Genomic DNA, 72,089 nt, shown 5'->3' with positions numbered 1-72,089 from the left:
ACCTTTGGTGCAGCTGCATGTCCCATGTGCATCTTTGATTATATTCTGTAGCAGGGTCGGTCCTAGGATTTTGAGGGCCCTCTGGCGAATTCGTCGCAACGGCCCCTTTAGACCATGCATAAAATCTTATAATAATATATAGGCGCTATTTTTACTTGCAAAGCGAAAACAAATTCAATAATATATGAGAAATGTTTCTTAGGTAACATTCTAAAATTCTAACATCTAAATTAGAAGAAAATATGGATATATGAGTACAAAGTACTAGAAGTCTAGAATACAATACAAATAATTAATTTGGATTAAAAAATGAACAAGGAAAAAATAACTAGGGCCTGGACATGAACTAAAATAACTGATTGGCGATCGCAATTCGCAAGAAGGCAAGAAGCAAGATATCATCGTCGTGGAAGTGGAGCCCTGCCTGGTCGCCGTCGTCGTGCGCTGTTCTCCGGCTGTCCAGCTCTCTGTGGCGGCGTGGCTTGTGCCCGTCGCCGCCTCGCATGGCTCCACATGACCACGTCGTGCATCGGGCGTTGGTGCGTGACTGCGTGACGCGATCTCGCGAGTCGCAGTCTTGAGTGCAGCACAGCTCTGCCTCCTCTTAGGGTCATGTTGAAAACTAGGAAAGGAAGCCAGAAAGGTCAACGATTTTCTTGGGCCAGCTGGTCAGTTCTCTGCATCTCTTCTCATTAGTTTGTTGATGCCTAACGGACTATAGTGCCTGAGAGTTTGTATACCTGGGCTTGAGCCCCTCCCCCACCTGGGCCCTTGGCCATCGCACCCCGTGCCCTCCCCCTAGGATCGGCATTGTTCTGTAGGGGCTAGCATCTCACAAGACATGAGGTTGCATAAAATCTTGTTTAATGTGTTACAACTAACAAAAATTACTTATCTTCCCCTCTCCCTCTCAATTCATACGCACTACTGTATAATTTCTATCTAGTTATGATAAACATATCGATTGCATACTTTTTAATCAATAATATCCATATCTCCCCCACTTCATGACACCTCTTTTTATAGTTGTGTTTAATGTACATTTAGTTGAAACTTTAGTTTAAGTTACGGTGGCTCTTGTATTACAGCAAGAATCTTATAACACCATGAATATTCTAGATTTTCAATTTTCAGTTTTTACTTTATTTGTTTCTTCACTTGGTTGTCCTCAAACTAATGAGTTAAAACTCTTGGTCTTATTGTATATTTTACTCATCAAAACTATTGTTTTGTATGTTAAAAATAAGGATTTGGGGGTCATAGTTGGTATTCTTATTCTTATTCTTATTCTTATTAATATTATTATTATTATTATTATTATTATTATTATTATTATTATTATTATTATTATTATTATTATTATTATTGTTATTGTTGTTGTTGTTTGAAAGGATCAAGATGCCCAAGAGGGGGGTGAATTGGGCTAATTCTAAATTTCTTTGCAATAATTAAACTCTACGGTTAGCCCAATTAACCCCTTGTGCCTAGAAAGTGTTTCTATTGATTTAATGCACAAAAGTTTAGCACCCTAAGTTCCAATTCTACTCTAGCATGGCAATTCTAGGAATGTAAAAAACAAGAATTGAATTGCTCAAAGTAAATGCTCAAAGTAAAGAGAGAAGGAGGAATACAACGATGTTTTGCTGAGGTATCGGAGAGTCGCCACTCCCCACTAGTCCTCGTTGGAGCACCCGCGCAAGGGTGTAGCTCCTCCTTGATCCGCGCAAGGATCAAGTGCTCTCTACGGGTAGATTCTTCGACACTCCGTCGCGGTGAATCACCCACAACCGCTCACAACTTGAGTTGGGTCATCCACAAGCTCTCCAGATGATCACTAAGCTCCCAATGACCACCAAGCCATCTAGGTGATGGCGATCACCAAGAGTAACAAGCACAGACTCTCACTTGATCACGACAAGCCTAATGAGAAGGGTGGATGCACACTTTGCTACTCTTGATCTCACTAATGAGGGCTCTCTTTGGGATTCTCAAATCTCAATCACCTCACTAGGACCTTGCTCTTCTTGGCACTCTCAAAGGTGTTTCTCAGCTGTTGGAATATGCAAATGTACCCCCACACACGAATGGAGGAAGTATTTATAACATGGGCTAAAAAACGAACTGTTATGTGCCTCGGCGGGGTGACCGGACGCTCCGATCATATTGACCGGACGCGCCGGTCAGTTCACTCCGAACTCCAGTGTTTACAGTGTGATCGGACGCTGGCCAGCGTCCGGTCAGCACTGACCGGACGCGTCCGGTTGAGATTTTCCCTCTCTGGAACCTTACTGGAGTCGTCTGGACGCTGGCCCTCAGCGTCCGGTCACTTGACCTCTCAGCGTCCGGTCGTACCAGACGAAAACACCTTGGTCAAATGAACTGACCGGACCCTGAGCCAGCATCCGGTCCCACCGGAGCTAGCGTCCGGTCAGTATTTGACCCTCCATTCACTTCCAACTTTCAATCATATGTGAATGAAGTTTGCTCCATTGGATCTAAGGGCTATTTTGGAGCTACCTAGCGCTAGTTTTAGCAAGTGTGCACCACACCTAACCCACTAGACTCACCTAGGTCAAGCTACCCGTCCGTACCCCCCTTAATAGTATGGCTAAAGGAAAAACAAAGTCCTAAACTACTCTAAGTGTCACTCCAACTCCAATCGATACTTAGAACTAGTCCATCCTTAACGTTGTCATCCATCCTTTGAAAACCGAAACAATTTCCATCGTAGGGTCATGACCACCATGATAGCCCAATCGATCTCCATTACCATGACCTAACTTAATTGCCTCTGCAAAACACACATTAGTCATAGTAATCATGTATTGTCATTAATCACTGAAACCCAACTAGGGGCCTAGATGCTTTCAATCTCCCCCTTTTTGGTGATTGGTGACAATACCACCTCGAGTATGTGAAAGAGTTGAGGTTTTTGACATGCTTGGTTCATATAAGCTTTTGGCAATAAGAACAAAAGAGTTAGGCTAGCTTATATGACCTAAGACAACATGATGTACTCAAAAGATATGAAATAAGCATTAGTACAAGTAATAAAGCTCATTTGCATCGGAGTGAAACGTAGAAGCAAAGAAAATGAGCATAGCACAAGTGATATGACATATAAATAATTCAAAGTAGAGAGCACACATGTCATATATCACTAGCACATAGATATAGTTTGATGCATAAAAGTAAACACACAAATGCATAATAGTGTATCACACATAAAACTCTAAATGTAATAGATAGTCAAAGTAAACTAAGCTCCCCCTAAGTCTAGCATACTCGAACCCTCTCTCCCTTTGGCGTCAAACACCAAAAACTAAGGGTCGGTCAGCGGGGCTGCAACAGACGAGTCGGGCACTGAGGTACGAGGAGCAAGCTGAAATTGGGTGCCATCATCATCTAACCCTGAGCTCTGAGATGTCTGACCCTCTAGAGCTGGAAGTGACGTTGAAATGGTCTAGGTCGGATCAACAACTAGAGCTACTGTAGACTATGCAGGTATGACTGGAGCAGCTGGCTCTAATGATGCCACTGAGGAAGGGAGCGTCTCTGTAGTCCCGGTAATAGGTGCAACTATAGAAGGACCTAGGACATGCAAATATGGTGGAGTAGGTTGCCCTGTCAACTCACTGAAGGATGCACCAAGGCTCCTAGACACTGTAGTCTCTGGCACTAGCAGCGAGGAAGTCTGAGCCAGTGTGAAGCCTGTTTGAAGAGGTGTGAACTGCAGGGCTAGCACTGGCGAAGCGAACCACTGGGACACCTGCTCTGTAGGAGAAGCAAACTGTGCTAGTGGTTGTCCCTGACTCTGAAGCCCACTAGACTATAACGCTGGAGTCATAGAAGTGGTGGTAGGCTGACCAAGCTGGGGTGAAGGCTGTGGCGCTAGAACCCCAATAGCTGTCACTACATGCTGCATAAATCCAAGGAGCTGCTGCTACAAGAGGAGCTGCTGGTAATGCATGGCATGCTGCTGCTGCTGTATGGCCTACTACTACCACTGAAACTCATCCTGTCGAGTCTGGAACTATGCAGACGTGGTGGCGGTCTCCTAAGCCTGGCGAACCTGATCCTGCCTCATCCACTCAAGTATGGCAAGTAGAGCAGGGTCTGTCTGCGGTGCAGGTGGAGCTGAACTAGAGCTATCGGCCTCATGATCATGTCGTCGAGGAGGCATCTGAAGTATCTCACGGTAGTCCTCATCGGAGCTATCACTAGGGTCGCTTGCGACCATCCCTTTCTGCTGAGCATCCAATTGCTCCTCCTCTATAGCTGCTATGCCCCTAATAGTAGCATCCTGCTGGGCTGCAGTCTCTAGCACCTCTAGACGACGGCACGGTTGCTAGGTGCAGTTGATGTATTGTGACAGATCATCTGAGTTAGCTAATATGCAGGGAACTCTATCGTAGCATTACTGTACTCAGCTAGCATCTCAGGTGGCCTCACTGTAACTGCCCTATGAATCAAAAATGTGATCCAGTGGGCATAGGGCAACTGTCGGTGACCTCTGAACCCCTTAGCAATAGTGTCCTCCATCTCTGATAGAAGGAGATCCTAGAAATCAAACACTGTCTACTGCATCAGATAGTTCAGTAGCCACAACTATATGCGAGTCAAGCCCTTGTGATACCCCATCCTCAGAAGCAGTGTCCTCCTCATAATGGCATCAAGCACTCTAGCAGTGGGAGTAAGATCACTAAGTGTCCTGGCTAGACCCCTCGTCGAATGGCTCTATGAAGCAGTGGCGGGCTAGATCAGTAGGGGGCACCATCCCGCCATGAGGATGTCTGGGGGCGCTGTCTGTCCATAGCAAATCTCATGTAGCTGGACTGGCTGCTCCTAAAGCCTAAGTATCTCTCTGACCCTAGTGCTCGTCAGCCTGTAATCTCTGCCACTGAATGCAAAGTGTATGAATCTGTGCTGCGGGTCAATCCAGAGAGAAGCATAGAACTGACGGACCCAAGATGGAACATACAATCCTATCCGTCGAAGTAAGTCTGTCAACCCTAGTAGGTAAGAAAGATAGGGGTGAATGTGCTCTCCAGCTACTGCAACAATAGACTCTATGTTGCAAACCCTCTAAGATCTGAAAACAGCTCCACTATTAAGATATGCATTGTAGAAATCCTCCTGCAGTGGTGTGTAGAAGCCTTCTGATACACGCTCATCTCGCCTCGGCGGAAACCACTGCTCGAACTCCACAAATCTGAGCTGCTACACCTGCTTGGCCGTGGCAGCCCTCAAATCTAGATGAGTCACTAGAGGTGGACCCTGTGGTCTGGGCGGTGGACGAGAAGCCCTCCGCTGTGTATCTGCCCTTGGTGTGACTGGAGCACGAGTACGACCAGAGCGGCAAAGCTGTGGCTAAGGTGCCTGCTCTGTCTCCTAGGCCTGCTGTCCCTCCTGAGTCTGTTCTACTGCCTGTGGCTCCTGCTGTGACTCCCCCTATGGCTGACTCTCATCCAAGATGACTCATCGTCCTGCTACCAAGATAGTCCTAGCTAGACCACCATGACGGCGCTCAACCTACTCAAGTGCTTCTATTGTCGCTGGTGGAAGCTGCTGATCTGCAATAACTACACCACTGCGAGCACCTCCTCTCTTGGCATGCTCTGCGGCCTCTGCAACTATGGCTGCTCTAGCTGTATCGGCATCTGGATACTTGCGCTTCTTTGTTGCCAACTTCTTTGTCGCCTTGCCTTTTGGATCTGTAGGCAAGCGAGGCGGACGCCTCGGATCCTCATCTCTAGGACCACCTCTGGTGTTCTTCACACAAGCCATCTAAAGGATCTGAAGACAACAACTGCTGCTGACAAGAAACAACTGCCAACTGTCACTTCTGAGGCTTGGCCTCAGTCTGTACTCACAAGCTTGGCCCCGAGTTGACTAACAACTGCAAAGATGACCTCAACGGCATCGACTCGCTGCATGATAGAATAGATGGGATATACAAGTAATTTTAATTATCCATCTAGAGATACAAAACCCTAATAGAGCAAGCAATTGGGTATGAAATTGAATCGAGGGCTTGCTACCTGACGAACCGGTGAAACGACGAGAAGAGGAACGGATCGGGGAACCACCAGGTTGGCAATGAGAGGCTAGGGTTCGCGATGCGTTGTTCGATGTGGAGATGCAATGGTGGTGTTGGAGCAAGCTAGGGCACAAGCAAGCTTAGGGCAGGGACATGGTGAAGCTCTGGTGCGGCACTAGAGCGGGCAGGGGAGGCGCTGGTGAGACTAGGGCACAGCAGTGTTGCGGCTGTGGAGCTCGGCGGCATGCGCAAGCAAGGCGCGGACGCTCGGGCAGGGCACGGTGGTGGCGCAACATAGAGGTGCACGGGCGAGCGTCGGCGCACGGGCTCGGGACAGTGCGGTGGCGTGGGACGAGCTGGAGTACAGCGGCTGTGCGGCGACAGAGGTTAGCTCGGCGCGTAGCTCGGGCACAGGGGCGTGGGAAGCAATACGATGGTTGTGTGGCTGCGGATGTGGTGCGCGGGGCGAGCAGCGGCATGCGGAGCTGGTGTGGGAGGCATGAGCTCATGGCGGGGAGGCAAGGCAGCGTGTCGAGCGGTGTGGGCAAGGATGGCGGCGATGTCGGCGGGTTAGGTAAAAAAATGCGTGTGGAGATTGAGTTATATGGGTCCCTCGATGGATTGGATTATGAAAGAAGAAAGAATTCGGGTCCCGCACGTTTCCTATTGGCCGGACGCTCCGGTGGCAGCCACCGGACGCTGCCACCCAGCATCCGGTTGATTCCAGTAAGGTCCAAAACCCCTAGAATCACGACCAGACGTGTCCGGTGAACCCTGACCGGACGCAGCCAGAGTCTGGTGCAAGCTTTCTCCTTCGTCTTCGATCGACCGGATGTAGAGCCACCATCTGACCAGATGCTGGGAGAACACTGTTTTAGCGTCCGGTTACTCCTTCTCAGCAGTAGTTCACCTCCTATGAACTGACCGGACGTTGGACTTTAGAGTCCGATGCAGCGTCCGGTCACTCCTTTTCTAGCGAATCTTCAAAGTCCTTCGTGCTGCCTATTCCCAATCAAGTCCCAACTCAAATAAGATCCAAATAAACAACAATTGGGACTACTGTGAGTGACCTCTCTCAAACCCTCATGTTTTTTAAAAATATTTTGCCTTAGGCTATAATTCTTTTTAAGAAAATAGGCAATAAGAGGGCAATTTAAGATAAACAACAAAACAACATTCATGCATATGTAATGCAATACTTGAAAGTAAATCTAGTTGCTTGTCAAGTTTGATCCAAGGTTAAGCTTCTTCACACGCTTTTCGGCGGTTATCTTAACCATGTTAGACAAGCCCTATATGTATTACCATAAATTAAACATGCCGTATATTACAATGCAATGCAAGGGACAACACATGCTCATCTTTTAGTAAAGTTGCTAAAATCAAGAACATTGAGCTCATTCTGCAATCTACAAAAAGTTGCCTCATCTAGCGGTTTAGTGAAGATATCCGTCAATTGATCCTCGGTCCTTACACCTTCTAGTGAAATATCATTCTTTGCAACATGATCTCTAAGAAAGTGATGGCGGATATCTATGTGCTTGGTGCGAGAGTATTGAACCGGATTATTTGCAAGTTATACCGCACTTTCATTGTCGCACAAAAGAGGTACTTTTCTAGAACTACACCATAGTCTAGCAAAGTTTGTTTCATATAAAGTATTTGTGCACAACAAGCACCCATGGCAATGTATTCTGCTTTGGCGGTGGACAAAGCCACATTATTTTGTTTCTAGGAGGACCAAGACACAAGTGATCTACCAAGCAAATGGCACCCTCCGGATGTGGTTTTTCTATCAACTTTGCAACCGGCATAATCTGAATTGGAATAGCCAACTAATTCAAATATAGCTCCTTTGGGATACCAAAGGCCAATGCTTAGTGTGTGCTTAAGATACCTAAGGATTCTTTTTACGATAATTAAATGAGATTCCTTAGGATTAGCTTGAAATCTAGCACACATACACACACTAAACATGATGTCGGGCCTAGATGCGGTTAAATATAACAAGCTACCAATCATAGAGTGGTAGAGAGTTTGATCAACCGTGTCACCTCCCTCATCTAGGTCGAGATGTCCATTAGTTGGCATTTGTGTCTTGATTGGCTTACATTCATCTATCTTGAATCTCTTGAGAAGATCATTAGTATATTTCTCTTGAGAGATGAAAATCCCTTCTCTCATTTGCTTGACTTGAAAACCAAGAAAGAATGTAAGCTCTCCAATCATTGACGTCTTGAACTCCTTCGACATCAATTCACCAAACTCTTTGCAAGAATCTTCATTTCATGATCCAAAGATGATATCATCAACATACACTTGACAAATGAAGATATGCCCATCAAGCTTCTTGGTGAATAGTGTGGTGTCGATCTTCCCAATGGTGAAGCCCTTCTCAATGAGGAAGTCCCGAAGGCGCTCATACCAAGCTCTTGGGGCTTGCTTAAGCCCATATAATGCCTTGGACAACCTATAAACATGATTAGAATATCTAGGGTCTTCAAACCCAGAAGGTTGATCAACATAGACTAGTTCATTAATAAAGCCATTTAAAAAAGCACTTTTCACATCCATTTGATATAGTTTCATTTCATGATGTGATGCATATGCAAGGAGGATACGGATGGCTTCTAATCTTGCAACCAGTGCAAAGGTCTCTCCAAAATCCAAACCTTCAACTTGAGAGAACCCCTTTGCAACTAGTCTTGCCTTGTTCCTCACAACTACGCCTTGATCATCTTGCTTGTTGCGGAACACCCACTTTGTTCTAATGACTCTTGCACCTTTTGGCCACTCTTCAAGAGTCCAAACTTCATTGTGGGTGAAGTTGTTCAACTCTTCATGCATTACATCTATCCAATTTGGATCTTGAAGAGCTTCTTCTACCTTAGTAGGCTCAAAGCAAGAGACAAAAGAGTGATGAGCAATAAATGAAGCAAGTTTTTGTGAGCGAGTCATTACACCCTTTGATGGACTCCCTATGATGAGATCTTGTGGATGATCTTGTAGTAGAGGTGTATTTCTTCTATTAACCACTTGAGGAGGAGGTTATGGAGCATCAACATCTTGTGCTTATATCACCATTTGATCATGGGAGACATGAGTGTCTTCATTTTCTACTCTCCCATCTTTATCACCATCTTGTGGCACACTTGATGAAGAAGGTGGATCAATCACTTGTACATCATCTTCATCATCTTTAGGCTTGATGTCTCCAACCAGAATGTTCTTCATAGCCTCCCTCAATGGTTCATCACCTACATCATCAAGATTCTCATGTGCTCCTTGGGAGCCATTAGATTCATCAAATTCCACATCATATGTTTCTTCAACCAAGCCGGTGGCATGATTAAATACTCTATATGCTTTAGACTTTGATGAGTAACCAACAAGAAAACCAATATCACATCTTTGAAACTTCCCTAGGTGTTGTCGCTTCTTGTAGATGTAGCATTTGCAACCAAACACCCTAAAGAAGGAGACGTCCGGCTTCTTTCCATTGAGCAACTCATAAGGTGTCTTGCCAAGGAACTTTTGAAGGAATAGGCGGTTGGATACATAGCATGCGGTGTTGATAGCTTCTGCCCATAGAGCTTCAGGGGTGTTGTACTCATCAAGCATTGTTCTTGCAAGAGTGATCAAAGTCCAGTTCTTTCTCTCAACTACACCATTTTGTTGAGGAGTATATGTTGCGAAGACCACATGTTTGATTCCAACTTCATCACAATAGGCTTCTATGTTTGTGTTGTCAAATTCCTTCCCATTGTCACTTCTTATCTTCTTGAGCTTCATTTCAAATTCATTTTGTGCTCTCTTGGCAAACTTCTTGAAGCATGATGCAACTTTAGATTTGTTATGAAAAAAGAATACCCATGTATATCTTGAATAGTCATCAACAATCACAAGATAATAAAGATTTCCTCCCAAACTCTTGTATGTTGTTGGCTCAAATAAGTCCATGTGAAGAAGTTCTAGCACTCTTGTGGTTGACATGAAAGCTTTGGTTGGATGAGTATTTGCAACTTGCTTGCTGGCTTGACATGCGCTACAAAGCTTGTCCTTCTCAAACTTCACATCCTTCAACCCTCTCACCAAATCATTCTTCATTAGCTTCTTGAGTGAGCTCATCCCAACATGAGCAAGTCTTCTATGCCATAGTCACCCAAGTGTTGTTTTGGTGAATAGACAAGTCTTCAAATTTGCATCTTCGGAGGTGAAATCCACTAGATATAGGTTGTTGTATCTAAATCCTTTAAATATCACTTGATCATCATCCTTCTTAGATACAACAACTTCCTTCTCGGTGAACAAGCATTGGAAGCCAAGATCACACAATTGTCCAATAGATAGCAAGTTGAAACTCAAAGAAGCAACATATAGCACATTTGAGATAGGATGATCATTTGATATTGCCACTTTGCCCAATCCTTTAACCTTGCCCTTTGAGTTATATCCAAATGTGATTCTTTCTTGTCCATCTACTTCTTCATCTAGTGAGGTGAACATACGAGGATCACCGGTCATATGTTGTGTGCAACCACTATCAATAACACAATGACTTCCACTGGTCTTGTAGTTCACCTACACACAAGAGATCAAGCTTTAGGAACCCAAACTTGTTGAGGGTCCTTCACCTTCTCAACAAGTGACTTAGCAACCCAAATTTTCTTATGCCTATTCTTGTTGGGGGGTCCTAAGAACATGGCTTTCATCTTTCCACTAGAGTCCTTTCTAAGTATGTAGTGAGCATTGAAGGCAAAAGGTCTAGCATGCTTGGGCAAGGGTTGTGGTGGTGGAGTTTTGCACTCATGAGCAAAGTGGCCTTCTTGTCCACACTCAAAACACTTCTTTGGCTTTGGCTTATGTTGTTGAGCTTGAGCCTTCTTCTCTTTGTTTGCCATGTACCCAATGCCACTTATATCCATCTTCATGATGGTATTCATAAGTAGCTCACTTTGAAGATGCTTGCCTCTAGCAAACTTTCTCAATCCAACCTTGAGGTGCTCTTTCTCCAACTTGAGCTTCTTGTTTTCTTCCTTGAGAGCATCATTGTTTTTTCTCTTCCTTGAGCTTCTTGTTCTCTTCTTTGAGCATTGCATTCTCAAGGATCAAACCATCATCACAAACAAGAGTTTCTAGCACTATAGACTTGGTGGTTTTGAGTTGTTCAAAATCTTTCTTGAGCTTTTCATAGTCATTCTTGAGCTTTACAAACTCATCATAATCATCGACCTCAACCACTTGCTTGCCCTTGCTACTAGAACTTTGCTCAATGCTCTCAATGATCAAATCATCACATGATGTAGCTATATCAATCTTAACAACATCGTTAGTAGCATAATGTGGCTCATTGGATAAGAATTCTTGAGCAATAACAAGATTATCATGATTAATCTTAAGAGTAGTATATTCATCTTTTAGCATATTATGGCTAGTGATGAGCTCTTTATGCATCCTCTCAAGTTTATCATGTGTATCTTTAAGCTCTTTCTTATAAGATTTGAGCTCCTTGAGTTTGGATGACATAGCTTCATTTGCTTCTCTAAGCTCAACACTAGCCTTTTCGGCTATATCACATTTAGCTAAAAGAGAATCATTTTTAGCTTCTAGCTTGTCATTCTTAGCTCTAGTCTTTATAATGATCTTGGAGTATTTATTTAGTAATTTAACAAGATCATCATAAGAAGGTGATTCATATTCATCATCATCACTATCGCTATCATCATTACTAGCATGTTCATCACCACTACTCTCATCATCATTTGATACCTTGTGTTCACCCTTGGTCATAAGGCATAGGTGTGTAGAGGATGATGGCAATGGTGGTGGTGAAGATGATGAAGAGTCAATAACAATGGCGGCCACCTTCTCATTGTCACTATCATCATCGGATGAGCCACTAGATGAATCAATGTCCGTGAGCCAATCACCGATGATGTATGTCTTTCCACTCTTCTTCTTCTTGTGAAAGTCCTTCTTGCCATCTCTCTTCTTGTATGGCTTGTCTTTCTTCTTCTCATCTTCATCACTTGAGTCATCTTTCTTGCCCTTGTTCTTGTTCTTGAACTTATCTTTCTTGGGCTTTGTGCATTGGTGAGCTAGATGACCAAGTTCTCCACAATTGTAACAATCCATCTTGGAGATTGGCTTCCTTCTAGAGCTAGTGAAGAACTTCTTCTTCTTGCCATCAAACTTGATGCCACTCTTGTTTAGCTTCTTTAGCATCTTGGCGGTTTTTCTCACCATGAGAACAAGGCTTGCATCATCAACTTCATCATCACTTGAGCTCTCATACTCAAGCTTTGCTTTGCCCTTCTCTTGACTAGCTTTGAATGCTAAATCTTTTTCTTTCTTCATAGTAGAGGATGAGCCATCCTGAGGTGTGATGTGCATGTACATCTCATGAGCATTGATCTTCCCCAAGATTTGTGTCGGTGTAGCGGTGGAAAGATCACCTTGATGAAGCACGGTCACAATATGCCCATATTTGTCAATGGGGAGGAGACTCAAGATCTTTCTTACAACATCGGATGGTTGCATTTGAGTGAGTCCAAGCCCATTGACTTCCTCTACAAGAACATTCAAACGAGAATACATTTCATTAACACATTCTTTAGCAAGCATTTCAAAAGAGTTGAGCTTTTTCATGACAAGATAATAGCGTTCCTCATGCTCACTCTTTGTTCCCTCATGGAGCGCACAAACGTCCGACCATAGTGCATGGGCGTCTTTGTGGTTCCTCCCCGGTTGAACACATCTTTACAAAGGCCTCTAAATATGGTGTTTCTAGCCTTTGCATTCCATTTTTCATAATTCAACTCATCGCCTTGTGGGTGTGTGGCATCCCGAGGATTTGGGAAACCTTGTGAGGCGGCTCTAAGTATTCCAACATCTAGAGCTTCTAAGTACGCCTCCATGTGAATTTTCCAATATGGAAAATCATCCCCCTCAAAAATAGGAGGAGGTCCATCCCTGTGAGGCATCTTTTTCTAGGCGGTTAAGCCTAAATACATGAGCATGAGGCTCCAATACCAATTGAAAGGATCAAGATGCCCAAGAGGGGGGTGAATTGGGCTAATTCTAAATTTCTTTGCAATAATTAAACTCTACGGTTAGCCCAATTAACCCCTTGTGCCTAGAAAGTGTTTCTATTGATCTAACGCACAAAAGTTTAGCACCCTAAGTTCCAATCCTACTTTAGCATGGCAATTCTAGGAATGTAAAAGACAAGAATTGAATTGCTCAAAGTAAAGAGAGAAGGAGGAACGCGGTGATGTTTTGCCGAGGTATCGGAGAGTTGCCACTCCCCACTAGTCCTCGTTGGAGCACCCGCGCAAGGGTGTAGCTCCCCCTTGATCCGCACAAGGATCAAGTGCTCTCTACGGGTTGATTCTTCAACACTCCATCACGGTGAATCACCCACAACCGCTCACAACTTGAGTTGGGTCATCCACAAGCTCCACGGATGATCACCAAGCTCCCAATGACCACCAAGCCATCTAGGTGATGGCGATCACCAAGAGTAACAAGCACGGACTCTCACTTGATCACGACAAGCCTAATGAGATGGGTGGATGCACACTTTGCTACTCTTGATCACACTAATGAGGGCTCTCTTTGGGATTATCAAATCTCAATCACCTCACTAGGACCTTGCTCTTCTTGGCACTCTCAAAGGTGTTTCTCAGTTGTTGGAATGAGCAAAAGTACCCCCACACATGAATGGAGGAAATATTTATAACATGGGCTGAAAAATGAACCGTTATGTGCCTCAGCGGGGTGACCGGACGCTCCGATCATGTTGAATAAGAAATGTGATCCAGTGGGCATAGGGCAACTATCGGTGACCTTTGAACCCCTCAGCAATAGTGTCCTACATCTCTGATAGAAGGAGATCCTAGATATCAAACACTGTCTGCTGCATCAGATAGTTCAGTAGCCACAACTATATGCGAGTCAAGCCCTTGTGATACCCCATCCTCGGAAGAAGTGTCCTCCTTATAATGGCATCAAGCACTCTAGTAGTGGGAGTAAGATCACTAGGTGTCCTGCTAGACCCCTCGCCGAATGGCTCTATGAAGTAGTGGCAGACTAGATCAGTAGGGGGCACCATCCCGCCATGAGGACATCTAGGGGGCGCTGTCTGTCCATAGCAAACCTCATGTAGCCGGACTAGCTGCTCCTAAAGCCTGAGTATCTCTCTGACCCTAGTGCTCATCAGCCTGTAATCTCTGCCACTGAATGCAAAGTGTATGAATATGTGCTGCGGGTCAATCCAGAGAGAAGCATAGAACTGACGGACCCAAGATGGAACATACAATCCTATCCATCCAAGTAAGTCTGTCAACCCTAGCAGGTAAGAAAGATAGGGGCGAATGTGCTCTCCAGCTGCTGCAACAATAGACTCTATGTTGCACACCCTCTGAGATCTAAAAACAGCTCCACTGTTAAGATATGCATTGTAGAAATCCTCCTGTAGTGGTGTGTAGAAGCCTTCTAATACACGCTCATCTCGCCTCAGTGGAAACCACTGCTCGAACTCCACAAATCTGAGTTGCTGCACCTGCTTGGCCATGGTGGCCCTCAGATCTAGATGAGTCACTGGAGGTGGACCCTGTGGTCTGGGTGGTGGACGAGAACCCCTCCGTTGTGTATCTGCCCTCGGTGTGACTGGAGCACGAGTATGACCAGAGCGGTGAAGCTGTGGCTAAGGTGCCTGCTCTATCTCCTAGGCCTGCTGTCCGTCCTAAGTCTGCTCTGCTGCATGTGGCTCCTGCTGTGACTCCCCATGCGGCTGACTCTCATCTAAGCTGACTCGCTATCCCACTACCATGACAGTCCTAGCTGGACCACCATGACGGCGCTCAACCTACTCAAGTGCTTCTATTGTCACTGGTGGAAGCTGCTGATCTGCAATAACTACACCACTATGAGCACCTCATCTCTTAGCACGCTCTGCGGCCTCTACAACTGTGGCTGCTCTAGTTGTATCTACATCTAGATACTTGCGCTTCTTTGTTGCCAACTTCTTTGTCGCCTTGCCTTTTGGATCCTCATCTCCGGGACCACCTCTGGCGTTCTTCACAGAAGCCATCTGAAGGATCTAAAGACAACAACTACCGCTGACAAGAAACAACTACCAACTATCACTTCCGAGGCTTGGCCTTGATCCGTACTCACGAGCTTGGCCCCGAGTTGACTGACAACTGCAAAGATGACCTCAACGGCATCGACTCGCTGCATGATAGAATAGATAGGATATACAAGTAATTTTAATTATCCATCTAGAGATATGAAACCCTAATAGAGCAAGCAATTGGGTACGAAATTGAATCGAGGGCTTGGTACCTGACGAACCAGCGAAACAACGAGAAGAGGAACGGATTGGGGAACCACCGGGTCAGCAATGAGAGGCTAGGGTTTGCGATGCGCTGTTCGGCGTGGAGATGCAATGGCAGTGCTGGAGCAAGCTAGGGCATAAGCAAGCTTAGGGCAAGGACTTGGCGAAGCTCTAGTGCGGCACTAGAGCGGGCAGGGGAGGCGCTGGTGAGACTAGGGCACGGCGGTGCTGCGGCTGTGGAGCTCAGCGGCATGCGCAAGCAGGGCATGGGTGCTCGGGCAGGGCATGGCGGCGACGCAACAGAGAGGTGCATGGGCGAGCATCGGTGCACGGGCTCAGGACAGCGCGGTGGCGAGGGACGAGCTGGAGTACAGCGGCTGTGCGGCGACAGAGGTTAGCTCAGAGCGCAGCTCAGGCACAGGGGCGTAGGAAGCAATGCGATGGTTGTGTGGCTGCGGATGTGGTGCGCAGGGCGAGCCAGACGCACCGGTTAGTTCACTCCGAACTCTAGTGTTTACAGTGTGATCGGACGCTGGCCAACGTTCGGTCAGCACTGACAGGACACGTCTGGTCGAGATTTTCCCTCTCTGGAACCTTACTAGAGTCGACCAGACGCTGGCCCTCAGCGTCCGGTCACTTGACCTCTTAGCATTCGGTCGCACCAGATGAAAACACCTTGGTCAAATGAACTGACCGGACCCTAAGACAGCATCCGGTCGTACCGGAGCCAGCGTCAAGTCAGTATTTGACCCTCCATTCACTTCCAACTTTCGATCATATATGAATGAAGTTTGCTCCATTAGATCTAAGGGCTATTTTGGAGCTACCTAGCGCTAATTTTAGCAAGTGTGCACCACACCTAACCCACTAGACTCACCTAGGTCAAGCTACCCATCCGTACCCCCTTAATAGTACGGCCAAAGGAAAAACAAAGTCCTAAACTACTCTAAGTGTCACTCCAACTCCAATCGACACTTAGAACTAGTCCATCCTTGACCTTGTTGTCCATCCTTTGAAAACCAAAACGATTTCCATCGTAGGAGCAAGACCACCATGATAGCCTAATCGATCTCCATTACCATGACCTAACTTAATTGCCTCTGCAAAACACACGTTAGTCATAGTAATCATGTATTGTCATTAATCACTAAAACCCAACTAGGGGCCTAGATGCTTTCATTGTTGTTGTTATTATTGGTGGCATAAACTACAGCATCCACCATGGTTTACAAGATTGACCATGGAGTTTGGGCTTTGAGGTGAGATATAAGAGGGACTAGTGGTGCTAACCTTGAGAAGATATATTATACAATTGTCAGGCCATACGACCCAATCAATGTCTAACCTCAAACTTTACCATCGATATTTACAGGTGCAGGCATAAATGATTGTTTATGTTTATGTTATTGTAGTGACAAGAATGCATCATGCCACCCAAACTCTTTATTTTTAATGTAACATATAAATGAAAGTTATCAACAAATGGTACAATAGGCCCAAGAGTTTTAATTTAACTTGAGTATAATATTAAATCACAAAATTAAAAATAAAAAAGATTGAAACCTAGAAACTCTTTGTGGATTAATGTTAAAAGTAACATGAGAATAGTTGCTAATTCCTGCAGCAACACGCGTAGAATTTTTTTAGTAATTAATACAAAATTGTTTTTATTAATCTACCTGTGAGTACTCTCATATGTTGCTCCATGCACGTATCTTGATACAACAAGAACTTGACACCTAATTGGCCATACACATAACCTATTCAAGGTCAATATCAAAACAAACATGGCCTGTCGATGTCACCATTCTGATACCCCAATTTATGGCATAGCCAATGGTATTTAGATTTTATTGTTCAACATTTTACATGGAGTTGGATAAACCCCAAGTGGTAAATTTATTTTCAATATACATTATCTAAATATGAAACTTGGGACAAATACTAGAATGCTTCAACGAGGTGTCGAGCTTTACTCAATGATTCATGAGAAACTGGAAGAGCGGTCAATGGTCCTGGCATAGTCCACCTTCGGTTCCTGCACGGGGTCACTCCAAAGAACACAGCTAGAATTTTTGTGCGCTCGGGGTGAGCAGTGTCTGAGGCCATTAATGACTAGTACGGCTGCAGGGTAGAGGTTCGACAAGAGCACAGAAAGGAGTACGGAAAGATGTGAGTCACGGCAGGCATGAACCATAGGCAAACGTGCAGCACGAAGTCACGGTACAACATTAATTCCTGAACTAGGACAGGTCAGTAGTGCACAATGCGACATGTGTGACACCTATGGATGGCGCACCTACAAGCAATACAGGCATGACAACCAAGGCAATACCAATGCGACGGACTTAAAGATCGTATACTACACGAGCCAGTCCACTAGAGAAAGCCTAGTTAAACCTATTTTGAATGCTTAACCATAACAATAGGGCTACTTATATACTTCATAGGCAAACGCCCTAACTTTTTGCAAAAATAGGTTATTAGATTTTAATTTAGAAAAGGGTTTTCAAGCTTTGTCTCCTCACGTATGCTCTGATACCACATGTGGCAGAACCACCTAATCTAATGTCCTCCCAAGAGTATTTGTCTTCCATTAGACATTAAGTACCCAGATAGTGCACTAAATCGTGTTGTTTCGTCGAGCACACCCCAAGGAAGAATTCAAAATCCACATTTTTTCATTAGGATCATAAATGAGAGAATAAAGCTTACAACATTCTAAAAATTTTTCTTACATCACTTTATTAGAGTAGTAGAATATTACCTCAATTATAACAGCGGAATATAACAATGTTATCAGAGTTTTTCAATAGAAATGTATATAACGACAAGTTTAAATGCTAACATGAGGAATATTTATATACATGGAATGATAACAGGCTATAAGTCTTTTCCTTTGTAAAATATTTTGTGAAACTTTTGAATAAACTCTACGTTAGCGGCGTAAGGAAATTCTCCACTAGGAGGTTTCCACACACAAAAGCCACCTACCATCCCTCAATCACCTGCAATAGGGAGAATAAAACCCTGAGTACTCGATTGTACTCAGCAAGACTTACCCGACAGAAGAAAAATAAAAGACTCCAAGGATATGCAAGACTTATTTGCCTTATGGGTTATTGCATCTGTGGAAGCATTACTAAACGTGCGTCCTTATATTTAATTTTATTAGCAGTCATCATTAGTTCATTAACTAACCATTCTATGTAAGAACCTATGCAACTTTCAAGCAGGTGGTAAGCAATCAGAACCATTTTACTATCTTTCATATTCTAGTTCTTACTACGGTGCTAGACCATAGCCAAGTCGGTACCGTCTCACAGAAATAGCGATTCGCGAATCAATGTATCCTAGCTAGGTACCTCGAAACACACGCCTTGTTTATACCCCCAGGCACAAATGAGACCAGCCCATTCCGCTCCTGTCACAGGGTCTAGGTCCCTGTCCAAACTTGGACTCTAAGCCCCCACACTTGAGACCCGATCTCAGCATGGTGCCTAGACCTCTACCTTTCCCTGCCTCCAATCAGTCGGTCCAAAAAGAGTCAAAACCCATGACAAGAGCGCAACGAGCCTTCCCGCTCCCATAAGCAAGTATGTGCTCAGGATAATAAGTCTGTGACCTGACTACCATCCACAGCAATGGATGGTCCTCAATCGACACAGGCGGAACAAATGCAACCCGAGCCTCGCTCGAATGCCTAACCCATTCCAGATCCAAAGTACCATTCCATTCAGTATCCAATTATCCTCCATATATATTCCATGTGACAGTAATATAATAACAACAATAATATCTTTCCTATCTCTCACGAGTGACAGGTAATCACTCGACTTCTACCGGATCCTATAGCATAGCAATCTACATGATCCTCACATACTAGTAGGACTCATAGAATAAGGATATATATATATATATATATATATATATATATATATATATATATATATATATATATATATATATATATATATATATATATATATGCAAGTGGTTTTCATTCAACTCCTTAAAACTTAAAACTTAATGCACAAGCATAAAATAAAGTGCAGAATAATAAGGATTATGCATCAGGGCTTGTCTCGGTAAGATATAACCAAAAGTTAGCATTCCATCATGGCGACACAATCATCAGGCACCATCTTTTTTGCTACTTCGGTCGACTCCATGATCCATCGTTTTCTATTATGATGTTCACAGATGCAACGTAGAAAACGTAATTAACCAACGACAACCACAACTCTAAAAACATGACTACGCCTTGCAAGCTAACGGGCTAGCTCTAATGACTAACGTACTAGGCTACATATCCATGTCATCAAATATGACCTCATTTCTGGAAAATGTTTTAGTTCTACAACCCTAAGGTGGTTTGGCATTTTATTGATTAAATATATATATTCGAACTAGGGCTTATTTAACTACCTTAGCAAACTAATTATTATGGAGCTACAAAAATTACAGTGAGCACCTAATAATGTTAGTAATTTACTGTGAAAGTTTCAGAGCCAAACACTATCACCAATTTATCACAATAATCCCTACAAATTTACGTCTTAACCATAATAAGCATCTCAAATTAATTAAATAGCTCCTAAAACTACTATGACACTATGTGAACAAGATATACTGGCTGATAGAGCATGATTTTAGGAACCTAACAAAATTAGTTTCACAATTTTTAGTTAAATACACAATTTTATATTGAATTTATAAGTTTACCTTAGAAACTAAATTAGAAAATGCTTAGAAATGGAAAAGGGTCGGTGTCGACCATTCGGCCAAGCAGCCCGGCCTGTCCCAACGCGGGGAGCGGTTGCGCACGTGTCGTGACGGCCCAACGTGGCCCAAGGTCGAGGGAGCCCGCGCGCAACGGAGGGTTTACAGAAAGGCCCCCGAGCTATTAGATAATAACGTGACTACTATGCGCACTATTCCTACCGACAGCGGTTTTGTAAACAAACCCTCGGATGTTTCCACCTTTACTATGGGGAGGTCCGTGGGGATCCCCATGCTCGTCGGCGCAGCGGCCGACGGAATAGGGCGATTATGCCGGGCAAATTACACGTGCTATGACATAAGGGGCCGACCACCATCTATGGCTAAACGCGCATGGATGGCTGACGGTTAGGGACTCGGAGGCACACTGGTGCGAGCTGCAGCGGTGAGCGGCTATCCGGGGCAGCGGCGCGACTGTTCTGAGGAGTCTAAGAACCAACGACACGATAGAGAATGTGAGGGAGCATAAAGGGCTTACCACGAGGCCAGCCGTGCAACCAGTTGAGAAGGGGAAGGTCGGGAGAACCTGGCCACGTGCGCCCGCACCACAGGGCGGTGCTCCAAGCCAGTCACCGATGCGTCACCACATCGTCGATGAGTTCTCTAGCCAAAATAGTGCAAGCACCGGATGGAGGAAGTCAAGGCAAACTCGAGGTTACGAGCAATTGAACTATTACCGCTCCAACATGCCTTACCCCCAATCCACATACTACGGCGGTGCCCATGGCCGGCGGTGAGCAAAACCTAAAATTGGCCACGGCTAGACCACTGCTGGACCCAACGAGCATGGGGCGTCTAGCTAACTTCCTCTACTTCTAATTGATGCGAGGAATTGGGCTGGGAAGCTTTGAGTTGGTGATTATGAAGGGGAAAGGAGAACGGCGCACTGCCACCGCCATGTCGCAGGGAGTGGCCCCGGCTGAGGTGACCAGGCCAAGACCCGACAAGGCATGGCAGCACAAGGACACAACCGCACGAGCGAGGGTAAGGGTCATGTTGTTTAATGCTCGGGTAGAGCCTTTAGAGGGTGCTTGTGCGGCCATGTGCACGCGATAGCATGACCTCACGATGTGGCAAGTCACGCCACAGCGCTGAGAGCAGAGCTGCGTAGGTGGGTTGAGTGGCGGAGGGCGAGCGCTACAGTGACCAAAATGACAAGAGGACAAGGCGTAGCTCTGCATGTGTGCTCAGACAGCGCCATGGTCGGCAGCATCCCGCGCACGGCGGAGAGCAGCTATGGCCACGCCTGGCCCGATGGGCAGCCGACGACCACACGGCTGGCCAGTGGGACAGCGGTCATGACCATAGGGTAAGCCAGCCAATGCGCGACGCAGCGCATGGTAGCAGCGGCTGGTAGCAGTGTAGGTAGCCCATGACGGCGCGACATCAGATGCGGTGACCACGTCCCTAGGCCTGAACGGCCGAACCACGTGCTTGCACGATTTTTGGAACGCCCCAAACTTCAAACCTAGCTCAGTGGAGGTTCAACCAAAGTTACCAACCTAGGGTCGATACTAACACCTAGCTGGCAAAGCAAACCGCACTCCCAAAGAGCGACCAGAGAGGGAAATGGAAGGATGCCAACATAAGCTCATCGTGCTAAACGGCCATTTACGACCAGCCCGAAACAAAACCGACAGCGCGTTCTAACGAAGTTAGGGCAATTTTTTGCGACGCCACACCAACCCCAACTCATCCGTAGGCTACACCCTACTAAAGCACTCACCTAGAGGTGACCAACAAAACAAAACCATGGAGCTAGTGCTTAAGTATTTAGTTAAAACGTAAACGCCAAGATGACATTGTCTTCTTCCTTTTAGTCTTAGAAGATCCGAAGCTCAGATTTGATGTTTGAGCTCCCAAAACTCTGGTTAACACTATTCACTTCCCAAATCTAAAGTTGCACTCTTAACTACACTATTTGCTCTTCCTTTTACATAAGCACTATTCATACATTATATTTTGTTTTTGTTTACTAAAATCGCTTTCCATTTCATGTGTGTTTTCACTCGTTAAAATTTGAAAACTCATTCGGCTAGATTTCCTGAGGCCTTAACCAAGGTGCTAAGCCGGTTTGTTACACCAGAGGTATTACACTGCCAGCTTGACCAAGAAATGTAGAGATGTAGTTTAATCTTCTTTCACATTTGCGTATGAGAGGGCAGAAATCATCCGCTTTTGGTCTAGTTAGACCCATAGGAAGCCCCAAGTATGTAAATGGAAAGGAGCCAATTTGACAGCCAAAGGTTCTAGCTAAATGACTTAGCTTCTCATTGCTCAGGTTGATAGGGACCATCATTAATTTGGAGAATTGATTTTCAGCCTAGTTGAGTCTCTGAATGATTGAAGAACACCTTTAAGAAAATAAAGTTGTGTGGCTGAGGCTTCGAGCACAATTAGTGTGTCATCTGCATATTGGATGATGGGAAAGTCTAGACTTGGAGCAGGGATTGGTAATTTAAGAAGACCAAGCTATGTAGCTTTATTTAAGATGGACTGTAGCAGATCAGCAGCTAGAACAAAGAGTAGAGGTGAGAGAGGATTCCCTTGTCTCAAACCTCTTTTGCAGTGAAAAGTTTTGCTAGGTACTCCATTCAACAACACAGCAGAAGTGCCAGACTTGAGAATTGCTTCAATCTAGGAAATCCATTTCATACCAAAACCTTTATGTGCAAGACACCAAAAATTATCTTATGCTCTATTCTGTCAAAGGCCTTTTCAAAATCTAATTTGAGAACCACAACTTCTTTTTTTGAATGCTGACACAAATGAAGGTACTCAAAAGACCATGCTAGACAGTCTTGAATAGTTCTTGATCTAATAAAACCATACTGGTTTTGATGCACTAGCTGAAGAATTACTGTCGGTGCAGAAAGTGACCAACAAGTAAATATTTGTAGTTTTGCCGTATGTTGTGATCAGAGGTGGCCTAGCACTCAATGACACAGGGTTTATACTAGTTTAGGCAATGTGCCCTACGTCTAGTTTGAGTCGGTCGGTGACTTTATTCCTGAGCCCAGGTGCTCAAAGTTTGCAGCGGGGTTACAAACGAGAAGGAGAAAGATGGGGGGTACAAGAGGTCCGGTCGGACTCTGGTCAGAAGGACCGAGAGCGACAGGAGCTCCGCTATGAGCTAAGTGTTCAAGCATGTGCTTGGGGTTCGAACCTAATGGTTCTATGGTTGTGAACTAGTGAACTTGATCGATCTAATGGATCTAGAATCACTTGAATGGATCTAGATTAACTGAGTCTCTTGGGAGAGAGCGCATCCCCTTTTATAGATGAAGGGGGTGGCCTTACAAGTGAGAGGGAGAGGGTACGTATGCTTCTAAACCTTGCTGCCCATGTCGGTAGGTACAAGATGATGGTAGGCGCCCACAACACTGTTGGATGTCAGATGCACATGGGAGGCTATGTTGTTTTGTTTGGGTATGGCAGATGTCGGTACCTGCTATACTATTAATGCCCAGAGGCATGTGAGGGGTTTTACCATGTTCACTCGGTATGGTAAATGCTAGCGCCCACAACACTGTCGATGCCTAGAGGCATGTGGGGAGCCTTACCGTATGGGAGTTAATAGCGCCCACAATACTGTAGGGAAAATGTCAGCGCCTAGAACACTGTTTGTGTCAGGGCGGTTGCAGAGTACTATTTCTGTAGGCATACAGGGTACAATCCCTAGCATCGTGGTTCGACTTGTGTGCCTTGCCTTGCTTTCTCCGTTCATTCCCTGGTCTATTCCGGACGGGCGTCCCCGGTCAGTCGGTCCCAGTCGACTCTGGTTGCGCCAGTCAAAGAAGAGCGGTGAGCTGGGTTTTTGCGTACCCCGGTCGGAGACATGGGGTCAGAGTCAGAAGTAGTGTCTCGGCCAGACCTTCTAGTCGGAGAGGCCATTAGGAGGTGGGCTGGAGATCGAAGTGAGTGCTTTGATCAGAGAGGAGGGCCGGAGTCAGAAAATGGGCATTGTTCCTCCTCGGCCAGGCCTTCCAGTCGGTGATTGGATTGCCCTTCTGGCCTATTGTTCCGATACTTGGGCTGGCCCATGAGTTGCGCATTGTCTTCTTGGGATGAGCCTTTGTTGGGAAGCTAGTCCGCGAGAGACCTCGGGTTTATGAACTTGACAGGAGCCCCCGAGCCCCCATGCGATTTGGGTAGAATCGTCTGGGGGATTTTTTGTCTTGACGGCAAGTGTGCGCGAGCGCACCCGTGGGTGTAGCCCCTGAGCCCCCGGGTGATTCAGGCAGAATCGTCTAGGGTTTTTTGTGTTGCCAGTGGGGGAGGTTTTTGTTTTGTCAGCAGGTGCGCGCGAGCGTACCCGCAGATGTAGCCCCCGATCGATTAGGCTAGAATCGTCTGGGGTGTTTGTTAGCGGGCATGTGGGCGTGTTTTTTAGTCGAGATGGAATTGTCAAACAAGGCATCATTGCGCAGCCGAGGCATTTTTAGTTTTGGGATCGGGCAAGGTAGAGCTCGTGGATCCTAGCGTCGGTGCGCGCTGTGGGATCAGGCGAGGGAGTTAGTTTAGGGATCGAATGAGACAGAGCTCATGGGTCCTGGCGTCGGTGCGCGCCGTGGGATCAGGCGAGTCAGAGTCGTGGATCCTAGCCTTGGTGCAGCCCGCGCAGCTGAGGTAGTTAGTTAGTTAGTTAGTTAGTTTAGGGATCGGTCGAGACAGAGCTCGCTGATCCTGGCATCGGTGCGCGCCGTGGGATTAGGCGAGTTGGAGTCGTGGATCCTGATGGGGTGAGTTCGGTGTCGTAGACCTAGGTGTTTTTTGGTGTGTAGTCGAAGCGTAGCCAGATGGGGTGAGTTCGGGGTTACAGACCCAGGTAGTTTTTGGAGTGCAATCGAAGCGTAGTCGGATGGGGTAAGTTTGGGGTCATAGGCCTAGGCGTTTGGTGTGCAGTCGAAGCGTAGCCGGATGGGGCGAGTTCGGGGTCATAGACCTAGGCGTTTGGTGTGTAGTCAAAGCGTAGCCGGATGGGGCAAGTTTGGGTCGTAGACCCAGGCATTTGGTGTGCAGTCGAAGCGTAGCCGGATGGGGCGAGTTCGGGGTCGTAGACCCAAGCGTTTGGTTTCTTTAGCCCCCGAGCCGCATTGGGCCTTAGTAGGGGTTAGTTTGAGTTGTGTGCGTTACCCCGTCCTCGGTTTCTCACAACTGGAGGGGCTGAGTTTTGTCGCTTGTCCCGATCACTCGGGCTCGAGTGACACGCTCGATGAGTTCGCTAATGGGTATGATCGAGTAGAATCCAGGTCCATTGTTCATGATGGGGTTAGCATAGCCCTCTTGTGACATTCCACTGCACCTGTACCTACAACCCGGTAGATGCCTAGGTCATTCTGGAGACCGACCCGGGTGGCCTAATGGCCTCCCCTCGATGGAGATTATGTGGGCTTGGCAGAGGCTTAGGATTGAACGAGAAGGTTGAGATGACCCTGTCTACCAGACTAGGCGATGGCCGCATGGGGCTCATCTGTGTTTTTCTCCCCTAGCTCTGTTTGACATGGGGCGGCCTCAAGCCCTTCGTGGGCCAGCCTTCGAACCCTGGTTGGTTGTTGCTCATGTTGAATGAGGCAACTGCCGCTTTGTGACGCAACACGGAACATTGTGATGCATTTCGCTGCATGTGCGATGCTTAGTTACCGAGCCCTTAGGCGGTTTAGGGCCCGAATCGTCCAGGGGCACAGGCGTATGGAATGAATGCACGTATGGATGTATGAAATGGTTTATAAAGAAATGGTTGGGGTTGGTAGTGTTACCTTGATGACTCGAGTGACGGGGTTTGGAGAGCTCCAGTCGGAAATGTTCGATTAGGGCCCATGCTCGTCGTTTGTGATAGAGTCGGCATGGCCTACATGGGGCGTCCCTTTGCTCCCTACCTGTCTCTCGATGTGTTTTTCTAAGCTGTTCGATTGACTTAGGAAGCCTGATGGTCTCTTCTGGTGGAGATCCCATTTTGGGTTTTTCCAAGTCCCGCCTGGGGATGCGGAGAGCTGCCTGCTTGTGGTGACGCTTTTGTTTTCATGCCCAGTCATGCGATAGTGGTGGGCCATACCCAGGCCATGTCTCGTCTCTCCAGGTAGTGTTTCGCCTGACCAGGCATTGTTTTGTCAGTCAGCGTGTGTCCCATCGGTCAGGGTGTATTCCATCGTTTCCCATCCGCATTGAATGGGGGAAGGGAGAGAGTTTTTTGCTCTGATCTTTTGCCCCTCTTTGGCTGTCGTGTTTCTTACTTAAATAGGGGGAGGGAGAGGGCTCTCCGTCATAGTCCTTTGCCTATTCTCCAACTATTGTCTCTCCACCTCCTTCCTCCTTACCGAGAGTGCATGTATGTCGCGGTGGTTCCTAAGTGAGAGAGGGGATGAGCGAGGGGGAGGACTTATAGATCCTTTCATGAATCTAGAGCACGATGTCAAGCTAGAGGCTGCCTAGGGCGGTGTTGGCCATCTTGGCCTAAGAAGGGGCGACTTCCGCCAAAGGGGGTGGTGTGGTAGATTCATCTGTGAGGCCTTCTTTGGGATGGAGCCATGTGTGGACTTTCTCTGATGAATCTTCACTGGGCAAGCTTTGTTGGAGGGGAAGTTGCTCAGGATCATGCTTGTGGAGGGTTCCACGCCTACAGCTACTCAGGTTGGCTAGTTCATAAAGTTTGATGAGATCTCTTCCAGCCATGGTGTCCATACCTTGGTAGCGTCGTCCCTGCCCAGGAGCTACCTCGACTGCCTGAGAAGGTCAGGAGATCCATGCTCTTCTACTGAGCATCTATGGGTGCGACGCCCTTGAGGTACCTGATGCATTCGCCGAAGTCAAGGGGACAGAACCGGGCGGGTCCCTTGAGGTACCCATTGCGCTCACCAAAGTTGAGGGAACGGAACTGGGTGGGTCCCTTGAGGTACCCGTTGCGCTCAACGAAGTTGAGGGAACATAATCGGGCGGGGCCCCTATAGCGGTGGCTACGTCTAGCGGCGTGTGCCATGGCCTCTCCTTTGGCATCCAGGCGATGTCGTCGAGCGGCCGTAGTAGTGTTTGGAGTAGTAGTAGAAAATGTAATAGTTGAGTTCGTGGGTGAGTCCCCATGTGAATAGTTTTTTGTATTAATGAATACATCAGTGCTGCTTTTGTGATAGAATCACTATCTGTTCCTTGTTTTTATCCTAGCATAGCTATTGTTTTTGTCATTTCTTTTTCGCACCTGCCCGTTAGTTCCGTAGGCTATAGCTTTTTTAAGGACCTGGGCATGGCCCGCGGGGCTCGGCTACTCGTAACCGTAGGTCGTGGCGAGGTGCATTTGGTTAGGAGTAAGAACAAAGTTACATAGGACAATCAAAGGAAAAGGAAAGCGCTTTCGTTCAGGGACGAAGTTGTTTATCATGTGACAGTAAAAAAGAGAGTAAAAAAGAGAGGTAGTATTCAGTATTTGTACTCTCATGGAGCCCCCGAGCGACCCGAGCTGAAAGTGTTCGGGCTGGGGTGCTTTACAGGGGCAAGTGTTGACTAAAAAGCAGTAAGACCAAATTTAGGGGGAAAACGACGTAGTTGTTCAATGTTCCAAGTGTTGGTGAGAACGTTGCCGTTGTTGTCCTCCAGTCGGTAGGTGCCCGGTAGGATTACTTCGATCACTGTATAGGGCCCTTCCCATGGTGAAGAGAGTTTGTGTTTTTCCTTCATTGATTGGGTCCTCTGGAGTATGAGATCACTGACTTCGAGTATCCTCCGCCTGATCTTCCTTTCATGGTACCTGCGTAGGGTTTGTTGGTAGCGAGCGGAACAGATGACGGTCATCTCGCGGGCCTCTTTGAGCAGGTCGACTGCATCTTGCCGAGCCTCTATGGCTCGGTCATGGTTGAAAGCCTTCACTCTTGGGGCGCCGTGGTCGAGGTCGGAGGGTAGCACTGCCTCGGATCCGTAGGCCAGGAAGAAGGGTGTGAACCCTGTGGATCGGTTTGGGTTTGATCTCAGGCTTTAGAGGATTGCTGGGACCTCTACAACCAATCGCCCGGTGTACTTGTTGAGTCGGTCGAAGATGCATGACTTAAGTCCTTGGAGGACCATGCCATTAGCACGCTCGACCTGACCGTTAGTTCATGGATGTACGACCGAGGCCCAATCGATCCTGATGCCATATCCATCACTGAAGTCTAGAAATTTCTTTCTGGTGAAGTTAGTCCCATGGTCGGTGATGATATAGTTAGGAATGCCAAACCGGTAAATGATGTCAAGGAAGAATTTGACTGCCTCTTCTGAGCAGATGTTGGTGATGGGCTTAGCCTCTATCCACTTGGTGAACTTGTCGACTGCTACGAGTAGGTGAGTGAAGCCGCCTAGGCCCTTTTTGAGGGGTCCAACGATGTCGATGCCCCAGACCATGAATGGCCAGGTGATGGGGATGGTTTGGAGCTCCTATGCCGGCAAATGGGTTTGCCGAGTGTAGAACTGGCATCCTTCACACTTGCGGACGACCTCCTCTGCATCTCGTAGCACGGTGGGCCAGTAAAAACCTTGGCGCAAGGCTTTTCTGACCAACGACATTGGGGCCGCATGATGTCCGCAGATCCTAGCATGGACCTCTAGGAGGAGCTGCTTCCCTTGGTTGGTGGGGATGCACTTCATGAGTACCCCTGATGGACTCCGTTTGTAGAGTTCATCACCGAGAGCGACGAAGGTCTTGGTGCGTCGAGTGTGTTAGATGATATAGGTAGTCTAGATTCTATGTATATCTTTAGGTTGTAATACAAGGAAGTAGATGAGTAATTCTAGGGACTAGTTTGTTGTAATCATGATCTTGTAACCTGCCACGGTGGAGGCTGTTTCCATCTATATAACATGAAGCTGAGGATCCCAAGGGGCAACCTCATTAACCTATTTCGTTTTACACGGTACCAAGAGCCATCTTCCACACGGAGCTCTTCAATGGCGTTCGCGAGTTCATCCTCATTGCCTTCTGCTGTCATGTTTCCCATCTCCTTTCTTCCAACCAATGAAAAACTCACCCGAGCGAATTTTCCTTTGTGGAAAGCTCAGGTTCTCTCGGCCCTGAGAGGATATTAGTTGGCCAGGTACATCCATCCAGAGGCATAGTCACCGTCTCCCTTCCTCGTCCCAGAGAAGGGGAAGGAAGATTTGAAGGAACCCCCCAAGCCCAACCTAGAGTATGATGCATGGGTGGCAAAGGATCAGATGGTCCTCAATTACCTCCTCTCCAACATGTCCAAGGAGATCCTTAGGCAGGTGAATCAGGAAGTCACCGCGTCGGGCGCATGGCATGCGCTTGAGAAGATGTTCTCCTCTTTCTCCCATGCGTGAGTCATTTCCACGCGCATGGCTTTGGCTACGGCCACGAAAGGTACAAATTTCATTAGTGAATATTTTGGGAGGATGAAAACCTTGGCAGATGAGATGGCGTCGGTTGGACGCAAACTTGAGGATGAGGAGCTTGTCTCCTACATCCTTATGGGTCTCGACCTCGACTTTGACCCTGTCATCTCAGCTGTGACTGCACGTGTGGAGCCTATCTCCGTCGCTGAATTATACACCCAGCTCATCAGCCATGAGCAGTGTCTTGAGATGTGTAGCGGCGGCAGGAACTAGTCCTCGGCCAACATGGCATTGAGGGGAGATCGTGGGGGCAGTGGCAACCGCAGCGGTGGCGGTGGCCGTGGCGGCTTCGGAGGTTACGGTCGTGGAGGCTACGACCGTGGCAATAGAGGAGGTCGTGGTGGCGGTGGTGGCCAATGCAAACAACCCTTCCAACCGGGGGTCTACTGCCAAGTCTGCACCAAGGAAGGTCACACTGCCATAGGTTGCTTCAAGCATTTTGACGCATCGTACATGCCTCCATAGAAGTCAGCATCATTGGCAAGTGCATCCTACGGCGTGGACACCAACTGGTATATGGATACCGGTGCCACGGACCACATCACCAGCGAGCTAGACAAGCTCACCGTGCGCGACAAATACCACGGTGGTGAGCAAGTGCACACCGCTAGTGGCTTAGGTATGGAGATCAGTCATATCGGTCATGGCATTTTAAGTTCCCCAAACACTAATCTCCAACTCAAACATATCCTTCATGTTCCATCTGCAAGCAAGAATCTGCTTTCTGTTAATCGTATTACCCATGACAATGATGTTTTCTTAGAATTTCATCCTGATTGTTTTCTTGTCAAGGAACAGTCAATGAGGAAAACAATCCTTGAAGGCAGATGTGAGCATGGCCTTTACCCAGTAAGGCCACCAAATAAAGAGGTGTTAGGTGCGGTCAAGCCAACGATGTCCATGTGGCACCATCGTCTAGGCCATGCCGCACCTGCCATAGTTCACCAAGTTCTTCATCGTCATCAGCTTATCTGTGTCAAGGAGTCCAATAATTCTAGTGTTTGTGGTGCCTATCAACAAGGCAAAAGTCACCAGTTGCTATATCCTAGATCGACTAGTATTTCATCTAGTCCTTTTGATCTTGTTTTCAGTGATGTATGGGGACCTGCCCCGAATTCTGTTGGTCGCAACAATTACTATGTTTCGTTCATAGATGATTATAGCAAGTTTGTTTGGATTTATTTGTTGCGTAAAAAATCCGAAGTCTTCCAAATCTTCTGTGTTTTCCAAAGCTTAGTAGAAAGGCAATTTGACACAAAAATTCGTTCTATCCAAACCGATTGGGGAGGAGAATATCAAGCTCTAAGTCCTTTCTTTAAACATATGGGCATTTCACATCACATTTCGTGTCCCCATGCCCATCAACAGAATGGCTCCGCAGAAAGAAAACATAGACACATAGTTGAAATTGGCCTAACAATCCTAGCGCATGCTTCCATGCCGCTCAAATTTTGGGATGAGGCATTCTTGACAGTCGTCTACTTGATAAATCGGCTCCCGTCTAGAGTCATCAGTAATGATACTCCCTATTTTCGTCTATTTGGACAACACCCTGATTATACATCTCTGCGCACTTTTGGGTGCGCCTACTGGCCACATCTACGTCCATACAATGCTAGAAAGCTAGACTTCCGGTCTAAACAGTGTGTCTTCTTAGGGTATAGCAACCAACATAAGGGGTTCAAATGTTTGGATCCCAGGGAAGGACGAGTCTATATCTCCAGAGATGTTATCTTTGATGAAAATGTGTTTCAATTCGCCTCACTTCACCCAAATGTCGGTGCTCGTTTGCGAGCTAAAATTCTTCTTTTACCTGACAACCTTATCAATCCCTCTGGTATTGGGGAACTCCAAATGTCTGATCATGTGCTGACTTCTCCATTACCTATTCATGCACCTAATAATTCTTCTGGAGTTACTGCTAGCACAGGTCAAAATCGTGATCCGCACATCCAGTTTCTAGCGATCGGCAGTGCATCCACCTCGAGATCGAAGATGATCTTCCATACCGCGTTGTTCCTAGGCGATCTGGCATCAAGAGCGGGATCCTCTACACTAGCACCTGGATTGATCGTGTCTGAGGCCACACCGGGTGCAGCGCATCCTGATCCCAGTGGCAGGCCTAAGATATCGGCACCGGCACCCGATGCTGATACGCCCTCTGGATCTGGTGCGAGCATGGATGCTGCACCTCCATCTGTGGTCTCGTCCTCCCTTCTGGAATAGCAGCGCCCAACTACAAGATCGCAGCATGGCATCAGCAAGCCTAAAGTCTACACGGATGGTACAGTTCGATGGTGTCAACTTGCCAGCACTGCTGTTGAGGAACCTTCTACTGTCTCTGAGGCACTCCAGGATGATAAATGGGTCTCGGCAATGGATACTGAACATCAGGCACTCCTTCGAAATAGAACATGGCATCTTGTTCCTCCACCAAGAGGCAAAAACATAATTGGGTGTAAGTGGGTCTACAAAGTCAAACAGAAAGCAGATGGGTCTGTTGATCGCTACAAGGCACGTCTGGTTGCAAAAGGATACAAGCAACAGTATGGGATAGACTATGAAGATACCTTCAGTCCAGTCATCAAAGCTGCTACAATTCGTATTGTTCTCTCTGTTGCATTGTCACAAGGATGGTCACTTCGGCAACTTGACGTCCAGAATGCATTCCTGCATGGAATTCTCAAGGAAGAGGTATATATGCAACAACCTCCTGGTTACATTGATCCTCAAAGACCTGATTATGTCTATAAATTGGACAAGGCCCTTTATGGTTTGAAACAAGCACCGCGGGCATGGTATGCTAGACTCTGTGGCAAGCTTCAACAACTCGGTTTTGTGTCTTCCAAGGCTGATATATCGTTGTTCTATTATAGAAAGGGAGGTAACAGATTGTTTGTACTCATGTATGTGGACGATATTATTATTGCTAGTTCATCTCCCTAGGCCACCAGTGCTTTGCTTGCCGACCTGCAGGCTGATTTTGCTCTCAAGGACCTTGGAGATCTTCACTTCTTCTTGGGGATCGAAGTCAAGCGGGGAAGTAATGGTTTGACTCTCACCCAAGAACGCTATGCCATGGATATTTTAAAGCGCTCTGGTATGCATCGCTGTAATGCTATTGACACCCCTTTGTCCTCCACTGAGAAGTTAAGTGTGGAATCTGGTGATAAACTTGGACCTGATGATGCAACAAACTACCGCAGTGTGGTTGGAGCCCTCTAGTACTTGACATTGACACGTCCAGATATAGCTTTTGCAGTGAACAAGGTGTGCCAATTCTTGCACACACCGACCACTGTACATTTGAGCGCCATGAAGAGGATCCTGAGGTATGTTCGAGGAACTGTAAATCTCAGACTTAGTATTCGGAGGTCCAAGTCGACACTTGTGAGTGCATTTTCGGATGCATATTGGGCTGGTTGTGTGGATGATAGAAGATCTATAGGAGGTTTTGCAGTGTTTCTTGGTGACAACTTGATCTCCTGGACAACCAGGAAGCAACCCACTGTTTCGAGATCTTCCACTGAAGCAGAATACAAAGCTTTAGCAAATGCTATAGCCGAAATGTTATGGGTGCAAAAACTTCTTACTGAATTGGGAATACCACATCCAGCCAAGGCACGACTCTGGTGTGATAATTTGGGCGCAACATATTTATCTGCTAATCCTATTTTCCATGCCAGGACCAAACATATTGAGATTGATTTTCACTTTGTTCGAGAACATGTTGCACAGAAACTTCTGGAGATACAGTTCATACACACTGGCGACCAGGTAGCTGATGGATTCATCAAGGCTTTGCCTGTGTTCAAGCTTAGAAAATTCAGGGACAATCTCAACCTTAGAAGTGGCTGAGATTGAGGAGGAGTGTTAGATGATATAGGTAGTCCAGATTCTATGTATATCTTTAGGTTGTTATACAAGGAAGTAGATGAGTAATTCTAGGGACCAGTTTGTTGTAATCATGATCTTGTAACCTGCCACGGTGGAGGTTGTTTCCATCTATATAACATGAAGCTGAGGATCCCAAGGGGCAACCTCATTAACCTATTTTGTTTTACAGAGTGATCCATCGGGCTTCGGTCCTTTTGGGCAGGAGAACCTCCTCGAGGAGGTAGGCGAGCAGCGGCGCTCCCCAGTCGGTTTGATCGAGTGCCAATACGGCGACGTTGGTAGGTGACGTCGTCATGGAGGTACTGGGATTGGAGGCCCCGAGCACTGGCTTGGCGTCGGGGTCGAAGCCCCCGAGCGCCGGCTGGGTGTCGGGGTGTGTCTAGACCGGACCTTCCAGGATGCGAGCGAACGGCTCGTGGACGTCGTTGATGAAGACCCCGCTTGGGGATGGATCCCGTCTTGCGGCCAATTTTGTAAGAAAATCAGCGGCATCATTGTCCTTTTGGGGGATGTGATGTAGCTCGATCCTCTAGAATTTGTCCTCGAGCCTGCGCACCTCTTGGCAGTATGCTGCCATGAGGGGGGCTTTTGCAGGAGGACTCCTTCATTACCTGATCAACGACTAGCTCCAAGTCACCGCGAACGTAGAGTCGCATAGCACCCAGCTCGATGGCGATGCGTAGTCTATTGATGAGGGCCTCGTACTCCACGGCATTGTTTGAGGCTGAAAAGTGGAGGTGGATGGCGTAGCGGAGCCTACTCCCGTCCGAGGAGATCAGAACCACTCCAGCCCTCGAGCCGGGCGCCATTATGGACCCGTCGAAGTACATTGTCCAATACTCATAGGTGACATCCGATGTCGGTAGCTGCACCTCTATTCATTCAACGACAAAATCCGTGAGTGCCTAAGATTTAATGGCGGTATGGGGGATGTACCTCATGTCGTGGCCCATGAGTTTGAGTGCCCACTTAGAGATCTGTCCCACGGCGTCGCGGTTGCGGATGATGTCCCCGAGCGGGTATAAAGTGATGACCGCGACTTTGTGGTCAGTGAAGTAGTGCAGGAGCTTCCGAGACGCCATCAACACGGCGTATAGGAGTTTCTACACCTAGGGGACCAGACCTTGGGATCGGTGAGTACTTCCCCGATGAAGTATATGGGCCACTGGACCTTAAGTTGATGTCTCGACTCCTCCCTTTCGATGACTAGCGCGGCGCTTACCATATGGTTGTTGGCGGCGATGTAGAGGAGAAGGGGTTCTCCCCGTTCAGGAGCAACGAGGATCGAGGCTGATGTCAAGGACGTTTTGAGGCTCTCCAGGGCCTGCTGAGCTTCCTTAGTCCAGACGAAAGTGTCTGTCTTTTTGAGGAGCTTGTAGAGTGGCATCCCCCGTTCGTCGAGCCGGGAGATGAATCAACTTAGGGTAGCCAGACAGCCGGTGAGCCTTTGTACGCCCTTGACGTTGCGTATGGGACCCATGTTGGAGATGGCCATGATTTTTTTGGGATTGGCCTTGATGCCGTGCTTGGACACAATATATCCTAGCAGCTTCCCCTTCGGAACCCCAAAAACACATTTTTCAGGATTTAGCTTGATGTTGAATCTTCTGAGGTTCGCGAATGTTGCGGCCAAGTTTGCGATCAGGTTGCAGGCTTGAGTTGTTTTGACCACAATGTCATCAACATATACGGCGATCGTTGGTCTTGGTTGCTCGGCTTGATCAGGCTGATCGAGCAGGTCGATTTGGCGACATGAGCTCCACTATGAGCTAAGTGTTTAAGTGTGTGCTTAGGGTCCGAACCTAACGGTTCTGTGGTTGTGAACTAGTGAACTTGATCGATCTAATGAATTTGGAATCACTTGAATGGATCTAGATTAACTGAGTCTCTTAGGAGAGAGCGCATCCCCTTTTATAGATGAAGGGGATGGCCTTACAAGTGAGAGGGAGAGGGTACGCATTCTTCTAAACCTTGCTGCCCACACCGGCGGGTACAGGATGATGGTAGGCGCCCACAACATTGTTGGATGTCGGATGCATGTGGGAGGCTGCGTCGTTTTGTTTCGGGTATGACAGATGTTGGTACCTGCTATACTGTTGATGTCCAGAGGCATATGAGGGGTTTTACCATGTTCACTCGGTATGGTAAATGCCGGCGCCCACAACACTGTCGATGCCCAGAGGCATGTGGGGGGAGCCTTACCGTATGGGAGTTAATGGCGCCCACAATACTATAGGGAAAATGTCGGCGCCTATAACACTGTTTGTGTCAGGGCGGTTGCAGAGTACTATTTCTGTATGTGTACATGGTACGGTCTCTGGCATCATGGTTCGACTTGTGTGCCTTGCCTTGCTTTCTCCATTCGTTCCCTGGTCCTTTCCGGGCGGGCGTCCCCGGTCGGTCGGTCCCAGTCGGCTCTGGTTGTGCCAGTCGGAGAAGAGCAGTGAGCAGGGTTTTTGCATACCCCTGGTCGGAGACGCGGGGTCAGAATCGGAAGTAGTGTCTCGGCCAGGCCTTCCGATCGGAGGGGCCGTCCGGAGGCGGGCTAGAGATCGAAGTGAGTGCTCCGGTCGGAGAGGAGGGCCGAAGTCGGAAAACGGACGCCGTTCCTCCTCGGCCAGGCCTTCCGGTCGGTGATTGGATCGTCCTTCTGGCCTGTTGTTCTGATACTTGGGCCGGCCCATGAGTTGCGCGTTGTCTGCTTAGGCCGAGCCTTTGTTGGAAAGCCGGTCCGCGAGGGACCCCGGGTTTATGAACCCGACAATTACAGTCTATAGCCTGTTTGCTAAGAGTTTTGTGATCAATTTGATAGAGCAGTTCAGTAAGGATATTCACCATGTTCCTTTGTTGGTTTCAGTCAGGCTTATTCAACCAGCCAACAATGTTTTACTCTCACAATAAACCAGCACCAGCCAGCCCAAACCAGTTCAGAAACTAACCAGCGAACACGCCGATTGGCCTAAAGTCTCCCACCTGCTGAGCCCCCTCAGTTTTAGGAATAAGTGTGATGAATGAATCATTTATACTTTGAAGACAGATTGCATTATCTTGGAAGGCAAAGCAAAGTTCATAGAAATCCTCCATGATGAAATGCCAACATCTTTTGGTAAATTTATTGTTAAAGCCATCAAGCCCTAGGGCTTTATCATTGGGCAGATGTTTCACTACTGTGTCAATTTCTTGTTTTGTAAAAGGATCATCAAGCCATGTCAGCTCAGAGGGTCTATTCGGCTGGTATTAAAGCCGGCTGATAAGCCAGCTGAAGCTGTTTTGTAGTAAGAGAAAAATATAGCTGATAAGCCAGCTGATAAGTTCAAGCGAACAGGCCTGCCTTCTATGAAGAAATTTAGATTAAAGGCCATTGCTGTAAAGTCTAACTGTCCCAATCTATCCTTGAAAGTTTCCCAAAGGACTTTTTCTTTCTCAGCATGATTAAGCACTATTTCACCATTGCTCTTCTGCTGTTGTGCTATCAGATTATGCCTGTGCTTGAGTGTAGCATTTGTCGTCATGCTTTGCCACATCACGATGTGTACATGAACAATTTTAAAACCAAACGGATCGGCCATGGCTTCCCCCATCCACGGCAGGGGGCCACCGTCAGGAGGTGCCGAACCCCGGGGGACAGACGGGGTCCTCAGCATTGACGAAAGCCACGGAGCACCAGACGCACCCCGGCCCACCACCACGAGCTGCCGATGCCGGCGATGATGCAAAGTAAAGCTACACGCTTAAGCTAATCCCATGCATGATTCCCCATCAAAGCGAGTGCCGCTACCCTACCCAGTTGCAGTAACCTAATGGGGGTTTTCTTGAACCGCGAGCAGGCTAATGACGACGTAGCATCTGCTGCGTCTCTGTTCATGCACGAGAAGGAACCGGCGTCTGATGTGTGGTGGGTCATGGGTGCCGTGCGACTGTGACCGGCCGGATCGATCAGGAGACTAGCTAGGAGAGACGGTGCCGTGCAATCACACGTTTCGAGCCCGGATTGGCGGCGTCTCCGGGCTCGTGGCGTGAAGGGGAATTTGTCCTTGCAATTATATTGTGGAGGAAAATACACGATTAGTCCTTTAACTTGACGAGGGGTGCAGTCCCTCTACTTTTAAAATGCTAATTCTCGAATATGAACTTAGCTTCAGGTGTCATCCAGGTCCAAACGAGCCCAGATGAAGACAAACTTTATATCAAAATTATAGCGCTCGACAGGATCTATAATTTTGTAGTTGAAAAGTTTTTGAATTAAAAATGTTTATGATCTCAAAATACTGTTGTAAGTTTATAGATTTTAAAATTTAAAATTATCAAAAAAATCTCGGATGTTGATATGGTCTATATAAAAGTTATATTTATCAATACAATCTACAACTTTGTAGTTGAAATTTTTTTTATTTGAAATCGTTTAGTATCTCAAATATGTGTTCTAAGTTTTTATTTTAAAATCTATAAAAAAGAATATAGAAGACGAGTGGTGTTTTATTTTATGTTCCGTAGATTAACTTTTGCGAGGAAAAGGATGCATATATTCTAAAACTAAAAGTGTTGTGGTTAGCAATTGCTCGGTGCAGACTAGCTTGGAACGCATAATGCTGATGTCTTCATAGTAGCCCACTTTCATTTAGCATTATTAGCAGTTTTTTCTACTAGTTACTCCCTCAGTCCCTCTATTTCTGAATAAATCAATTAATTTTTATAATTATTTTAAGTTAGATTTTTTAAGCTTAACCGAATTTATAGAAAAGAGTGTTAAGATTTATGAGATTACATAGTATCATTGTTAGATACACTATAAAATATATTTTTGTAATATGATCATTTGCTGTTATAAATTTTTTTATATAAAATTCGGTCAAATATAAAAAAGTTTGTCCTAAGACAACAATAGAAATTGATTCATTTAGGGACTAGATAGTATAAGTGAAATGTCCGCTTTCGCTACTATAGCTTAGTTTTTTTTTAAATGAATCTGGCACCTACCGATTATATATTAAAAATAGAAAACCCAGACTGGGTAAATACAACGTAGCAACAAGAGTACACCAAATCGCCGGTGAATGTAGCTCAATAGTTTTGATGTTTCCACTATTAATAAACATATGCCACTCCATTACAGGTGATTCAGTCAATTAGACGTCATTCGCAAGTGAGAGGTCCCATCATCGATCCGTGACCTCTCCATTAGCGTAAAGGAATCATTATATATACTCACTTCGTCCCAAATTAAACGCACGTCTCACTTCTCAAGTAGTTGAATTTTTTAAATTTTGATCAAATATATATTAAAATGTACTGACATTTATAATGTATAATAAGTATCGTTAAATTAAGGATCTAATATACTTTCATAACAATACAAATGTTGATACGATTTCCTATATTTTTAGTTAAATTCTCCTCGAGAAACAAGGCGTGCACTTATTTTTGCTATTTTGGGACGGAGCGAGTACTTCTCAATATATCCTGTGAGATAAGATGGGTCGAAAGAGAGCCCGTGAATGGTGCCCAGACCTAGGAGAGGGGATGTGCGAGCGAGACTAGATTCGATGCAACTCCATGCATCTGATGGGCTGAGCAATTAGGTTTCTTTGTAGCGGAATATATCCATTAGGGTTCGAGCCTTTGACCAAGGAGAGGTAATCTCCTGCGATATTGATCTTAAGATCTGTTATGCCCCATTTATTTCTCAGATACGTTTACATTGGTAATGAAGTATGCGTGCCTTTACACGAGCGTGCTATCTGACATTGTTTTGGGGAAGGAATTAAAATCTATGTGCATCTTTTATACATTTGTGGTGCAATGAGTAGTACGGGTACACCGGGTCCCTGTAATGTACGAGTCGTCAACTTGTTTGTTCCCTCTTATAGATAGGCTGTGGTCACTTCATCCCAGAGATGCCACGGCTCGCCTGTCTTGACAGGCCGGCCATGTGATCCAGCTGCTGCTCGGCACGCGCCGCGCCACTGCACCGGCTCGTACCCGCGCCCGACCAAAAGCCACGGGCCGGCACGGCTCGCGCGCAGTCGCCCGTTCCGTCCGTCCGTCCGCGCTTCCCGCCACATCGTCCGGGGTTGGGCCGTGAGGTGTCCGGTGTCATGCTGTGTTGCTTGCTCACTTGACACTTGCTGTCATGCTGTGAGGTTTCATGAGGCGACAAGTGTTCACGCCCCTCTCCATAGTGAAAATGAAAACTGAAAAAGCTAAGGAAGAAAGTAAGGATGTGCAGGAGCTTACGACACTAGGACTAGATTCTAATCCTGGCTCCATGTCCATCACAAAGCCGTGTGCGATGCGTGAAACCAGATTCATCATGTGTTGCACACACCTGGTTGGCTGGTTCCAGCCAGCCTTGTAGTTGTAGAGTTCCTCCAGCTCTATTATTATTTGCGAGACAACGATATTTTTTTGGAAAATAAAAAAAAAGAACAATTATTAGTTCGCTTGTTGTTGTTGGCTGCTTGTAATTGCATCATGCTTCTCCACTTGTCTTTTCTCCTCTGCTCTCGTCCAAAGACACTGCCAGGAGACCGACGCTCTGAAATTACTAGCTTAGATCGCGATGACATCTCTCAGGTATAAGTCGCCATCATCGCCTTAGGAGGATTCTCCTTTGGACGGCATTTTATTTCAAGAATAGAGTTATGAGTCGAATTAAGTCGAGTGGCTGTCAGTGAACCGAAACTGCATCCATCTCATCTTGAGCAGCAGGGCTAGCTCTTGCCAACAACAGACAGATTTAGCAGGCCAGACGGGGCACGGCAAGACCCAGAATAATTAATGCAGGATTATATATTATTATTATTATCGTTAATCTAGCTGTGAGATTCTCTCATAGGTTGCTTCATCTTCATGCCCAGATCTTGATCTTGATCCAACAAGGAATGGCCTGGCCACCTAATTTAATTTGGCAGCACACGTGTGGCCAAGCCAAAGTCAGTACAAACAAAATAAGCACGGCCCCACATGTCACTGTCCGAATCCTGTATTTTTTAATGGAAATGATTAATGGTTACTTAAGATTGTTCAACTTAGCTTCCCATGGGATTTACCGAAGTGCTGGAATGAGACAAACTGCTCTTATAGGGTAAATCTAATTTTTCTTTTTTGAAGGTCAAATCTAATTTTTCAGGCTCAGTATTCCATAAACAAAAACTTTCGCGGAAATATTTCTTAAAAATTGAAGAGAGAAGGATTCAGCAACAATTTGGAGAACTTATGTTCTTCCTTTAGGCATAAAAAAACAAAAACCGGTCCAGATCCTAACTCCCTAATTTGCACCAGGATTTAACAAAGCCCCTTGTGCTCAAGACACACCCCCACAGGCACAGATGCATTGCAAACCTATTGCAAAACTTAAGCATGCATGCCCCCAGTTCCAATCTCTACATCCTTCTCCTTCCCTTCCCACCAATATACACACAGTGACTCCAGAAAAATATAGGATATACATAGGCTGATGATGGAAACTAATGCATTTGGGCCATATATATACCAGGGTTCCAAATTAAAATTTTCTCCGTTATTACCCCTCTGACGATCGATGCTAGGCGGCCGCAACGGTGCTGCTTTTGCCGGACTGATCTGAGCTGCCACCGCCGCCGCCGCTGCCGCCAGCCGGGGTGGAGCACTTCTTCTCCATGAGCTCGTCCAGGTTCATCTGCTGCTGCCTACACTCCTGACTGCAGAAGGCCACCTCACCCCTGCGCAAACACAGAAAGTTTAATCCAAAATGATGGTTGGTTACACAAGAAGTTTGTGTCTGAGCTGGATGAGATCAGAGGAGGCACTTGTATTTTGCTAACTAACTAACTAGCAGTTAATAACAATCTTTGTGCTGACAAAATAAGGGGCAGATCTTGAGTGTTGGACAGGAACTATGCTGGAGACCCATTCACATCCCTTGAACACAACTAAACAACGCCACTTGCTCAGGAGCTGAACCACTCGGAAAGGGAAACAAAAGCTTCGTTTTTTATTTCTACTATATATCTCAACATAAAATGAATTCTCTTTCACGCATATAAAGAGGAGGAAAGCAATGGACAAGAGATATTATTAATACAAAAGTGCATCTTTGATTCTCCAGCAACCCAAAGGGCAGCTGGCTCTTGTTTTCTCCTCCTCAATCAACTTGTTCGTTTCATTTTCGTTCTGTCCACTTCTCCCCGTTCAAACCGAGCATGAGTATAGAAATCATTACATGCATCACCAAGCTTTGGCAACAGCAAAGAAATAGAGAATCTAACGCGGTAAACTCGCAGGATATTCCCCAAGGTCAGGGGGGCAATGGAGATCAAATTTTGTATCTCGTTCTTTTTCAGAGAAACAAAGAGCAGAGAGCCAGAGATATATTCATATATATAGTTTCTCAATCTAAAACAAGGCAAAGGAAGCCAGATCATCCAAAAATATCTTGCGTCGAAGAAGCACCAAGATCAATAAGACCCCTATGCCAGGATCATCAGAAAGCAGTTGCGCTGCAGCAATCTTGGAGAGGGAAAGAACATGCAGCAGACAGCAGGCTGAAAGATTCGACCAACAGCAGAAACATTGGCAGAGCCTATGCAAATCCGAGCAAGGAAAGCAGAGGCTTACGCACATGTAGATGAAGGTGTCACGGCCGGGGCCGAGGCGGCGCTTGCAGAGCCCGCAGGCCTTGAGGAAGGCTGCCGTCTCCATGGCGGGGAGGAAGTCCCCCGAGTGCCTCATCATCATCTCAGCGCCGCCCCACACGGTGCCCGCCCCCGCCACCGCCACCGCATCTCCCCTCGGCGCCCGCGTCTGGGGCCTCCCGGAGAGCTCCAGCGGCGGCGGCGCGAGGTACGACAGGCTCGTCGTCCGACGCATCGCGGACGACGAGGACGACGGCGACGACGTGGAGCCGCCGCCGATGCTCCGCCCCGCTGACGACGGCGTGGAGGTGCAGCCGTTGTTGTTCCTGGGACGCTTCCGCGTAGACATGGTCACCTCGGACGTACGGATCTCCCGGTGGTAGCGACGGTGGCGGATTGGTCTCGTCGTCGTCTTTGGGAGCGGAGGGGGAGTTCCGGAGTGGAAAGGGGGCGAGTGGCGAGGCAGCCCTGGAGTCTGGGGCTGGAGGGAGAGAACTAGAGAAGAGCCGTGTGGGGTCGTTAAAAAAGGAGGGAGGAAATCGGGGGATCTGCGCCCTCCATCGGAATCTAATCAATGGATTATGTGGGTTTACAATACAATTTAATGTTTCAAAATTTTATAAGGGATTCTTATAAGTTGAAAAGTAAAATAAGTGACCGATTTTATCAAACACCACCAACTTATAAGTCACTCCTGCTTATAAGAAATAAGGGCATGTTTGGTTTCCATAAGTCAGGTGACTTATTAAGTCAGGTGACTGAAAACCAGTGACTTATAAGTCATGCATGTTTGGTTGTAGATGACGTATAAGCTCATTAAAGGTGTGGCCCCACGTGGAAAAGGGTGACTTATAAGTTTTAAGCAGGGGTGAACCAACTTAAAACTTATAAGCATGGGTGACTTATAAGTTAGTGGTGTTTGACAAAATAAGTCACTTATTTCACTTTTTAACTTATAAGTAGGTGACTTATTTGGAACCAAATAGGCCCTTAAGTTGGTTCACCCCTGCTTAAAACTTATAAGCCACCCTTTTTCCGTGTGGGGCTCACACCTTTTACTTAACAGGCATGAGCTTATAAGTCATCTACAACCAAACAGGCATGACTTATAAGTCACTGGTTTTCAGTCATCTGACTTATGGAAACCAAACAGGGCCTTATGGACTTAACTATCACCCGAGCGCGCAGGCAAAGAAGTAACACTTGCACGGTCTCGTCGAAGCTTCACGGTAGTGGAGCTCCCCTCTCTCCTCCCCCCGCCCCCTCCCGCATGCAGCCATGGCAAACTCTGGCCATGGCACCCCCGCCCCGACCTAGCCCAACCGGCCCTGCCGCCGCCAGCTTCCCTAAACCACCCATCGACCATCCCACCGCCTGCCCTACCTGCCTCCCCGCCCGGCCCTTGTATGCCCCGCCGGAGTTTGGGGAAGAAGGGTGGGGCGCAGCCGTGGGAACCCTAGCGCAGTCTCTTCTCCGCGCGACGGCGTTCTTCGTCGGCGCGAGCGCGGGCAAGTAGGGCGAGTCTGACGCCGTCTTCTTCTCCAGTGGCGGCCTTCTTCTCCTGCGCGGTCAGGCACTGTCTTCTTCTCCGGCGGCGGGCTTCTCCGGCACTGTCGGGTGCTGGCGCTCCAACGTGAATCAGACGGCTGCGTGAACGGCCGCGCGAATCGAACGGCCGCGACGGGTGTGCGCGCTACGCCACCGAATCCTGTGCGACCTGGCATAAGGGGGTGTTTGGTTGCTCCTCCTAAATTTTAGTCGCTATCCCATCGGATGTTTGGACACATGCATGGAGTATTAAATATAGACTAATTATGAAACTAATTATATAGTTTGTGACTAATTTGCGAGGCGAATCTTTTGAGCCTAATTAGGCCATGATTCGACAATGTTTTGCTACAGTAAACATGTGCTAATGACGGATTAATTAGGCTTAAAAATTCGTCTCGTGGAGTACTGACGGATTATGTAATTTGTTTTTTTATTAGTATTCAAACACCCCATGCAACATCCTCGAACACACCTCCTAAATTTTAATAGCGGCACCAAACGCCCCTAAGCATTTTCGAAGGTTTATTTACGACGTGAGTTTTTTGGTTGAGTGGCGGTGGCACTTTAGTACTACGTGTCACAATATTTTATAAGTGCGATGAGCAAGGTCGATGACACGTGGGGTCAATTATCAGTGACAGTACTATCACGGGGGGGCAGTTGTTGGCATCTGTGTGCAGTATGGCAGGAGTATTTCTCTTCTTGGCGCACTGCAGGGCAGCATCGCCTATCCTTGCCAACACCCATGATGTTACCAAAGATTTTTTCTATTTGACGTATAATTTGTCCCATGTATTCTTTGGCTTGCAGTTTAAACTGGTGTGCATCTACTCATACACCCATGGCTTCTGATGGCCCGTCACCCGTGTTCCAAAAATGTTTCGTTCAGCATTTAAGTAAATATCCTACTCTGCTCTGAGAACTGAGAAACCATCTACACGCGAGAATGAGATGAAATTCCCCTTCTCATGAATCAAGGATAATCTTAAGTATGTTTCATTGAGGATAAACTAATGATTTATTTTTACTAATTAGTTTGTTTTTTAAAGGATTCGACAGGGGAGACGGAGGGCCTCTTCACTGTGGCTTTAAGCCGCTACGACAGCAGCGAAGGTAGGGTATTACATATTGAACACACTGTGTAATGTAATATGTTCAATCTCGTGGCAATCTACGGGCCCAAGAGGTCGCTAATTCACGACAAACTACAAGTAGGCGATGCAAGCTTGGATGTAGATTCCGGAACACGGTGTCATTGCTATGCTTTTAGAGCTCCCAACAGCAGAGGAGGAACATTGGCACTGTCGTTGCTGAAATTTCTGTAGGAAGGAAGGAGGTCCATCGGTTACGTAATCAGTGTCTCAGCACCATCCACATGGCTCCAGAAACTCCACAGCAAAAGGGAATAGGAAAATTATGTGGTTTACATTCTTAGTTCCACGATGGCAGAGGTCGCAGCAAGCATCATCGACAATGGATTTCCATAGGGAATTTGCTTTGCGCTGGATTCAGTTTTGGGTCAGTAACGATCCGAAGAATTTGACTCTGAGGGTGACATAACTATGACATACAAAGTAGTGTACGTCATTGGCTGCTCCGGCACTGATGAAGTCTCTGTAAACGGTGACATCTGATCCAATCTGAATTTTTCTCATAATAGCCTATGTGTATAGTATTGTGAGGTTGTGGAGGTTTAATTTCACCTTGGCTGTTGAATGTGGGTTAGACCAATATATAAGACTTCTAGAGTCGGAGGAGGAGGGCACGACTACCCCTTTGGGCTGGTTGGGTGGTTTTTCCTAAAGAGCCCCTGAAGTTGCATGTTGTAACCAATGACCCCCCAAATATTGGGGAAAAAAAATAGAGCTGCAGTCACAGGCCACCGGGAGTGAGTCTTCTTCCATATATGTATTTTAATAATATATGAACTCCAAGTCGCGCGGCTGCAGCCTCCTCGACGCTCGTGTGGCCGATGCCTCCCTTCCGCGAGCCTCCCTTCCACGATGTTGAAAGCGCATGTTGCAAGAGTATATTTCAATTGATTCAAATTCAGATGTTTCAGAGATATATGTTGCAAGTGTTTCATATGGATGTTGCAAAAATAGATCATGATGTTGCAATAGTTTTACATGTATGTTGCAAGCGTCCGTTCCAAATGTTTCATCTGCTTTTTTAGACATATGTCGCAAGTGTGCTTATTTAGATGTTGCATATGTTTCACACATATGTTGTAAGAGTATGTTTGTAATGTTTCAACTGTTTTAGTCTTATGTTGCAATAAGTGTTTTCACGTTGTAAGTTCCAAGTGTTTTATATGTATGTTGCATATGTTTCACACACATGTTGCAAGTGTATGTTTCAAATGTTTCATCTTCCTCAGACGTATGTTGCATTCAAGTGTTTCGTGTTTCAAAGGTATGTTCATGAGAGTCATGGGGTACGGCTCGGGCGTCGAGAGAATGGGCGTGGCGAGCCAAGGTCCGGCGGATTGGGCCGTGCGACAGGCGCAGGGCGGGGCGAGACGGATGGGGATAGGGTATGCATGCATGGCGGGATGAGGTAGATAGGGAAGGACTGCAGCAATACAGTACGAGTGCGGCGCGTTTGTGATAAGTGTTTTTTATATATTTGATATAAAAGAGCAAGGAACTTAGACAAATTCAACGGCTCCTCGTTTGTGATTGTGCTTTTTTTTCTCCCCCTGTTCTTTTGATTTTTTTTTTATTTTAACACTTTTTTGAAACTAATTTTAAATCTAACACGGTCGGGTTTTTTTTAAACTAACACTTTTGGCCGCGCCTATTGCCCTGGCGCGGCCAAATGCCTGTGCCGTGCCGTGCATGGTAGCGCGGCACAGGTAACCGGGTCCGTTGACCGCTGACGGGGCAGGGTCTGCCGCGCCACCGATCTTGGCGCGGCTGCACCAAATAAAACCCCGCTGCCAGTCATGCCTGCCCGAGCAGCAAGAAGCCTGGCCGCCGCGTCCGCCGCCATCCCAAAACGCGTCGCGCCGATAGTGGGAGTTATTCTAAGTATTGCTTAACGTCAAGTCAATAATGAATTTGTTTCTATATTTTGTTAAAAAAAATTTACGGCCGAATAGAGAATTTGATAAGCCAATGATATTTTTGGCCCCATATTGTAGGATCGGCGGCGACGCGACCATGGACCCCGGCTTCCTCGACCCCTCGCGCAAGACGTCGGCCACCGGCGTCGAGATACCCCGGGACTGCCGGTTTTCAAACTAGTTGCTACTTAATCTCGCAAGCAGTGATGACGCGACGCATTGAAATGGATATGAAGCAAATAACATAAGTTGGCAAGCTACCACATAACATTTTAATTGGTTTGACATAAGTTTGACATAACATAACCAACTAAGCCTGCAAGTTTCGGACGCCAATAATAGTTCGACCTAACAAACTAAGACCCAGGAGTGTAAGGATCCCTCGAACGCCTTTATCTCTTCAGATTTCTTGGCAACACATTGGGAGTGTAGCTAACGTCGGTGTGGTCACGTTGCCGGTGCGTACGGCTCGTACCCTGCAAGTATGTGATATGCACGATTACTTATAATTCTTTATGATCGTTAGTTCATGTAGCCTACGTATTTAAAGAAACTACCTTTGTTAGTACCTGTGAGGCTCCTTGGGTACCAAGCGGGGCACCACCTAGCTGAGACATGCCGATCTCGTCCTACAGTCAATCTTCCCACTGGTCGTCGTCCTCCTCGTCTTCGATTGTAGGGTCCTTGCCAGCGCTATGATGTGGTGGTGTACGCACCGCGGAAGTGGCACCTGTCATCTGCTGAGAAGAGCCGACTGGTGTCCTCAAAGAGACTGAAGACATGCCACCCGACCGCGCCGGGAGTGGCGGTTCCTCATAAGGAGTGTCCATGTAGCTCAGCTTTTGAGCTAGCTTCCTGCAGCTCTTCTTCACCTTCTGCATAAATAGATGTTAAAGTTAGTGCATTTCACAAACGCATATACACTGAACAAATATTTTTGGAACGGACAAGTTTATGTTTACCTCTACAAAAGTCGTGAGAACGCCTGGCCCCAGCCCTCTAGACTCATGAAGCAGGTACGCTGCTTCGTTGGACAGCCTCGACAATTGTGTCGCCTGGGTACAGAAATGCGGTTGAACAGTTTTAGTATACATACTTAATACCAAATGGATAACAAATTGTACCATTCAAGTATCTTACCACGTATCTTTGTAGCGGGGCTCTCTGTAGCTGTGTGTCCTCTCTAGTGGCAACGCCGTACACATCTTCGATCACATCTTCCTCCGAGTCCTCGTCAAACGCTTTCTCAGTGTACGGGGGCTTGATATGTGTCCTCGTACACCTGTGAAGCCAGCGCAGGTACTCGTCGAAGGTGTGCTGGTTGTGTGGAGGACCCGCATAGACCGGCTGCCGTTCCCTGGTCTCCCACAAGTGGATATGCGCGCTGTGTGTCACGCGCCAATCCTTGGTCTTGTACCTCTTCCTGCGGTCATACCTGCAACAAAACGATGTTAGTTGTACCACACACACCTCTAAATTGTAGCTTTGTTATTAATTGATAACTCACTCGTGCAATCCTTGGTTGGTGGAGTAAAGCGGTGGTGGGCAGCCTGTCATTCTTTCAAACTGTCTGCAGACCCTGATGGGCAAGTGAATCTCGACCACATGGAAGAAAATAAGAGGGACGTCGTAGCGATACTCGTCTGACTCGTCCCTAGTGATAGGACTGAGATAGTACTGGAGCTCCAGAGCATCCCAAGGACATCAATGCACCTGAAATTTCGTAATTGAGTTAGGCTGTGATATAGTGTAGATCGAACAAGACACATGTATGATAGTAAAGAGAGCGTAACCTGGTGCTGTGTCAGGATGTCGAGACCATCCGTATACTCCCTGTACTTACGTCTCGCATTCCCTCTAACTAACTCTGATTCCGTCCAGATAAACAGAGCTATAGGGAGTGTATCCTGCCCGTTACATTGCTGCATTGAACACGATAATGAATTAGCCATTAATAAACTCATCATATATAACCATATCGAAGAATATAATAAACCAAAGTACTTACCGGTAAACCAGTACTAGGTGGCCTCCCAACGGGCCATCGTTCCCAACACCAAACCTTGAGTAGGTACGAGCAACCCCCAAGGTTCGCGTACACTGAGGTGCGACGGCAGGCAACGCATAGCTGTCGATACGTCCATGCCAGGACTGCGCTGCCCCAGTTGTACGCCACTATGTTCTCTCACGGCTGGCGTAGTATGTCAAGGAAGATCCAGTTGATGGTGTTGCCTGAGGCGTCTAGGAAGAGGAAAGCACCAAGAAAGTGCTAGAGCCAAACTCGAGCGAACCTGTCGATCTGAGCCTCCTCAGCCTGTGGGTCTAAGTAATCAAAGCGCTCCGTGATCCAGGACGACGAAACACCAAAAGTTTTCCTGAAATTTACCAAACAAAATGAGACCCGATGGCTGCAGGAAAGCAATGCAAGTATTAAATAAGCTTTAATTTCTCACTTATTTTTCTTGGAAGCCTCGTCATCCGGTGGAAGAAAGCCACTAAACTGAGCCATCAACTCCCTTCAGTGATCGTTGTCAACTATCCCTGTCACTGGAAGTCCCCCCAACCGAAGGCCAAAGATAGCCTTTCACGTCCTGCATGGTTAAGGTCATCTCGCCACAAGGTAGGTGGAATGTGTGGGTCTCAGGCCTCCACCTGATATAAGAATAGAACGACGGTTACTTGCCTCAAATTTATTACAAGAAAGTTTACGTACAAAGAATATACTCGCACATGTCTACAGCTGCAGTAAATAGTGCTGTGTTAAGGGGCGGAAGACCGTGGTTGACAACACGGATAAGCTCGAGAAAGCCGGCACGCCGTATGTACGGCGCATAACGCTCGTCCCACTGGTGCGCCCTGGTGTGCGTGCGGGGCCTCAAAGGAGGCAAGGCCACCTCTACGTCGTTGTCACTCAAGATATGTGCTCGGTGCTGGTCGTCGTACTCCACCTCAAGAATGGGGTACAACGGGTGCTGCGTGGCTGGAGCCATCCTGTTACAAATTGATAAAAAAAGCGTTAGAGTGTTCAAATTAACAAAATTCAAATTAACATTATGTAGCATTGCAAAATTTGAACTACTTGTTATGCAATACGAACACAATATGAAACCACATGTATATATTCAAAGTAACATTAACAGACATATCACGCACTTGTAACATAAACAACTTCACTAGGAATATAAGCATTTGACGAAACTTCATGAAGTCATCAAAATCGACGTATCACGCACTAGTAAGTACCGACGTTTGTAAACTAGTAGGTATACCCAAAATCCCTAACTAAATAACTAACTATAAACTAATTAATAAATACATAATTAATCCCTAAACCCAAATTCCTAACTATACTAGAACACACAACCTCGAACCTAAAAACTACCTACGTAAATCACAAACAAATTCACTAACCTAACTATCATAAATCAGTAAGTATCCTAAATTTGACAAACTATCATAAATCAATAACAATCATAAAACCCTAACTATCCTAAATTACTAACTATCATAAATCACTAATTATCCTCAATCACTAATTATCCTAAAATAATAATAATCAAAATAACATAAAATCGAGAGGGAGGTACCTTAGGAGCTGACGGCCTTGACGCGCCGGCGTTCGTGGCGCAGCCGGCGCGGGCGTTGCGCGGCGGGACTGGCCGGGCACGGCGTGGGCGGGCGGGCGCGGCCAGCGCGGGCGCTGCGCGGCAAGAGTGACCGGGCGCGGCGTAGGCGGCCGCGGGAGCTGCGCGGCGGCGGGGCAGAGGCGGCGGGCGGGCGGGCGGCCTCGCTGCTAGGTTTTATTTGGCGCAGCCACGCCATGCTCCGTGGCGTGGCACTGCCGCGCCAAGATTGGTGGCGCGGCAGGCCCTACCCGTCAGCGGTCAGCGGACCCGGTTACCGCCACGTCAGCCATGTGCCGCGCCACCGTGCATGGCGCGGCACAGGCATTTGGCCACGCCAGGACAATAGGCGCGGTCAAAAGTGTTAGTTTAAAAAAAAACCAGCCGTGTTAGATTTAAAATTAGTTTCCAAAAAGTGTTAAAATTAAAAAAAAAATCTTTATGTACGGCGTGCACACCTGCAGTTTGCAGCATGCTGCATGCACCGAACCAAAGTGAAGCTGAAAGAACAGGGAGGCGGTAGTAGTACAAAAGAGCTCAGCATGGCTCCAGGTGGATGAGCTGGGTGGCGAGGAACACGCCAAAACTGTCGCTGCCATAAGCAACTGACGTTTGCTCCGATCTTCAATTTCGATTCATCTCCCCTCCGAATTCCCCCTGGCTGAAGCAATGCCGGTGTTGACTATAGTCTATAGCTACAGCCTACAGAGCTGCTGCCCCCTGCCCTTAAATCCCTCGATCTCAAAAAGTCACCACTTGATAAGTTCAGTCAGTCCGTGATTGCGGTTATGTGATGTGATTTAAAAAACTAACAAGTTATGGGAATCTTTGCTGACATTATTAGAAGAGCCTCCAGCCCTTTTGTTAGAATTAGTTGATGTTTTGCAGTGGCGAAACTAGAGTAAACTAGAGATATATGCTTGTCTAGTTGGTGTATAAATTTGTGTCATAATAAAAAAGTATATCTTATAATGTCATTTTAGAGGGGTTGTATTTACTCCTCCTAAATACAATATAGCTTCAATTCGTCCTCATGTTTTGAACAGCTGAATTGACTCCACTCAATTGTATCTGTAGATACTAGATGTCGGGAACATGAAGTAATCTTGACGTGAGTGAGTAAGATTGTGCTGTCGTTGGTGCTAAGAAAAGATGCTTCAAATAACTCCACCTAATTAAGGTTAGGTCCAGGATCGATAAAAACTGCACCTGAAGCATCATGTGCATGGAAACATGGTGAGCAATTGAGGTACCCCCATTAACCTGTGCTGTCATAGCAGCAACTATATATAGTGGGTGGATAGTCCGATCCGCATTTGCGCGAGAAATGTTTGCCTCGTCAGTAGAGCAAGTACTACACTATTCCCTCCGTATGAAAAGGCAGCCACGATAACACCAATGCGAGCCTTGGCCTCGCAATGACGATAGATGCGACTAAAAGACGCGGGACGCGAGGCGCCATACGGGCGTCGTGAGAGCGCACACGTCCCCCGCGCACCAATGCAAGGGGGACAGGCATGGCGATGAGCTCAGAAGCTGCTGGCCTGGCACTACCGGCAAGCAAAAGGAAAGGAAAGCTGAGTTCACGTCGGCGGCTGCTGCTTTTGCATTGGTGTCCCTTGGATCCTGATGGTGTCACCATGAACTCCACTAGCTCCGGGGTAGGCCGGGCCGGCGATCTGCTTTTTGCGTGAGTGAGATCTTGCATCGCATGCATGAGAAAAATGCGCTGCGATCTGCTCGGTTACCATACCATGCTGGTGATCTGCATGCGTGCTCAGTGGCCTGGCCAGTGCGATGGCCTCCGGCATCCCCTGTTCCTCCCATTGGCCATGGCCAGCTGTGTGCCCCATGACCATGCATCACGGGTAGCCAACAGCCCCTGTTCGCGTGTGCTTATTCGGTGCTACTTTTCAGCCATGGAACAGTGTTTTCCTCTCACAACATTTCAGCCTAAACCAAATTTTAGCGTAAGCCAAATTTCGAGCAGGACCAAACGTGGCAGGTGTTAGAGCAACATGAACATAGTTAGAGGTTACCCCTGAGCTGTTAATAAGCCTGATACTCCCAGCGAATGCTCTGTGAACTAAAAAAAAACAAAGGAAATTTAAACATTGCATTGGAGGTTCAGAGAAAAATTGGTCCATAATTGATTATACTGTTTATCTTTGTTCTTTCTCATTTGTTCATATTATAATTTATAAAGCAATACTAATATACATAGTTTGAAATCTTTAACCGGTTACGATAGACTTTAGTTATAATTACCCCATATGCATTTCCGTTCACATTCATCGTTTTTTTTTTCCTTCGCGCCACACCATCATGTGTGTTTTCACAAGAGTTTAGTTGAAACCTTACATTGTTTAGGTGTTAAACATGGAAATCAATATACCCATCGCTTCATACATATGTATATAGGGTGTGGCATCGTGTGTCTATATACACCTTGGTTAGTTTTTTCTCTATTAAGAATGGCCAGAATGGGTAACTTAGAAGTGTATGAGTATTTTGGAACATTCTCATAATTTTGAAGTATATGAATGTGGGTCTTTTATGCAAAATTTAGAAGTTATTTTTAGCTTATTTTATTAAGTAATGAGTAGATGCAGATAATTTAGATGCTAATTCAGGGATCTCTTTATGTTATTTTTCATGATGGCATAAGTGGGCAACTTACATGAAAATGTAAGGGGGGTTACTTTAGGTTTTTTATAGAGGAATATTAGCATCCCTCAGTTCCAATCTCAATGGCCTAGATGAGACTTGTTAATCCCTTCATCCCTAATAATACGCTAGCACTGGGCCCCAATAGGATTTGGTGCAATTGAAAGGTGGACAAAGGGAAAAGGGGTTCTCCATCTCTTGTTAGACCTAGATGAGATATGCTAGATGCTCTGAGGGCACCCGTAATGGTTAGATCTAGTTACTAGCTCTAAGCCAACTTCTTCAATAGTGCTAACCTTTAGCACATAACTTTTAACATGGATAGCCCCACATGACACTCTCACGTAACTTTGAAATATGTGTAAGAGCTTAGCTCTTAATCAAGAGCTAGCTTTTCTCTCTCTTATATTAAAATATGAGAAAAATGCTTAGAGCTAGCTTAAAACCCAATTGTTGGAGCTGCCCTGAGGGGGTGAGATTGAGTTTGAGCACACGTGCACCAATATTCTCTTTATGCAGTTGATACTTTCACTTTTCATAATGGTTTAGGTAATGAAATAGATCTAATGGTTACCATTGTCAACAATGATTAGATTCAGAGTCTACCAAATTGATGGCCAGATATATATTTATATTTTGTTTGTGAATTTTTAGAATATATCTCTTTGTCTATTGTATCTCATAAATATTAATATGGAGGCTCTAATAATTAGTAGTAGTAAGATAAGATGGCATATCAGTATCCCAACCACTTCATCTCTAGACGTACAAAACTTAGGGATGTGTTTGGTCCCTTCTCACAGATACTCTCACCTACACACTTGGCTATTTTGATTCTTTACCCTCATCTTTTCTCCCAATTTCTATCAAGGTGGTTGGTCATGGGAGTGGACTCCCTTGGTATCTTAGATCGTTAATGTAGTGAAAAAATCAGGAATCGGTTCATTTTTATTAGGATAATATAGAAAACATAAAAAGTTTCTACATTCAAAGGGGCCTAAGGCATGTTTAGTTGTTGGCCATGCCAAGCCAAATGTTAGTCTTGTCCAAGAAAAATCTAACCCCTGTTTAGTTGGGTGCTAAAAGTTTGGTCAAACAAGCCTTAGGCCAAGATTTTAGACTATAAAGTAATTTTTTTTATTTTACAAGTTCGTTAGATTTCTTATGATTCAACCTCCCCACCCATGTTCACATTTCCAATTCAACGTGGGTGCTTATATTTTCTGCTAATAATTATTTATATCCCTTAATAGCGAGACACCTACCATGTCAGTCTCAAGATCTAAGTGACTATATAACTGCATCTTAAAATCTAAGTGTGTACTATGTTTTGGAGAAAAAAAAGTAAAGAAAAAATCATTTTGAGAGGCACAAAGATCTCCATTGGGCTGAACTTATCAGCCTCTGAGGCAAACAAGACCAATGGCCATCTTGGCCCAACCAACCTCCTACACCTAGCCCATATGGCTTCCCATGCTGGCCCAGATTGAACCTATAAAGCCTTATTTGGATATGCATATGTTAAAATTTCTACTTACCTTAGCCCTTTGGTCCTCAATCCATATATTTTGTCCAATCCACCGTAACACGTGGATTGAAGTTTATATACATAAATTCAAATAATGGGATGGCACTACACGGGACATAGCATGGGCACTGCTGGGGAAAAACCCGAACCCATGGTTTGAACGCTGGTGGGCAGCAAGCCAACCACCGGCTTCTGCCAACCGCACACTATGCGCGGTTCTCTTACTGTCATCTTGGAACTCGGAAACAGATTGATATTAGTCTTTCGAGCAACATGTGGCTACAAAGGGCAAGTTAAATAGTAGTGTTTATGATTACTCCAATCTATCGACAGAAAAATTCTGAAATCAATATTTGTTTGCATTTCATACGCACCACAATTATAGGGAGGCCATGTAGTTCTTGGTAACATTTCACATGAGTTTCTGAGGGCCAAAGGGCCAAGGTATGTAGTTCTAAAAGATAGTACACACTCCGTTGCACATTATAAATCGTTTTGTTTTTAAATATAGACATAGCCTATATCTAATGCATTGCAAGAGCTACGTCGAAGCAATATATAATTTAAGAGCAATCTATAATTTAAGACGGAGGGAGTATACACGTCAAAGTAGTATTTTTTGAACTCTGCCGAATTGGACTAGTGGCCAAAAGGGAGGATTCATTACAGCCCTGCTCAGCCGAGTGACGGAACCATATTCGCTTGTCTTATAATCCGTACTTTTCAGCTTATTTTTTAGTCAAAACAGTGTTTTTCTCTCACAACAAATTAGTCAGAACATTATTTCGGCTTATTTTTTTTTAGTGAAGCGAACGGGGCCAGGGTGGGGCTCATCGAGCGTCTCAGCCCTAATAACCTTGAAATTGAACATCCGAGGAGTCCAAATATTGAGCCAGTTGTCAAGTCAGGTTGTGTACTTGAATCTTGCCACTGAAAAGAACGAGCATCCAATGCCGATAACATACATAATCCTAATCAACTACAATAGTATAAGATGAATTAAACATTCAGTAATCTTCAATCAGCATTCTCACACATCCTTAAAATAACAAACATGGCAAATAAACATGCACTGGTTATAGACCGCAAAGTCCATTCCGTATGAGAGAACCTAATAACAGCATATACTTATTCTGTTTACACCCCTTTACAAAGACAAAATTCCAGGGTACAAAAAAATAAACGAATGAAGCCTGTTACAATCAGTACAAAACATCTGAGAACTCATCTGTATATCTCACAGGAGGTACAGCAAACAACTTTCTCTGCCTGCTATTTACAATGATGCACAAACAGGGTATAACCTTTAGCAGAGTCCAAAACAAGAAACCACTCAACCTCTTATAGATCTTTAACTTACAGAGAACACCTAAATTATGTAGGTATACAGTTATTTGGACCACTGGAACTCGATTTCCAGGTTCCTATTGGGGCCGCTTTTGCTCTCGGGTAGCAGGGTGTACTCTCCCGCGACCGACCCCAGCATGACAACCCTGTCGATCTGGATCGTCACTTTACCAAATGATTTCTGCAACCACAAGTTTGAGATAATAAGGACTCAATCACAGTGATGTGAAGTCGAAAAGGAATGTAAAGTGATTGATGTGCTACATCTATCCTATTATCGCACCTTTCCAAATTTGCTGTTGTTTTTGCAGGAGATATGAAGCTTCTGGCCCTTGGGAGGACTGTCAAATGCCCATGCAAAGGCTTCATCCCATTCAGGTGTTGCACCAGTCGAGACAATCTATGAATTAAGCCATGTAAGTTTAGGTCAACAATGCTCCATGCAATAAAATTAAGAATGTTCAAAACCAATAGTGAAAGAAACATGCCAATAAAAGCTAATGTAAGCTGTAGCAAGATAGTGTCAGAGCAAGGACAAGGATACTGAATAGAGAAGGACCAATATCCCTAGAATCAGAAGCACAATGATTTTTGTGTACCTTTGTCAGCCTTGCCGGGTTATTTCCAAGAGTAAGCTTGCAGAAGGCACTAGGATTTCCAACTGATTGCCTTAGATTATTGCCACGTTTTATCGTAACAGTAAGAGTCCCAGGCAAGCACTGAAGAAGCAGTTCAGCCTTTTCTTGAAACCGTGGTGGGCCAGACTGTATCAAGTACTGAAGTAGAGGGATAGCTTCTGATGCGGCAACTGATTGTGCTTTAAATACTTCAGCTGGGCAAGCTGACCAAGCTTGCCTGAGAAGATATAGTGAATCTAGTGCTGCTTCTTGAGTTGCCTCAGAACCAGTTTTAAGGGATGTTACAAGATGAGGAATACACAATGTGGCAGGTTCAGTGACTCTCAGACGAGGGAAGTTACTAAGCAAAGCATTAAGTGCTTTGAGATACTCTTCATTAGCACTTCCAGAAGCCCATATATCCTTTTCAATAGAAGCTGCACGAAAAATGTAAGCATTAGATATATAAAAGCTGGGTATGATTGTAAACATATATATATTCCAGCTGGCTAGGAGAGAGAACCAAACTAATAAAAGATGGCCTCTTGGGCTATATACATTCATGCATGAATGCAAACGCTGGATTATTTTCCTTTATCTAAAAAAAGAAAAGACGGCCTCTTTTTACATATTGTACAAAAAAGAATGTTTGATTAGAACTCGCAAAGTAAGCATGAACTTCACAAATGTGACATGATTCATGTATTTGCTAAACAACAACAACATAGCCTTTCAGTCCCAAGCAAGTTGGCATAGGCTAGAGTTGGAACCCACCAAGAGCCCCAAGTCACGGTTCAGGCACTTCAATAGCTGTTTTTCAAGCATTCCTATTCAAACGTAGATCTCTAAGTATATCCCAAGCTTTCAAATATCTTTTTATTGCCTCCCCCCATGTCAATTTCAGTCCTCCTCTACCTCTCATATTATTAGCTTGGCTTAGGACTCCACAATGCACTGGTGCCTCTGGAGGTCTCCTTTGGACATGGCCAAACCACCTCAACCAATGTTGGACAAGCTTTTCTTCAATTAGTGCTACCTCTAGGCGATCATGTATATCATCATTCCGAACTCGGTCCATTCTTGTGTGACCACAAATCCATCGCAACATACGCATTTCTACAACACTTAGTTGTTGAACATGTCGAATCTTTATAGGCCAACATTCTGCTCCATACAACATGCCGGTCTAATCGCCGTTCTATAAAACTTGCCTTTTAGCTTTTGTGGTACCCTCTTGTCACAGAGAATGCCAGAAGCTTGTCGCCACTTGATCCACCCTGCTTTGATTCTATGGCTAACGTCCGCATCAATATCTCCATCATTCTGTAGCATCGATCCCAGATACCGAAAGGTATCATTCTTAGGCACTACTTGACCTTCCAAACTCACATCCCCCTCCTCCTATGCTGCTCCGCCAAAGTCATATCTCATGTATTCAGTTTTAGTTCTGATCAATCTAAAACATTTAGACTCAAGGGTCTGTCGCCATAACTCTAGTTTCCTATTTACTCCTGCCTGGCTTTCGTCCACTAACACTACATCATCAGCGAACAACATACACTAAGGGATATCCCCTTGTATGTTCCTGGTAACCTCATCCATTACCAAGGCAAAGAGATACGGGCTTAAGGCTGACCCTTGATGAAGTCCAATTTTAATCGGGAAGTAATCTGTGTTACCATCGTTTGTTCGAACACTAGTCACAACATTGTTGTACATGTCCTTGATAAGGGTCATGTACATGTACATGCATTTGCTAGACATTACTTAGAAATTCCTTAAATCTCATACTAAAGGATATTGACATCTTTAGCATAACAGGCATTGGGCGTACCCAGTGCAGAGAGCTCCCGCTCTGTGCGGGGTCTGGAGAAGGGTTCTAGTGGCAAGCCTTACCCTCGCCTGTGCAATGCGAGGAGACCGCGACTCAAACCCGGGACCTTCCAGTCACAGGCGGTAAGACTCTACCGCTCGCACCAGGCCCGCCCTTCTTTAGCATAACAGGCATTGATAACAATGAATTTGCTATGCAAAATGAACATGACAGAACTGTACTGCTGCTGACCTCTCACTCTTTGTTTGCTGCACAGCAAATTTGGCAATAGGTCATTCTCTGTTGTCCTAGTTGTTGTAACAGTAGGGCAATAGGCCACCACTGGTACATTAGTTGGTAGCTAATACATCAGCCATGTCTTGGTAGTGGGCTGAGGTAGGAATTGTACTGCTAGTACTAGGAGTAGTTGGGGCTGTACTCAGCCATGCTTATGTGTACCTTATAGTTGGTACATGAGTTGTATATACTCTACCTCTATGCAATGAAAACAGATAGTTCAGTTGCCACAAACCAAAAGAGCAGAGCTCTGGCCAACGCTGGTGCTTGTGCTGTGTGTGGCTGTGCTCACGCCTTCTTCTACCTCTAGCCATAGTGAATGAGTGTGTGTACTGGTAAGCTTACTGCTTACCTGTGCAGGGCAGTGAGGGACCAACAAGAACAAGAAGGGGATATTGTTTACCAGTTATAACTCTGACTGTTTCACTGGTCGCATACTCCTGGATAGTGTGATTATTGAATAGAAGTTTGACAAACATTGCTGCCTGAACAGAAGTGTCAGGATTGCTTGAACTGATAAGATCCAGCAGGACCTGGACACCACCGGATTCTGCAACTGCTCTCTTATTTGCTCGGCTGTACATGACTAGATTCTGCAAGGCACAAATTGCTACCACTTTCATCTCTTCAGTTGGTTGGTCTTCAAGAAGATTGACTAGAGCGCGGCATGCTGCAACAGCATCAGTAGAACGAGCAAGACCTTCATTTGGAAAAGATCTCCAAGGGCAAGAGCAGCAAGCAATCTTCCCTGTTGAGATTGTGTCTGTGGATCCAGAAGGTACATGGACAATGGTGCAATAGCATTTTTAGCAGCCTTTGCCTCCCTTATTCTTACATTGTTCAGCAATGCCTCGATTAGTCTGGCAGCAGTTTCCTCACACTGATGACTCCTCAAGAGATCAAGCAATGCTTCCACAGCACCACTTTCAGCCATTGCTTCTGCACTTGTTGAGTCATCACTCTCCAATACAAGAAGGGCATTCAAAGCACCGACAACAGTGCTTTCAGTTCCTGACCTGAGCAATTGCACTAGTACTGCAACAGGTACCTCAAGAAAAAACTCTGTACTGTACTGTAGAATGCTAGACAATACAGATGCTGCAGATTCCCACACAACATGAGGCAAAGGTGGGTCAGATTGCAACAACACTTTGGACAACTCAAAAACACCACCCTCCTTTGCAATTGTATTTGGCCAAGCTATTGCAAGGTTAGCAAGAGCTTTTATAGCTCTCTGCTGTAAATTTGGCAAACCTGAAGAAAGAACTTGAATAAGAGGAGTAATCGCCTGCTCTGTTGTTGTATCCTTTTGGAGGTGGTCTTCTAGAAGAAGATGTGATAGGAGTTCTGCAGCTAATTGCTGCACAGCTGGTGGAGATGAATTCAGTAAGGTTATCACTGGCTCAATAGTTTGGCGAGGTGTCAAGTTATAATCAGCACGGCATTCAGGATGCTCCAAAATATTCACAAGAACCTGCAATGTGCTATACTGCCCTTCAGGACCCATGTCCGCCTTAGAAAGCAAAGAGAAAAGAGGTTGTACTACTTTGGCTGCAGATGGACCTTTTGCTATGGTAGCATTGTTTGTCAAAATCCGAAGCATTTCTGACAATGCAATGCAAAGAAAATCTGGAGCGTCATGGAGAATATCAAGAATGCTCTCAATTACACCAGCCTTGACCATTTCCAATTTGCAAGCTGGTCTGTCCTTTCCAAGTTTCACCAAAGCTCTAGCAACTGCCTCATGAAGCATGTAGTTTTTGCCATACAAAAGCCCGACAAGAGGAATGACAGCTCCATGTGCTGCCACTAATTCTGCCAGTTGCTCGTCATCTAGAAGCCTATCCAATGCACGAACCACAGAAAGCTGGGCAGGGTTAGCTTCACTAACCAGTAAACCAACCAGGGGTTCCACACAACGAGCTGCCGCCATTGTGGAACGGATCCTTGTATTGGTAAATAGAACACAGCATAGTTCTGCAGCATCTCCTTTCAACTCCACTGAACAGTCAGAAGAAAGAATCCGGCACATAACATCTACAGCATTCATCTCAACATCCGCAAACCGCAAGTGCTCTTGAAGGATTGTCAGAAAGAAGCCTAACAAGGGCTGATATAGCTGCATGCTGCTCCCTCTCCATGCCAGTACTCAGAATCTCCACAAACGGTTGAATAGCCTGCCTAGCTGACTCACTGTTCCTCACATGGTCAGCAAAAAACAAACTCTCTAATGCCTTTGCAGCACTGTAACGTGAATTCCTTCCTCCTAGACGAAGGACTGCCACAAGTTGGTTAACAACACCAAGTGCTGATTCATGGTGCCTTATTTCTGGACTACTGAAAAGAATGCCCAGCAATTCAGTTGTAGCTTCTTCTGTTGCATCTTGTGGACTAAGAGATAAGTATTTGGTAAGTGCTTCTAGGATTCCAGCTTCAGCCATTAGCTGCATGTTTGGGGGGCAATCAACAGCTAACTGGGTCAGAAGACCCAAGGCCAAGAAAGGAGCACCAGGTCTCTCAGGAATGGGTTTAAGTAGATCAACAAGAAGAGGAATAGATTTTCTAGAAGTTGCACCAACCCTGATATCATCAACTCTGAATAGCCTCTCTAATGCAATTTGATCAGGGTTAGGCACCAACATGAATTCCTCTGATAATTCCAAAAGATCAGCTATATCAACATCAGCACATCCAAGCAAAGATATAAGTCCAATGGCTGCCCCAGAATTAGCAACAGCCAGAAGAGTTCCTCTGCTACCATTGCAGATCAGACTTGACAAAGCTTGTGCAGCAAAGTACCTGTATGCTGGCTCATCTGACCTTAACAAGTTTGAGAGCACAGGAATGGAATGCAATGCTGAGTTTGATCGAATTATCTCTCTTTCTTGGAATAGCAAAGCAAGAAGCAAGGAACAGACCCATGAGGTGCTATCTTCTTCACCCTGACAAGAGCATGAACATACGTTAAGGTCAGCAACAGGCCTGCGGCAATTTGAAAAAAAACTTAACAAGATACATGCAGCAAGAGGATAAATAGCAGGTAAGCCCAAAAAATTTTGACACGAGCAAGAATGAGTTCCGACAGGTACTTTCAGGCTTTATATTCCATATGTATGATAAAGATTTTTTTTGTAGAATACGCAGGAGAGCTGCGTATCATTGCATTAAGGAGACAACAAATTACAACACACACACCACGCTCACATCAACACACAACCCGACCCAACAAACACCATCATCTTATATTATCTATTAGCGACCTCTAGATGGAATATAAAGATTTTATGCAATTCCAATGTAAACCTGTAACTAAAAAACAGATGCCTAATGGCCTAAGTACAAATGCCAAATAAGTGACCAGCACTTTTTTTTAAAAAAAAGTGCCACACTAGGACATCGTATCCAACCTTTTAGACAAAAAGAATGTAAAAAGAAATCCAAATTTACTTTTGGTCATGTCTGATTTTGAAGTGTTTGTACAAAGAAGATGTACTGCCTTACAGTATGAATAATAAACCCCAAACAGAACTTCAATAGGATATATGGATGTTATTGCGGTACTAAATATATTTATATGTCATGAGTCTCAAAACAGTACTCTAGTAATAAGATTGACAAGCATGGTATCTATCAATGTAACAAGGAACAGACCCTCCAATTCCAAATGTTAGGTTGTTTATAGGATTCTAGTCAGTCAAACTTCTTTAATTTGAGCCATCAATATAAGAAAAATGCAAAGATTGATAAAAACATGATTGACATTACTCAATTCATCATAGAAAATGCTTTCACAATGTATATTGTACTAGCTACAGGCAAAAGTTGCATGTCAGAACGTCATCTATTTCTGGGAGTTGGGAGTATATTTTTTATCAAAGTTGCAAATCAAAATGTCATTTTGAAGACTGTGGATGTTCTAAACAACCTAAACTTTGAATGAGAGAGAGTAGCTCTTTAGCAATGATTATGCACAGACAATACCAATCTTTATGACCTCAACCAACAATAACCCCCTCAAATTATGTAGAATTAGTTAGTGCAGTCCCATATTTCATGGTTAAGTATCCAAATTTAATACAGGGCTCCAAGAACAGCAAGGATTAACTAGATTATTTTTTCTATGTACAATAGATGAAATGCTTACAGCCAATTTGGTCAAATGCAGTACTCCAACCTATCAATAAGTACTTTAACTTTACCACTTATTTCGGTTCTGGTAACTTTATTATTCTAGATAAGAAGCAATGAGTTTCTGAAACAAAAGTTTCCTCCACAATATCACTTGGAAAACGAGGGCATCAAAGCATTATACTAATGTGACCAAATAACTTGCAATGTAAAGCAGAAAGACTGTTCTAGGATGCTATGTAAACTCTATTATCTATATGTAGTTTGTTTTCATACTGTAAAATTACTGAAGCATAGGAGACACTAGCATTCACCTACCAACTAGCATTCATCAAATGATGATAAAAGAAAAAGGTAATGGAAATAAGTAGAGCTTTCACATACCACATATTGGAATGCATTTTGTGAAATCTTCTCGGTGAGCATTTCAACTGCTCCCGCTTCTAGGAGTTCTGCTCTTGTTTTGCTGTCATGACGAGAAAAGACAGCAAGTAGCCATAGTGGAATCATGTTGCCTGAGATTACAGCAGTACGGCACACAGTTGCACCATCACTGTTGTTTTCTTTGGAGTGTCTGGAAATTCTAATATCTGATATGCTTTCACTGCTGACATTTTCAGCCGGTGTGTTTGCCATATGGATCATACCAATTAAAGAATGAATTAGTTGAATATACAGACTTGCATCATTCAGAACCTCTATTTGCTTCTGACAATGCTCTTTTGCAGCACAGACGAGAAGAGCACATCCACCAACTTTAACTTAAGCATGTTGGAGCCAATGATGCGCCGTGTGATAGATGATATGCAACCTGGAGTTTCAGAAACCAGACCACCGACAACATCATGTTGGTCAGAACAGAGCCTTGACACAACTTCTATGGCTTTATCTTGTAAGGAGGCTGCAGCATCAGCAATACATGAAACAAGGGGAAGTATCGTGTGGGGGTTTTCTGCAAGAACTTCCCAGGGAGCCTTGGTATGCCCACTTGACGTCTTTGATCGCGATAACAGCACCAGTGCATCAAGAACTTCTGACGTCGCAGCAGCTTCACCATTGGCAGCTTCCAAGAGCCCAGCTAGAGCAAGGACAGACCCAGAGCGGTTAATAGTATCTGAAAGTGGCTGATTAATAGTTCGGCACTGTAAAAGACGAGCTATTGCTGCGGCTGCATGAGTTCTTCCATCAATAGTTCCCTCTCTTAGCACACGTGTTACACGGAAGAGAATTTCTTCAAAAGACACCTGGAGGGATAATTCCTGATCAAGGAAAAGATTTGCCAAAGCTCTAGTCGCTTGTTCTGCCACTTCAATAACTGAAGAATTTGCAAGTGAAACAAGTGGGGTTAAGGCATCCCGGCCAATTGCAGCAACCTCCTTATTTTGCTTAATTGAAAGAAAAACGGCAGCAAGGCAACATGAGGCGCCCATCAGTATTTTGTTAGACTGCATATCAAGCAGCTTCATTATCGACCAAAGTGTCTTCACTGCAATATGAGTTTCTCGCAGGTCCTTGCGGCAATGAAATAGACCAGCGAGAGCAGTTGCTGATGTAGCCTGAGTCTCTTCCTTGGGTGAGCTTAGAATTTTAATCATTGTCTCAACCGCATCATTGCTGCACTTCCCTCATGTAGAATATCATTAAGTGGTGCAACAGAAAGCAAGCTTTTCAAAGCATCCAGAACATAAACTTTTGACTCAGGCTGTTCACTTGTTAAGAGAGCAGATAACTGACTAATAGTTCCTGTATCTGATTTGTGGATGAGATGATTCAGTGTTTTAGAAGCTATCTCCTTGCCATTATCACTTCCATTTTTCAGAAGCCATAGTAAAGCAGGAACAGCATCAGCACTTTCAACACATGCTCTGATGTCTTCACTGTGATTGCATAAATTGCCAAGGATGGTTGCTGAATCTTCTTTAGCTTGGGAGATCCAGTTTCCAAAATTTGAACAAGTGGAGGTATGCCACCAGCAGCAGTGATAGCCCATTTGCTCTCATCATTCTCCTTTGAAAGAAGTGCAAGCAGAGCAACAGCACATTCCTGCTGCTGTTCTGAGGAAAGACCAAGTAAAGAAATCAATAGCTGGACACCTTCACGGCCTTGCAGAGCTTGCCATAGGTCACAATCCTTCTTGCAGAGAGCAAAAAGTGATTTCGTGAGGTCATCTTGCACCTCAGTAGCTGCCATGGTTATTAAACCAACAAGCAAGCGTTTTGCATCAGAATCTGCTAGTGTCTTGCAGAGAACCGGGTTACCATACAAGCTAGCCAAAGCTTCAATTATGCGCTCTTGCACAAGGAAGGGAACCTTAGGCTTAAACTGCTTCAACAGTGTCTTCTCAATGTCAACAGGATCAGAAGCACTGGTAGACTCTGCATTTGTGTCATATATCATCAAGGCTGAGGCCAATGCACCAAGAGTATCTGCAATCTGTGCAGGTGAAGAACATGACTCGAGACTCTCACCAAGGCTTGAGATTACATAGGACAAACCACCAGATATATTTGCTAATGCACACATTGCATTCTCTTGCAATGCTTGAGCAGATTCACCTTGCATGAACTCCTTTGATGGAGCAATAGTAGCATTTATAAGAGCAGGAATACCATTAGAATTAGCTATCTGACGTCTAGCCTCTTTACTCTGTGCAGAAAGGAACTTGAGAGCCCCAGCAGCCTCAGCTCTAATAGAAGTTTCATTGCCAGGACCAAGTAACTTTAAGAGCTGCTTTGTTGTTTTCTCCAGATAAAACTTTAGAACAACAGAAGAGTCTTCCATCATCAAAGACCCAAGAAGATAGCAAGCATTTGCAAGGGTATTTGTTTGTCCAGAACTAACCAGCTTTATAAGTATATCAACTCCACCACATTGCACAGTTGCAGACCAAAACCCCTCTGTATTCTTTGATAAATTCTTCAGTGCTCCAGTTAAAAGGCCATCCACCAAACTCTCACTCTTGAGACTAATTTTAAGTTGCTCCCACAGTACAGGAAACAACATTTTCTGTAGAGAAAATCTTTGATCCAACATGATCCCTTATCCCACCTTGTGAAAACTGCATAGATGGTTTTGGCAGCTGCGGTTTGGCTTTCAGCTGACTTTGATCTGAGAAGGGCAAGCAATGGAGGGATGCAACCACCAAGTAAGACTTTCACCCTTAACTCCTCTTCCTTGCAAAGAGACCCAAGAACAGTGGCAGCCAGCATCTTAACTCCAGATGGTCCAGACCTAAGGAGAGATACAAGTATTGGAACAGCCTGTGAATGCGACCCAACAGCTCCGAATGCAGTATCACGAGTTTGAACAAGATCTAATAACTGCTTCAAAGAGCTCTCTTTCTCCTGTGAGGATGAAGAACTCTGTCGTAGCTGCTCAATACACTGAGCAATGCTTGAAAGTGTCTCCTCATCCTCCACATTAACTCGGTTTCCTGCAAATACATACAGAATTATAAGATTCACAATTCTAGTGTTCTACAGTTTCCAACAGCTCAAATGTGTTGCATATTTGCATCAGCGTAATTTTAGCTCTCGAGAACTTTCAAAAGGAAACAAAAAAGTGACACTAAAAGATACACGATTGAGGTCTATTACTTGAAACGTATTTTGGAAACAAACTCATAAAGGGTTGAATGATATAAATATTCATACAATACAACCTCATGTCCATTACAAGACGACAATTATGCACATAATAGCAATTCCCATGTAGGTAATTATGCATATAATATATTTACTTTATGTGAATATTAATAATTTAGTTGTGGTTACTGGTTAGCAGAGGTAAACTTGTATTGAACCTAGAGCAACTGTACCATAAATTTTAGTTCTCTCATCAATTGTTCCCACTAAAAAGAGAAGAGCCTGAGCCTTTGATCTAAACAAACGAGAAGAGACTCTAATGTTTCCCAATAGTGTTCTTAGTTGGCTATTAGTATCCTGTAACATCTATTGCTAGACCCTATAGGCATATAATCCCACCATTCTCTTTTCATTTTTGAATTGGTCAACTAATCTTTACAAGCTTTGGTCCAAAAAATAAACATGCATAAATTATTAATCTGTGACATGAAAATTATACTAGCAGGATTCCCACCACAGAATATTCTGATGCCAGTGTTTTTTTTACTCCCTTCCAAATTATAGGACGTTGACTTTTCTAGATACATAGTTGTTTATTATGTATCTAGACACAGTGTATATGTAGATGCATAGCAAAAGCTAAGTACCTAGAAAAGCCAAAACGACATATAATTTGGGAGGAGGGAGTATATCTTTTGCTAAACCATAGAAGAAAAAATAAGGCTATAGAAGTTAAGTTTCTACTCCAAGCAGCACATTTTGATGATGAGTTGGAGCAAGTGATGTAAGCAGGAGACGTTTCTTTCCAAAACAAAATTGTTTTCAAAGCCAGTTATGTATCCCTCAAGTGGACAGAAAGGAAACATAAGTATTTAGGGTTTGTTACTTTGTTTTCCATTTGTTGGCCAACAGTAAACAAAAAATTTCTGGATCACTCTTGAAGGTTAACTGTGACTAATACGAATGATACGATTGAAGAGAAAATTATAGAGGCTCATGACATGTGTGTTAGAAGTAGAATGAGGCCAACCACCTGTATTGCAAGGCCCAAGAGGGCTAGTATACACATGTACATATGCAAAGAAGCCCTCCAAGTAGAGGGAAAACACATATACCTCCTATACATCTAACACCCCCCCCTCAAACTCATGGTGGATCTACAACACTGAGTTTGGAGAGTAGAAAACTATGATGAGCCCGGGTCTGTGCCTTGGTGAAGAAATCAGCTAACTGAACCTCTGAAGGCACATGGTGGAGCGTCACAACCAGATCATGCACCTGCGATCTCATGTAGGAAGCATCAACGCCAATGTGTTTGGTGAGCTCATGCTTGACTGGGTCTCGAGCAATACTGATCGCACCGGTGCTGTCAGAAGAGAGAGGAGTGGGTGCAGTGGCAGGAACACCAAAATCCTCAAGAAGCCATCGTAGCCATGTCACCCTCCGCAGTCACAGTCGCCATAGCACGCAGCTCAGCCTCAGCACTCGAGCGGGAAACTGCAGTCTGCTTCTTGGTTTTCCAGGCAATCAAGGAGGAGCCAAGGAAAACACAATAGGCAGAGAGAGAGTAGCGATCATAATGATCACTCGCCCAGGTCGCATCAGAATACGCCTGAAGCTGAAGAGAACTGGAACGAGAGAAGAAAAGGCGCCGAGAGATAGTTCCACGAAGGTATCGCAGAACACGAAGGAGGTGAGCATAGTGGAGCTGGGTAGGAGCTGAGACAAACTGACTCAAGATATGCACAGAGTGAGAAATGTCAGGACGAGTGATCCCAAGGTAGAACAAGACTCCCAACAAGCTGACGATAGCGAGTAGGATCAGCAAGTGGTACACCATCAGTGGGTCGTAGGTGAACACCAAGCTCCATAGGAGTATCAACAGTGCGGTGATCAGTGAGAGCAGCACGGGAAAGAATGTCCTGAGTGTACTTCTCCTGAGAGAGAAAAATACCATCAGATGTGGAGGTGACCTCAAGACCAAGGAAGTAACGAAGGGGACCCAAATCAGACATAAGGAATGTCTCACTGAGACGCTGCTTCACAAAATCAATGTACTGGGAATCATCGCCCGTGATGATCATGTCATCGACATAGAGAAGAAGAAGGGTGCGACCACGAGGGGAAGTGTGAACAAAAAGAGCAGATCATGATCACTTGGCGTAAAACCAGCATCGATGACAACAGAGGAGAAACGCTCAAACCCAGGCCCGAGGAGCTTGCTTGAGGCCGTAGAGAGAACGGCGCAACCGACAAACCAGACCATCAGGAACAGAGTATCCTGGAGGTGGCTGCATATAGACTTTCCTCTCGCAGCTTGCCATTGAGGAAGCATTCTTGACATCCAACTGGGATATCGACCACTGACGAACAGAAGCAACTGCAAGAAGAGTGCGAACAGTAGTCATGTGCGCGACAGGAGCGAAGGTCTCCTCATAGTCACGACCTTGCTCCTGTTGGAAGCCGCGCGCCACAAGACGAGCCTTGTAGCGCTCAAGAGAGCCATCCGAGCGGGTCTTTACCTTGTACACCCACTTGCAAGTGATAGGGGTCACGTGAGGTGGCAAAGGAACAAGATCCCAGGTGCTAGTACGTTCTAGGGCAGCAATCTCCTCAGCCATAGCATGTTGCCACTCCTGGTGAACGGCAGCTTCCCGATAGGTCGTGGGCTCAGCCAAGACGGCAGCAGTGAAGCCAAGGCGATCGGGAACGACGAAGGGTGCTGCGATCACGAAGAGAATAACGAGGAGGAAACTCGGGAGGAGGTCCAAGGACGGACGGAGAAGAGTCAAGTGGTGGCGCCGGGCGCGGACGACGAGTGTAGTAGTGAGTGATCTCACGGGAAGGAACGCAACGATGATAGTGGAGGAGAGACTGGTGGTGGAGAGGTAGGAGGAGGTGGTGAAGGTGGAGAAGGAGGTGTTGGTGGTGGAGGCGAGTAAAAGATACCTGAGGGGGGCGAAGAGGATGGAGACGACAGCGGAAAATACCACTCAGGTAAAGTGAGGAATGAGAGGGACTCAGTGGTACTAGAAGAACCGGAAGGGGAACGAGGATAGTAAGGCCGGGATTCATCGAAGGTGACATCCCGAGAAATCCTCATCCGACGAGCAACAGGGTCATAGCAGCGATAACCCTTATGTTCCGTACTGTACCCAAGAAAAACACACTCAACAGACTGAGCAGTGAGTTTTGTGCGCTCACGAGGTGAAAGTAGGACGTAACAGACACATCCAAAACAACGAAGATGGCTATAGGAAGGAGGGGTGCCGAAAATACGCTCATAGGGAGTGCAAACCCCGAAGACAAGTAGAGGGTTGGCGATTTATAAGAAAAAACAGCTGTAGAAACCGCCTCAGCCCAAAAATGAGGAGCAAGCATAGAAGAGATCAAGAGAGCACGAGCAGTCTCAAGAGTGTGGCGATGCTTGCGCTCAGCAACACCATTTTGAGCATGAGCACCAGGACATGAAAATTGGGCAAGCGTACCCTGCTCAGCAAGGTAGGAACGATGAGCAGTGGAGATGTACTCACCAGCAGAATCCGCACGAAAAACTCGAATGAGAGAGTTGAACTGGGTACGGATCATGGTGGCAAATTGCTGGTAAATAGAAAGAAATTGACCACGAGAAGACATCAAATAAATCCCAGGTAAATCTCGAATAGTCATCAATGAAAATAACATATATGATTGACCCCCCTTTTGAAACAAAAGGTGCAGGACCCCATACATCAGAGTGAACAAGATCAAAAGGTTTTCTGGGACTTAGACTCACTAGAAGGGTAGGGGAGTTGCAAACGTTTGCCAAGTTTACAACCCGTACAATGAAGAGTAGTGTCCACCAGAAACAGGACCTAAAACACCACTACCAACAAGGGTGGACAATCTAGAACCAGAGAGGTGGCCAAGACGACGATGCCACTGCGCAAAAGAAGTGGTAGACGAAGCGGCTGACACGGATGCTGAGAACTGGTGTGATGTGGGAGCCAAAATGGGTGAAGGAAGACGCAACCAATCAAGCTCCCAGAGGCGTTGGGAGTCCCGACACCTAGGCCCAGTTCCCCCACCAAGAGGCCCGTACGGAGATCCTGAACACCACAAGAATCAGACTCAAGGATTTGCGACAGCCATGATCAGTGATTTGACCCGCAGACAAGAGTTGCATAGTGAGTTGGGGAACATGCGAAACAGTAGGAAATATTAACGAAGAGGTCGAAAGAACACCTCTCCCAGCAACAGGAAGAGAAGTGCCATCTGCGGTGCGAACAGAAATAGGTGGATCGTGGGAAGATAGAGAGGATAAGTGTGTTGCATGAGGTGTCATATGAAAAGAGGCACCAGAGTCGAGGAACCATGGGGATGATATACCTGACGGAGGAGGAGCGGAACTAGAAGCCTGAGCTGTAGTCCCGTGACCGGAGGCCTGAGCTGCAGTAGTGAGGCGACGAAACAGGGCAAGAACCTCCTGCTCCGCTGCAGACACGGAACGAGTGCTCTGTGAAGTAGAGGAACCACCAGAGCCCTGAAAAGAGCGTCTGCCACGACGCCCTGATGCGGTCGCGCTGCTTCTTGCGACAATCCTTCTCCTCATGACCATAGATCTTGCAGTAGCCACACTGAATACCAGAAGGTGCCCCCGTCACCACAGGAGAGGGCTGAGACGGAGGCGGAGAGACCTGGGGAGGTGTGGCTGCTAGGACGGAGGGCTGCGCGGAACACGAGTCACACCCCCAGCTCGAAGACGTGTCTCCTCAGCTCGTAACTCAGGCATCGCCTCTGAGAGCGATGGGCGCGGACGACGAGTCAGCAACTGTGCTCGAACAGTCTCGAACTCGGGACGAAGCCGAGAGAGAAACTCGTGAAGGCGAAGAATGTCTCTCTGGTCCCGGTGACGGTCACAGCACCGGCAAGTACCACCACCGCAGAACTCAGCGCCCAAACTGTCCAGGCGATGCCAGACAGCTGTCATCTGACGGTGGAATTCCTCAACTGTGGAGTCAAGCTGACGAAGCGACTGAGCCTCGTCAACAACAGCAAGGTACATCGCTTCGTTACGAATCTCGTAGCCTGCGACGGAGGTGAGCCCACATAAGGTGTGAAGTGGCAAGACTCTAAGGGATAACGAGAGATCGACCTCCATGCTCGCAAGTAAGATAGCCTTAGCAGATTTTTCCTCGCGCCAGCCAAGTCTCATAGACACCGAGAATCAGACTGGTAGCTCTCCACCTCAGCCTCAAAATGCCTCAAGTAAAGTATTCTTGGCATCATCATCAGCATCTGGCGGGTATGTGGGCGGCGTGGGAAGAAGAGGACGGGGAGGACAGATCCGCTCACCCGTGAGGTAGCCCCACAGCAACTGCCCATCCATGTGGACCTCCATATGGAAAACAAATCGCTCCAATTGGTGCCATTAAAAATGACAGGGCACCGAGGGACCAGAACATGGCCAGGACGTCCGGGAGACGCCATGGAGGAGAGAACGAGCCTCTCTTCTTCTTCTTCTTCTTCTTCTTCTTCTCTTCTTCTTCTTCTTCTTCTTTCTTCTTCTTCTTCTTCTTCTTCTTTCTTCTTCTTCTTCTTTCTTCTTTTTTTTTTTTTTTTTTTACAGAGAGGAGAGGAGTACCGGCCGGCTCTCTAGCACAAGACCGACGGCTCGCTATACACAGGCGCGGACGAAGAGAGGAGAGGGAGACAGAAGAGTTTAAGCTGACAGTGGCAGCAGAGCAACTGCACGGGGACGAGCCGCGCACCCAGCAGGTGGAGGCGTCCGGCTCGCAGGGGCGCTCGGGAGGAGCGGGCGCAGTGCGGTGGCGCGGGAGGG

General features: G+C 45.8%; 1 non-coding gene and 2 pseudogenes across 1 annotated transcript; 1 reads left to right on the top strand and 2 right to left on the bottom strand.

Moving 5' to 3' along the window:
* Positions 1-29,576: 29,576 nt before the first annotated feature.
* Positions 29,577-29,715, top strand: LOC136530145 (small nucleolar RNA Z247). The gene has a single exon (XR_010777640.1). It is a non-coding gene; the product is annotated as a small nucleolar RNA Z247 (small nucleolar RNA).
* A 10,872-nt stretch (positions 29,716-40,587) lies between these two features.
* LOC136528169 (FCS-Like Zinc finger 11-like) lies at positions 40,588-42,607 on the bottom strand (annotated as a pseudogene).
* Positions 42,608-55,555: 12,948 nt separating this feature from the next.
* Positions 55,556-64,814, bottom strand: LOC136528001 (protein CELLULOSE SYNTHASE INTERACTIVE 1-like; annotated as a pseudogene).
* Between the last annotated feature and the right edge of the window lie 7,275 nt (positions 64,815-72,089).

This window comes from Miscanthus floridulus, chromosome 19 (genome assembly GCF_019320115.1).
Source record: "Miscanthus floridulus cultivar M001 chromosome 19, ASM1932011v1, whole genome shotgun sequence".
Taxonomy (NCBI): domain Eukaryota; kingdom Viridiplantae; phylum Streptophyta; class Magnoliopsida; order Poales; family Poaceae; genus Miscanthus; species Miscanthus floridulus.
This window is presented reverse-complemented; position numbering and strand designations above follow the sequence as displayed.